Source organism: Cupressus sempervirens, chromosome 1, assembly GCF_028749045.1.
Source record: "Cupressus sempervirens isolate cs-2001-9-10 chromosome 1, ASM2874904v1, whole genome shotgun sequence".
Classification (NCBI taxonomy): domain Eukaryota; kingdom Viridiplantae; phylum Streptophyta; class Pinopsida; order Cupressales; family Cupressaceae; genus Cupressus; species Cupressus sempervirens.
Genome location: NC_143118.1, coordinates 625375229 through 625436176, shown reverse-complemented (window position 1 = coordinate 625436176; position 60948 = coordinate 625375229). Strand labels below are relative to the sequence as shown.

The following is a 60948-nucleotide window of genomic DNA, read 5'->3' as shown; positions in this document are numbered from 1 at the left end:
GTATTTGACAAAATTGGGATTTTCTAAAGGTACTGTAGACAATGATTTATATTTGAAGGAGATTTAGAATGGTTTACTAATTGTTGAAGTGTTTGTGGATGATATAATCTTTGGAGGAGAGAATGAAGAAAGTGAAGCATTTTCTTGTGAAATGAAGAAGTAATTTGAGATGAGCATGATTTGTAAAATGCAGTATTTATTGGGATTGTAGATGGTGAAAAATAGCGATGGTATTTTCTTATCACAGACTAAGTTTTTGAAAGATTTGTTGAAAATATTTGCATTGGAAAGCCAAATATGAGGAACCTATTATTGAATAGAATAAGTAAAGATCTATGATTGGAGGTTTGCAATACTTGACTCACACATGACTAGATATAGCTAATGCAGTTGGTATTGGTGCAAGATTTCAAGATGATCCTAGAGAATCACATTATGCATTAGTAAAAAAGATTTTAAGATATTTGAAGAGTACACCTAATTTTGGATTATGGTATGAAAAATCAAATGACTTTACCTTATGTACATATATTGATGTGAATTGGGTAGGTAGGATGGATGACATAAAGAGTACAAGTGGTGGATCATTTTTCTTTCTAGGAAGATTGGTTTCTTGGCTAAGCAAGAAACATAATTGTATTTTTCAAAGCATGACATAAGAAAAGTATGTAGTAGCAAAAAATAATTGTAATAAGATCATTTGGATACAAAAAATGTTGAAGGACATTGGAATTGAGTTTACATATTGTATCGTCATACATTGAGATAACACAAGTTCAATAAGTATGTCTAAGAATCCTATTTTACACTCAAAGACAAAGCACATATCCATTAAGTATCAAGTTTTGAGAGAGAAAGTTGTAGAGAAAGAGGATATATTAGATTATATTAGTACAAGGAGAATTTAGTATATATATTTGCAAAGCCCTCACCAAAGGATACATTTGAGTACCTCCGAGGTATGCTTAGGGTTATGCCCCTGTCTACTTATAATTAGTTAATGTAGAGATTGCATCAGTCCAATAGTATAAAGTACAACAGTATAGAGCACTATTGTTTATCTAGACTCGATGCTTGTTGCTTCCTCCATGGGTGAGTATCTATGTTTGAGATGAGTCATGAAGGACTCTTGGTAACTAGTATTTAACACTATTTTTGGACACTTGAACTTATTGAAGATATTTTGTAGCTGTATAGGGTATAATTGCGTATTCATGAAATGTTAATGTAGAATGCAGATAGACTGAAAATGAACTAGACTAAACCCAAGAAATCATTATCAAAATGTAAATTCTACGAATGTCTCATGTTTCCCTAACTACAAATACTAAGAAAGCTCTCAGACTAGCATCTCAGTGACAGTTCTAGAACAGAAGTATGCTTAAAATGTAGATCTACAAGAATGCATGCAAGATCTATGACTATAATGTAGATTATATGAGGATAACAACTCTTAGAATGCTATGACAATGGACATACAATGAGCTAACATATAATAAATGATGCTAAATAACATAAAAACAATGCTAAAATGCTATGAATTTTCTAGAATGATAACTTAGAGTGTGCCTATAGTGCAGATGCCTAAAACTTGGGCCTTTTGGCTCTTGGATTTCCCTCCTATTTATAGGATTTCGAAAGAGGTTGGGGTAAGAATCGGGATTTTCACCTTTAACTAGTGGATGAAAGTGAAACTAAAAATATCTCATAAGAGACCAGGAGGAAGAATCCAACAGACTTGGTTTTGAAGATAAATAGGGATATTTCTAATTCTTTTAAATGAAAAAGGGGGATTTTCTCTTTTGTGAGGATAAATGACTTTATTTATTTTCAACATTTTGTCTTTTTCTTCCTCCCTTTTCAAATTTCATTTTATGAATTTGAATTGTTTTTCTCCTTTTAAAAAAAAAGTTGATTTAGGTCTTATTGATTTGATAGATAATTAATGACCTAATGTGATTTTGATTTGAATGTCTATTGTGTTCTTATGAATTCCTCCTTAATTTGCATTGATTGATCAAAATTGTGTAATTTTAAGTCTCTGCCAATTTTTGGGTGTCTACAAATGCCCTCTTTGAGCTAATACGTGAAACATATTAGTTCAAAGACTATCTTGATTTTCTGATTTGAGGTCAAATTCTGATGATTGAATGATGTCTGATCGATGATGTTTTGATGTTTTGAGGTTGATATGATGTCTGATTGTTGATGACTTGATGTCTGATCGTTAATGGTTTGATGTCTTGATTGTCATTGATTTTGCTGATTAATATTGCGATGTTTTTACGTGGATACCCTGGTTTTGATTAATTTGATGTTTGAAATTTTGGCTGGAGTAGAATGTTTTTGATTTTTTTAAGAAAGTTTTGATGCCCTAGCTTGGATACCATGGTTAGATATGGATATACCACCCCCTTAGCAATAAAATTGGAAAAAAAATGAAAGTGTGCAAATTTAGGAGGTTCCAATTTTATTTGTAAAATGTTGGATAATTGATAGATAAGGATAGTCAAGTTGATGTAGCACAATACCCAATTCGCAAAAGTAAGCAAAAGATTCCAATGTTGGGTGAACAAGGTGAAAAGTGATATAAATGTCCCTAAGGAGGGTTAAATAGCCAAAAGGCCTTTTATCCTTGTCATTTTCACTCTCTCATTTAACATTTGGCATTTTGGAGCACTGAGCTAGTGAGGATGGTGGTCCCTTTACAAGAGCACAAATTTGAGAGGGGTCATAGGTATAAGCATCTGACGGACTACGGTGCCTTGGTAAGTCATAGAGATCCTCCACTTTGAAGATTTTTGCTGGTTTACTTGATTGTTTTGAATTTCATTCAATTTTTTGTGGCAAATGTGGTATTTTAGCTTTTCCAGCGCATTTATAGTTTCTTTTAGCACATTTGAATTCTTTTAGTGCATTCGAGTAATATTTTAGCGCATGTGTAGGGAAAATTAGTGCATATCAAAAACTTAGGTTTTTGGCAAATTAGTGTATATAATGAACATGTAGCACATATAGGTGCTTTGGTAGCACATTTGAACACTTTAGCGCATACAATTGTTCTTATAGTGCATATGTAGAGTTTTTAGTGCTTTTGTTTATAATAGCACATTTGCAATTTGAAATGGCACATATGTGTATTGCAATAATGCTTAGCCATATTATAGCATATTCGAGGTATGAAATAACATTTTTGAATGTTGTAATAGTGCATAGGTTTGTTTTAGTACATATGATTGATCTTATAGCACGTCTATCCTAGTAAGTAGTGCAAGTGAACTTTGAAGGGCAAAGACAAATTATAAAGCCCAAGTTGAGCGAAAGATAATGCAAGAGGCTAGATTCTAGGTCAGTCAGTCATGGATCTATCATAATGAGTAAAAAATATTAGTTAGGTAGTCATGAAGTGATGTTCTAGTATTAGTCTAATGATAGGTAGGTAAAGAATGATGCCCCAACTTAGGATACAGAGTAGGGAAAACATGCAGGTCTAATTCAGGATAGAGAGGGATGAGTAACAGGTCCAAGATAGAACCAGTAGCTAAGTAGCTAGATATATATAGTAGACTGATGTATGATGATCACTTGAGAAAAAGGTTGATGCTATTGTTTGTTTTTTTGAAAAATAGGTACATGGGTGAAATCTCACGGTATGAGGGTTATATCCATGGCCCCTAGAGGCAGTAGGCAGATTATTACCGGAGGAATGGTAGGTGATTGATAGATGTAGGTTTACTTATTTGCTATAGATGCCTTAGTTTTGAGTGAATAGGGGGCTATTGACAACTGTGGCTAAGTAGTGGCACTCAAACCACAATAACTTTCATTTGTCGATGGGGGAGATGACAATGACTCTCAAGGATGTATATCAGATATTTTGGATCCTAATTGTAGGGGATTTGGTGTACTATAATTAGACTGCTGATGGCACTACTTTCTAAGTTTTTTTAGGGATGACAACATTGGTGATGATAGCGTATCATGGTTTCAAATGTTACAATATGAGAAATTACTGATAGTTTTGGCTAGTTTTATAGGAGGATTTTTGTTTCCAGACTGATGAGGGAAAGGATGTCCGATTGGATGGAGTCAATTGATATAGGATATGATTGATTAGCCACAAAGATATTCATGGGACAACTGCATTTTGGCCCATTTATATCATGATTTATATCAGGTTGTGTATTCTAGAGCCTCGTCGCTATTAGCAAGGGTAATTTTGTTACAACTATGGACATGGGGGCATTTTCCATTACTTATTTGGTGTGTGTGATAGAGGCCATAGGGTATGCCATACATGTATACTAATTTTGGTGTGATCATGTAGTCACATTTGTGCAAGACAGAGTATTGGTGGCAGATATTGGACGACATCGATGAGGTTGTGTGGAGACCTTATAGGTTTACAGAGCTATGGGCTGAGGACAATGATGAGATGATATATTTCGTTGGTTCAAGGTATTTTATTGGTCAAGTACCTATAGTGATAGAGAGACTTTGTTTCAGGTGGGTGGTGAGATAGTTTGGTTGGCGGCAAGGCATGCCACAGGGATCAACACATTATGCTCGGGTGTAGTTAGAGAGAGTAGTATGGGGGTTGACTCTATAGTATGAGGCTTTCTTGGAGGCTTTTCTATAGATAATAGACACACCACATCCATGGACATTATGAGATGGAGTGGCAGATGCAGGGATGGAGGGGGACTATGCACTGTGGTTTCAAGGGCATCCCTTTGCAAGATATACATATCTGACAGTGCCTATTCCTGGGATTGATGAGCCATTGAGTTGGGGAGAGGATGAGGATGATGAGGGTGGTCTAGGGAGAGGTAGAGGTAGATAATGAGCCAGAGTTAGGGTGAGAGGTGTGGTTAGAGCACGAGGGAGGAGAAGCCAAGTAACCATGGTGGTACCACATAGGGATGTAGCACAAGGTCTAGTGCAGGGATTGGTAGGTGCAGGGAGGGTTGGAGGGATCCAAGGCTATGATGGTGCAAGGGCGAGGGGAGAGATGGTTGGTGGGATGGGAGTTGGATAGTGGGATAGAGGTGTTGACTAGGGTAGGGTAGAGCCCAACAACAGAGGCCATGAGTACAATTTCCCATTAGAGATCCACAAGATGTACAACCATAGGGGCTATAGTAGGTGCTATCAGAGGCACAACCATAGGTACAATAATAGGTGCCACCAAATGCATAGTTGCCACCAGAGAGGCTAGGAGGATCATCTGATTTGGAGGCTAGGGTGAGTGCTATGGAGGCTCAAGTGGGTGAGTTGACAAGTACCCTTCAAGCATTTATAGTTGGATGACACCGAGACCACCACTGCCACCACTATCACTGGGGACATATGGGGCATTGACAAGTTAGATAGTCATAGTTGAATAGGTTGTATCGACAACATATGTGATAGAGCAGGCACCGCAACAGGATACAAGTGCCCTAGTGAGCAGGGATCTTCAGGTCAGGCACCTACGCATGGATGAGTGTACCTTATGTGTTGTGGGCTTATTCCTCATTATGTATGATTAGTCTTTTGATGTTCATTTTGATATTTAGGCTAATGTACTTGGTTGATCTTTAGATATTCATATGGATAGGCATTGTGATTTGTTGATGTTCATGTTATTGGATTGTATGGATATTCTTGTTGATGCATTCTATCTTATATCTATGTTGGTTTTATCCTCTTGATGTATTATTTGATCTTTTGCTATATGAGATATCTGAGCTAGTTGATTTTTAGACGTGTTTATTTGTTATATCATGGACTCATGTATGCATGTGATGATTTGATTTGATGGATATGATAGGAGTATGTGTATATATATATGTGTGTGTGTGTGTGGATGATTAGTGTACCATGACATAGGGATAGTTAATGAAAATAAATGAAATGGTAGTAATAATATAATGGATGAAAATGTGATGTGATGGTGTGAATGAAATGAAATGAAATAAAATGTGTTAAAAATGAAATTGGATGTAATGCAATGTGATAAATGAAATTTAATGAAATAACAAAAGGTGTAATGATATGGTATGTGATGTGGTGTAGTAAAATGAATTTTAATGTAACGTGATGTAAGGAAACAAACTGTGAAAAATGGATTGTAATAAATGAAACATAATGGAATGAATTCTGTGATAATGTAATATAATGGAATGAAAATAGATAAATGACATGTAATGAAATGAAATGTAAGGTATGATGGAAATGAAATGAGATTTGTAATGGGATAAGTGTAATGAAATGAAATTTATAACGTGATAAGATGTAATGAAATGAAATTTGTGAATGAATTAGAAATGCCATGAAATGGAATGAAAATGTGAAAGGAATTAACATGACATGACGAGAGGAAGAATGATATGTGCTATGGTGATATGTGGTATGATTAATGTAATGGCATGAAATTTAATGTAATGGAACATAATGTAATGCAAGGATATGTAATGAAATGAAGTTTTTTGTGATGTAATGTGAAAAATGAAATGAATGTGTAAATGAAAATAAAAAAAACATAGATGAATGAATATGTGACACTGTCATAGAAGTGATCATGATAAAATGAGAATAAAAATGTCAAGATGGAATTGTAATAACATGAAATGATAAATAAAAGTGTGAGAAAATTTAATGGGAACGTAATGGAATAAAATATGATAGAATGTAATGTGACAAATGGAATGTGAAAGAAAGTAAAAAATGGAAGGGAATCGAATGGTTTGAGATTTGAAAGCTATGGGATGGGATGTCAACTTTTGAGATTGAAAAGCCACGAAATGAAATAGATGAAATGCATGAATTAAAGATAATGTGATGAAGAACATGAAATGCAAGTCACAAATGTAGAAAAATAGGGAAAGTGAAATATAATGAAATGAAACAAACTATGATATGTAAGGAAATGAAGTTGGGGGCGAGGATGATGTGTGATGTAGTGAATTATGATAAATGAAAGGAAATGAAATGGAATGTGATGAAATGAAATTGTTTGAGATTCAAAAGCCACATAATGTAGTAGATGATGTGGTGAAATGTGATAGCATGCTGGTGATATTGTGAGGAGACAAAGTCCATGATAGTTGAGTGCTAAAAACTCGACTTGATGTTGATGGTGTTGTCTGTTATTGGATAACCAGTCGTGAATTAGTTGAATAATGTGATGAAGGCCTCCTTGTGTAATCCTAATTTATGTGCCAACCATTTGTTTTTAAAGAACCCAAGATGAGAATGCAACCTAAATGAATGCAACTAACTATCAATTTGTAAAGAGATGCAAAATTAATTGTCATCATAGAGCCTTTTAATAAAAAGTGACTAAGTACAATCACCACTAGCTCAACTATGGTGATATGAATACTATGTCATGTCGAGGAGTACTAGAAAACATGAACAATGTACATGAAAAGTATGACAATTAGTAGAAAATAAAGTTATATCCACATAAGAATAAAAATAGACACACAAATAGTCCTATGTCAGATGAAAAACCAATAAAATATCATGACTTCATCCTGAAACCTCTAGTAAAGCACATCATCAAGGCACTAGAAGTACATAATAGTGAAAAAAAAACATTATTTGCGGACCAAGCATGCTGCCAATTGTGAGTAATAGTGTCAAGTTTGTTCAGTTATGCTTGGGAGCAATTGTTGTACTAGCCAGATTAGAAAACATGGGATATTTCAGCAGTAATTTAGTAGTAGATACTATCTGGAAATGTGTGTTGGTGGGAATTAAGGTGTCTAAGTGTCAGAGCCAAGGGTTAAATGTACCTAGTACCATTACTACAGGATACAAAGAGCAGATACATGGTAAGACTAGTAAAGAACAAGTCTTAGGTGAGTGACAACTATAAGTAAGTAGATATCATGGCAATGGAACAAGGTAAGGTGGAGAGTAGAACATTGCTAGTGGATATATTGAGAAGTTGCAGGAAGCATGCAATTGGAAGCATGTCAGGCTCACTAGATTAGTTGTAGTAGGAGGTTGACGCTAGCTAAGGAAGGTGGACGAGGCAAGGAAAAAGAGCAAAGCATATTTGATGAATCTCTGAGGAACTAGTGTATTAGTCATAACTACAAGTGTTAATTTTAGAGCTAGGTGAAGCAAGTCATGGGGGACAAGGGTCAGTGCAACTCAAAGAGGTGGGGAGCAGGGCAAAAGAAATGCCCTTGTCGGCATTAATGATGTTGTTGAGGACTACAACATAACAGGCATTACAGGTGGTATTAGATGATGGGCCAATGACACAGGTGGAAAATAGTCTGCCTGGGATGACAAAGAGTATGTATGGAGTAGAGGAGGAGATAGGGGAGATAAAATCTCCTGAAAAGTCCATAGGAGAAGCTTTGAGAGATGTGCAAGTCATTATTAGGGTGAGGAGTGGATCATGTCGATTACTTAGCCTCGGGATTCCAAGACAAGTGTCAACAAAAGGGGAAGCGAGTAGTGTAAATGTGGAAGAGCCCTGGCTAGAAGTGGGGGGTGGAGATCAAGTATTAGGTGATGTTGAAGAATTATAGAGAATGTTGGCCACAGAAAGAGTCCAAGCTAAGAATGCAAAATAGGAAGTCATTTTTTTGCTAGGATTGATGGAGAAGGCATAGGAAGATGGAGCACAAACGGAGGCAAGACGACTGCAAGTAGTGGTGGATGTAGAGAGGGCATAGGTGTAATCACTAGAAGTGGAACTATGTGTGGAGCAATTGTGGGCAGAGGGAAATGACATAGGAATTTGGGTGGAGCAGTTGTGGATTCAGAGGTTCCAAGAATCTCTAAAGATGGTGCAAGTGAGTATAGAAATTGCTTAGAACAAGCTGTGTTGTTGCAGTCAGAGTCTGAGTCATTTAGGGAGGTAATTGTAAAAGAAAACTCCCTATCATTGAAGTTGTAGGAGTGGTTAGTATTATGTGAGGGAGAAGGTTAGATAGTTGTAGCAAAATTTGGGCAAGGCAAAAGTAGACATGGAGTGCTCATGAATAAAGATTGATCAAATGCAGTAGGAGTGGGATGTGGCCCAACAAGTGATCACTACACCGAGAGTAAAAAAGCTAGTGGAGAATGTGTTCATGGAAATGCACCAAATGACAAAGGTACACTAGGAAGCCACTTATTATATGGAACATTATCATTAGGTGTTCCCGAATGAGGACCAAGAAGAGTCACAATTTATGAATAGGGAATTCACACAACTATTAAATGTGCAATTATGTGGTGGGAGGTTTCCAATTCTCATGGATGTGGTGTGGGTACATAGAGGACTGATGCCAGGAGCTTCCTCATTTGGAGCTGGGTTGGAAGAAACACCATTGGTTGGACATCCTATCTTGCCACCTCCTCCAAGGAGGCTAAAATAAATAATTTGCCAAATGTTTATCGGATGTAAAGTTGTTGTTGCTATCATAGTAGAATAAAAGTTTGTGTTTGTTGTTGTGGCAAGCAAAGGGACAACTAACATTGATTGTAATATATTGGCATGTTTGTTTTTGGAACTTTCAAAATATATTTGGATGTTTTTAGTGTTTCCTAGGAATATGTGAATGTTTTTGGGATTTTTGATAGATGTTTGAATGTTTTTGTGATTTTTGAAAAATGTTAAAAAGGTTTTAATCTCCATAAAAGTGGGAATAATATGATCTGTAGAGGATGGGGAACCTTTATGGATATGCGAGGAATTGAATGTTTGTGTGGGCTCATAATGAAAGATGAGTAGAGATTTGCATAACATTTGAAGAGTCTTGATATGTAAGGCATAATTTTGCATGTATTAATAGCCTTTATAGATGATTACAAGGCCAACATTGGGATGTTTCTCTAGGTTTTTTTCTGAGACAAATACTCTCAAGGCCTATGGAAAGGTGTTTGGGGGCCCGAAAAAGGGGCTTGAGGGGCCTAAAAAAGGCATTTGGGCCTAAAAAGGTGCTTGAGGGGCCTGAAAAAGGAGTTTGGGCCTAAAAAGGTGTTCAAGGGGACTAAAAAGGTGTTTGGGCATAAAAAAGGCATTTAAGGGGGCATAAAAAGGTGTTTGGGCCTAAAAAGGCGCTTAAGGGGTTGAAAAAGGTGTTTGGGCCTAAAAAGGCACTTGAGGGGCCTGAAAAAGGTACTTGGGCCTAAAAAGGTGTTTGGGCCTAAAAAAGGCACTTGAGGGGCCTAAAAAAGGTGCTTGGGCCTAAAAAGGCACTTGAGGGGCCTGAAAAAGGTGTTTGGGCCTAAAAAGGTGCTTGAGGGGCCTAAAAAGGCATTTGGGGTTACAAAAGACACCTAAGCCTCGAGAAAAGAAAAATAGGGCCTTGAAAAAGGCACTGCAAGGGGGCCAAGTTCTCATGCTTACACTTACTTATTCTGTGCCCCCAGTTAAGTGAGGATGAAAGAGTATGACGAATATCTCAACTTTTAAGATAGCATTGATATATTTGTTGAAGGGGGCTAGAGAAATCATGGCCACTGCAACATAAATAAGATGAATGATGTATTGGGAATTGTTGTTCTTGACAAGAGGAAAGAAAAGGGGACACCTCTTGTGCTATTTACATTGTGCCAGATTTTCCAAAGCCCAGTGAGATGTTTCAAGACATAACTATGCTGCTTCTTAATACCATTGAGACACTTCATTTGTAAATACTTTATGGCATGTTATAAGGCCCATTTGAGCTGAAGTGAGCTACATTTGATAGGAATTTTGGGTTGTTAAAATAATTTTGAGATTTTACGGCTATGTTTGGCAAGTATTACCCTGTTTTGAATGTTATTGACCATTTTTGACAATATTGGAATGGTTTTGATAAAATTTTGACAATTTTTTATTTTATTTTTGATAATTTTTTATTTTTTAAATTTTTTTTTGACAATTTTTTTTTTTTTTTTTGATAATTTTTGAAATATTTGAATTTTTTTGATAGTTTTTGACATTTTTTGAAATTTTTTTGATAATTTTTTACAAATTTTGTAGTTTTTTGATAATTTTGGACAATATATAAATTTTTGGGATTTGGAATGAGGATGTGAGTGAGATATGTTGGAATACAAGGGTAACTAGGACCATGTGAGGCACCTAAAGAGGCAATGAAAGGAATTTGGGACATCAAATGGATCAATTGAGGGCTAAAATAAACATTGGGATCGTTGGTCAAGGTGGATAGTTGAGATGTGCATTGATTTTCCTACAATTCATGTCTATGGTATCTCAATACATAATATGACTCCATGTTTCTCTTGATCTATTGTGCTTCCCTTTGGTGTTATTATAGTGGCTGTCTTTGTTGTGGTGAACTACATTTGAGGCCAAATAACCACTGAATGGTAACTCACAAGTGTTTCTCAATTGGGTATGTGTGAAATTAACTCAACTATGCTAGATAGGCCTTAAACAAGCAAAATTTGTGACAGAGACAGTTGGTCGAGTATTGTCTTGATTTTTTTTTTCGGGCATTGAAGGACTTGTGTTGTTTAGGGAAGTCCAAAGGTGCTGTCTCTCGCTCCTTTTCAAACCAAAGGTGGCATTCTCGCTTCTTTTGTACCAAATTATTTATTTATTTATTTCATTTATTTTTTAAAACTTTTTTTGGCTTTTTTTATATGTTTCTTAAGGCTCTAGACATAAAATCTCTTGAGATGGATGCTATTGATGGGTTTTGTTAGGTTTGTGCTATCACAATCTGAAAGTCTATAAGTACTAGTCCCAAAAGACTTTGTGATAATGTAAGGACCAATCCAATTGGCTTCCCACTTTTCTTTCTTTTCTCTAGCCACTTGGTTCTTAGGGTTTTCTTGGAGGACTAGGTCACCAATCTGAAAGACATAGGGTTTGACCTTTTTGTTGTAATGTCTTGATAACCTATTATAATACACTTTGAGATTTTCATGTGCTACATGTTGATGTTCTTCTAACAACTCTAGTTGCTCTAGATGGGCCACCCTGTAATCCTCATCTAATAGGACTTCCCAAAGAGTAACTCTGAAGCATGGGATCTCAACTTTTAAAGGAAGAATAGCTTCACAACCATAAACCAAGGAGAAGGGTGTTGTGCCTATAAGTGTCCTAACACTCATCCTATAGGCCCAAAGGGTAGGGTTCAACTGTAAATGCCAATCTCTACCAATATCATTGACAGTCTTTTTGAGGATGTTGATAATGGCTTTGTTGGTGGCCTCTGCTTTGCTATTTCCTTGGGGATAATAAATTGATTAGGAGTGGTGTATAACGTGAAATTTTTCACATAATTCATCAATTATTTGATTTTTTGAGGAATAAGGCATTGTCTGTGAGAATGGCATGAGGTATGTCAAATTGACAAATGATATGGTTTAGAATGAAGGAAGAGATTTTTTTCCCATCAGCAAGTGGCACTACTTCAACCCACTTGGTAAAGTATTATGTGGTGGTGATAATCCATTTATGTCCAATGGAGGAAGGTGGATGGATGGCTCCAATCAAACCAAAGCCCCATTGATTAAAAGGCCATGGTGTGGCCAAAGGGTTGAGCTCTTGGGCTGGTGCATGAACAAGGTTACTATGGATTTAGCATTTTTTGCAAATTTTAACATAGTTGATAGAATCCTTTTTCTATGGTTGGCCAAAAGTAACCCATCCTAAGAATCTTCTTTGCTAGTGTAAACCCACTAGAGTGTGACTTACAAATCTCTATGTGAACTTCCTGTAGAGTGACTTTACACTCATCCTTTTCAAGACATCCAAACAAAGCACTGTCAAGATCCTTCCTATACAACGTATCAACCACCAAAGTGTAGCATGAGGTTTGTTGAATGAAATATCATTTTTGGTTATGTGAGAGGTCAGACAAAATGGTGTTATCATGAAGTTAAGTGATGATAGGGTTATACCAAAGGGAATTGAGAGTGTCTAAGTGGAAAATGATAAGGGAATTGGGTTAAATAAATGTGGGTTGAACCATCTCTTCTACTAAGAACTCATACTACTCGTACTGCTTCGGGAGCTAGAGTGAGGAGGCCAAGGTAGCCATAGCATCTACTACTCTATTTTTATCTTTGGGAATTTTTTCAAAAGTAATATGAACAAAACATGCCTTGAGGGTGTCCACCATATGTTTTTAAGGTAATGAATTTTCATCTTTGGTCTGATAAGTGTCAATGAATTGATTGATAATCAATTGGGAGTCTCCATAAACCTCTAGTGCTTTCGAGTTTCCACTCTAAAGCTAGATTGAGACCCAAGACCAAAGCTTCATATTCTACCATGTTGTTGGTGCAAGGGAAAAGCAGTTTGTAAGACTTAGGGATGGTAACACCTAGTGGCATGATGAAAAAAATACTGATGCCTAATCCATGATGTGTGTAGGAACTATCAAAATAAAATTTCTATGTTATTGGCTCTGTTTGAAGAATGTGCATGTCTAGGAAATCAACTAGGATAGGATTTTAATTCTATAGGCACCTCTGCAAATTGATTGGTAATGGCCTATCCTTTTATTGCTTTCCTATCAATGTACTCAATGTCAAATTCACTTAGGATCATCACCCATTTGGCCAATCTATCTATTAATGTTGTTTTTCTGAGAAGATATTTGAGGGGTTCAATTTTGGAGATGAGCTTGACTTTGTGTGTTGGAAGATAATGACGTAGCTTTTGGGAAGTAAAAACTCTGGCTAGACATACCTTTTTAATAAAAGAGTAATTGAGCTCATAATTTACCAAGGTATGACTGATGTAATAGATGACTTGTTCCTTTCCTTGGTCATTTTCTTGTGCTAGGAGGGCTCTGATTGATTTATCCATTAGAGAAATATACAGTAACAAATGTTTGTGTGATACTGGAGGTACCAACACGGGTGGATTCATCAAGTAGGTTTTGAGTAAGTCAAAAGATTCCTGACATTGATCATCCCACTGAAAAATTATATCTTTGTGTAGTAAGTGGGTTAAAGGTACACACTTCTCTACCAACTGAGAAATGAACTGATGAACTGATTGAAGCTTGCCTTGAAGAGAGCGTAATTGACTCAAGTTTTTTAGAGGTTGCATGCTGATTCTTGGACCTTTTCAAGGTCAACTTCTATCCTTTTGGTTGAGATAATGTATCCCAGAAGCTTGCTTGATTTGATGCCAAAAGCACATTTCTTGGGATTGACCCTAACTTTGAATGCCTCTATGTAGGTGAATATCTTGGCTAGTATGGGGAGATGTTCTTCTTGACTATGGGATTTGGTGAGGATGTCATCTAAATAATCTTCCATAAAGATATGCATCATATCATGAAAGATAGTAGTCATGGTGCATTGGTAGGTGGCCCTAGCATTCTTTAGCCCAAAGGGCATCACATTCCAACAGAACGTGCCCCATGCACAAGTAAAGACTATTTTCTCTTGATCTTCTAGTGTTATCCTCATCTGATTATACCTTTTAAACTCGTCCATGAGTGAAAACATGGAATGGCCTATTGTTAGGTCTACAATAGTATCAATGTTGGGAATAGGGAAATCATCTTTGAGACATGCTTTGTTTAAATCCTAGAAATCAATGTAGATATGTAATCTACCATTCTTCTTTGATATGGGAACAATATTGGATATCCATGATGTATATGCCAGGGGCCAGATGAAATTGGTGCTGATTAACTTCTTTAACTCCACTTTGGCTAGTAGAGCTATATGGAGATGCATCTTTCTAAGATTTTATTTTATTAGCTTGATCTTAGGAGAAATGTTGAGATAGTGGAGGATTAAAGTTGGGTCTAATTAGGGCATGTCTACGTAAGACCACACAAGGTTTATCTATCTTTCTTCAAAGAAGTGAACAAATGCATTTCTTTCTTCTATGCTTAGGGACTATGCTAAATAAATGATCCTTGGTTCTTGCTCTATGCCAATGTTGACTTGTTCTATTGATTCAATCAAGATAGAAGATCTTTCCTTGGAATTTTTGAGTAAGGTATTCAATCACTCCATTTGTGGGTGCCACAGTTGGGTTTTCACTTTGGGATGCATCACTTCTATTTCTTTCTATTTTTTTCTTGAGATCAGCTACAACTTGGTAGTGATCATTAAGGCCATGGAATGCCTGACCTATTCTAGTGTGACTGAGGTGATTGATATTAGACCCAACTATATGCATCTCTTCTATTCTTTGTTGACAATATAGTTCAATCACGTTAAGGTAGATGAAAATGTGATGGTTCGTGTCAAAATGAGGAATGCAGTGAGGCTTAGTTGTATCTTAGCTAATAAGTTTAGGATGGACTAGGGAGAGTGGTTCATAATATGGAAAGGGTTCAACAGGGTTTAAAGACATGATTTCATTGGATGGCTCGTATGCTGTATCCATTAGATCTATGATATGAGCTTCTTCTAGAGTATTAGGAAAATTAGAGCTTATGAGAGGCTCGTAGTAGTCATCTTTTGGAAAGAAGTCAAGAAATAGGGTTTGAAAGAAAAAACCTTCAACATGTTCATCATCTTCTAAGTTGCTCTGTTGTACACTGACTCTCGGTGAAGTGGGTCTCAGACAAGAGGTTGTTCCTTGTGTAGCCAAACTGTTAGATGGGGGTATGTGAATAACATCACATTCTTTGTCGTGGAGAGACTCCTTGGATAATGATTCAAATTCCCATTTAGTGGAATCATCATTGTCTTCATTATGGGTCAGATGTGAACCTAAGAGGGATAGATTTACATTTATGATGTCATTTGTTGTCTGGCTATTACCATCCCTTTGTTTAAGTACCCACACCAAGGTGGAAGAGGAGGAATCACTATGCTTAGGATGAGCCTCGAAAGAGATTTTTGTCTTGTCTTATTCACCATACACTACCCCTATTTTGGACCTAGTGGACCTAAATTGTGCTATTAGAGGTTCGATGATGCCTATCCCTTTCCCTAAGGGACCATCTCCTATATATCCCATTTTTTTCATGAGATCAAAACCTTTTCCATGTAGGTGGGAGGAGATGTCAATGTTTCTTTGACTAATTTTTTCTACTAAACTTGGAGGTGCTCCACTTGCTTTGATAAAATGTGCGTGATAAGGCTTAGTGGTGGATGATGGTTTCACATGAGATTTTGGAGAAAATGGGGGATCAAATAAGGAGAGTGAGTACTCACCCACCCCTTTGCATTGCAATTTGCACTTTATATCAAATTCTTTCATCAATCTATCTATTTCTTCATAGTGTGACTATTTAGGGTCTTTGGATGATGGTGGTGAAGGAAGGGAAGGACTTGAAATACCAAATTTCTCTTTTCCCTTAGTTGATGTTGATGAGTGGTTGTAATTTTGATTGATAGGGCATGAAGCATATGTAGATGTGGACTATTTGATGTTATCTATCAGTGTACCAGTTTCTTCCTTGTTATGAGGGACAAGAGAATTACAATATTGGGAAAAATGTTGATCTCCGGGTATGGTCATACCTTGACCCATGTAAGGAAATTTAAGACGCTGATGGTAAGTAGAGGGAATAGCCTACATGTCATGAATCAATGGTCTTCCCAACAGGATGTTATAAGTTAACTATAGGTCTAAGACTTGACAAACAATTTCTTTCACAACTAATCCTACTTTGATTGGCAAAATAACCATGCCTTTGAAGGATCTCTCCTCATCATTGTAGGCTTTGATGGTGGTTTTCTTCCTTGGGTTAACAACATCCTCTGAATACCCTAGGGCTTTTACTAAATTGAGTGTGAAAATATTGAGGCCTACCCCACTATCAACTAGTGCTCTCTTAACTCTATTTTTATGGATAAAGACTTTGATATGCAATAGAGAGTTTTGTGGCTGGATGACGGACATGTCATCTTGGGCTGAGAAAGATACATAGTGAGGGACAATTAGATTGCTGATCATGTTCTAAAATCTACTCACATCTAGGTCATTTGGCACTAAGGCTTTGGTGAGTATTTCTTTATGCTCTAGGGAGATCTGTAATAATTCAAAAATGGAGATGTGGGTTGGAGTCTTAAGTAGTTGGTTGACTAGGTTGTACTTAGGAAATGAGGAACTTATAATTGCATGATCAAGATTTGTCATAGGTCCTAGTAGAACAACTTTAGAGGCCTGGCCTTCAGGACAACATTTGATGACTGTTTCTTATTTTTGTCCTTAACTATGACAACATTCACGACATCATCAAAATTGGAGATCATGTTAATGGTGTTGTTGTAATGATGGACATAATTAACCTTAGTCTGATTAGCTTTGGAGGATTCCCCCTTTTTATGGCTCATGAAAGGATTATTGAAGGCCATGTGGTCTTCATTATTGGTAAGATTGTTTAATTCGATGGTTCCATGATTGATTAATTTTTCTATTGCCCCCTTAAGGGCAAAAACATTGTTTGTTAGGTGCCCCCAGTTTCAATGGTAGGCACAAATATGCTTTCCATTCCACCACTTTGGCTTGACTTGGGGTTCATAAGGTTTGGCCTCAGAAAGTACAATGAGTTCATCAACCAAGAGGGTTTGCAAGGCACTTTTGTAAGACACCTTGATAGGAGTATACTCCTAGGGTATATTAGAAGATTGATATTTGCGGGGAGGAGGAGCTTGATTGTAAGTAACTTGTTGATCAGACATCGAGGGAGTTTCCATGTTACATTGATAGAATGGATGGGCATTGTCTTGCCGAGGTGTGTTTGAGTTGGTATTGTTGACAATGGGATACGATTGACTTAGATTGGTTTGAGGTTTGACATGGTTAGCTTTGACCATCTCACCATTAACAATGTTCTTGTTGTTGTTTCTCCACCATGATTTTTTCTTATCGATTGTTCAATCAAAGGAATTATGAGTCTATGTGGAGTTTCTTGAAAAGCTCTTACCATCTTTTGACAGTTTAATAATGTCATTATTTAGTAGGGTCTCTTCTACCTTAGTGACATTTTCTAAAGTAGTTTTGAAATCTTTAGGCCCTTGGAGTTGGAGCTAGTAATTCATCAATTTGGAGACACTATTAATGAAGATGTCAGTCTTGTCTTTGTCTAGTATGTCTCTATGATACTTGATGAATGTGTGTCTCCACCATTGTAGGAAGGTCTTAAATGACTTGTTAGGAAGTTGTTTCATGTTGCATAAGTTGATCATTATGACTTCCCTTTGGATATTGTAGGGATATTGGGAGATGAACATAAAAGCCAATTGGTCAAAGGTCTTGATATTATAGGGTAGTTTGGAGAACCACTCCATGGCTTGTCCTCCAAGGCTCCTAGGAAATAGATGCATCAAGTACATTGTGTCATGGAAAAATTCCATACTTAGGGTATAGAATTGTCTGAGGTGATCTTGTGGATCTGATGTGCCAAAATATTTATCATATTTTGATATTTGTATATTTTGTGGGAAAGGCATAAAGGTAATGTTCTTATTGAAAGGGAGAGGACACACCTTTTTGAGGCTAAATTCTGCGGGTTGTGTCTTTCCTCATTTCATCCTTTCTATTTCGATTTGTAGGTCTTGTAATTTTTGTGTGATGACATCTAGGGGTGACTCTTCTTCATCTAGTCTCAAGTTGGTCACATCAAAATTAGATGATAATTTTGCACCTTGTTGTGCTAATGTTAGTATATAACACTCCTTGTATTTCTTGAGTATCTTGTCCTTTATGTCAATAAGTTTAGAATTTTTTTGAAAATCTTCAATTTTAGTTTCAATACTCTTGTCATCCCATGCATTAGATGAACCTATTGTGGCTAAGGAGTCCAAATTTTGGTTGAACAAGTGTGATTAATGAGTAACTATGTTTGGGGAGTGATTTGTTGGTGTAGTAGGTTCAAGGAGATTTAGAGGTTTTGTGTGTTTGATGGTTCTACTGGCTATTCTAGCACTCACTTGTATAGGTGACCATCTTGGTTTTGTAGCTATACTGGTTTTATGTGGTGGCATGAAATTTGATTTGGATTCCTTTAGTTCTTATGCATTTTTGACATGTGAGGGTTTCTGTTGACTGTGAGTCATCTGGAGTAACAAACTAGGTTGGACAAGGTGTTTGACAATATTGATGAGATGAGTTCACTTTCATGAAGTTAGGTAGGGGATGGATGCATGTCTTTGAACATTTCTAGCTTGATGTGTGAAATGAAGTAATAAAAATTGTTGGGTTGATAATGATGTTTGTAGCTCTGCTTCTTTTGAAAAGATGTTTTCGGTCAATTATGGAATCTCTCAGACTTGAAAAATACCAGTGAGGAAAAGGGTATCCAAATTTATCATTTTTTTACAATTATCATGCATGTAGATGGCCTTTGTTTTATGTCTTTTCTCAGATGTGTCACAGTATTGATTAAATGCACTGTTTGATAGATCATACATGCTTAGATGCACTATTTTAATTGTCATATGCACTATTTAATGGTTTAGATGGATTGTTTGGTAGAAAATGTGCTATTTAAAGGCTTAGATGCACTGTTTTATAGGAATATGCATTATAAAAAAGATCAAAAGGGTCACAGGAATATTCAAAAGCATTTTTTTATGTAGTATATGTGCTACTTTAGGGTTGTTCAACAATGTTCTTGTTTTGGACTTGGTTTCTCAATCCCAATTTGAAGTTGCATCTTTTAGAAGGACAATGATCCAAACTGGTGTTTCTTATTAAATTTTTTTAAGACACATCCAAGCATAATAGCAGTGTAAATCAAAGTAAAACATAGAATTGGACAGACCTATAAAGTGAAAAGAAAGAGCTTCCTAACAAGGCCATCTAAAGCTGGTGACTAGTGGGTTTTAGTGTTTAACCAAATATGTTTGGATTTACCTCTTTTGTGATAGAGAGCTTCCCACCAATGCTAAGGAGTTTTGGCACAATCCCTTATAGGACTACTAGAGGATGGCTATATTTTGAACATGGGTTGGTTGCATTTGATTGGGAATATAAGATTGGGAGGCAATCTCTCTCACCATCCCTGCTAAGGCAACTCAAGAGGTAGCCTTTGTATGGCTAGATAATGCTACCTAGTGGAAAGTAGGAAATGGAAATCACAAATAGGTTTGGGAATCTAATCACTTGAGAAGAGTGAGAGCATATCACTACTATTTTGGCTTCCCAAACACAACAGACACGATGTTTTAATGACAAACCTTATACTACTAAAGACAGATGTGCTCTTAGTTAAGCTATGTGTGGATTCTTTCCTCATTCAATTGTGACCGATCTTTACAAAAGGTTGGGCATTCTGATCAACTCAAAGGATTTGAGAGCATAGGCCTACTTCTATTTTAGATTAGTGAGATTGAACACTTCTATTAAGGTTTTTTTTAGGCCTACTTCTATTTGGAACTTTGAAATGCCACACTTTATATTAACAAGAGCCGAGGTCCACTTACCTAATTTAGAGCTAGAAAAGGCTAGGTGCATTTAGGAGGGTCTTCATTCCTATTGCACACTGTTCACAATCTAAGAGCTTTTGTGAACTCAGAAGGGACCTGTAAGCAAACAATATTTGGATTTGGAAGTTAGATTTAGGAAACCATAATTATTGACAGATGCATTACAGGAATACTCATATGTGCTACAAGAAGCTTTGTATGCACTGTTTAATATATCAAATGTGCTATAATAAAAGCAAATGTGTTGTAAAATAGTTTATATGCACTTCAAAAATGATCAAATGCATTATAGATCTCTTTATAAGTGCTACAAAAAATTTAAATGCATTATAGAACTATTTAAAAGCACTTCAGAAAAATTAAATTCTTTAAAAAAAAGTTTAGAAGTAGTAGAATATCTCTCAAAAGCATTAAAATAGAGCTCAAAAGTGTCAAAAGATTTAGATCCGACCCTTGTGTGTTTGGGGAAGACTTTGGGACTTTACTCTCACTAATACAAAGCCTCCAAAATGCTGTAGAACCTTTAATCGATTAGATCTACACAAGGAAATAGCAAGAAATATAGATCTATACTAAAAATGAAAGATTAGACTAAAATTTTTGAAAATGAAGAGGCTTTGAGCTCAAACCCCATGGTGGGCACCAATTTGTACACAATATAATCACAAATTCATGAAACTTTAATGTAGAATGCAGATAGACTGACAATGAACTAGCCTAAACCCAAGAAATCGTTATCAAAATGTAAATTCTATGAATGTCTCATGTTTCCTTAACTGCAACTACTAAGAAAGCTCTCAGACTAGTATCTCAGTGACAGTTCTAGAACGAGAGTATGCTTAGAGTGCAGATCTACAAGAATGCATGCAAGATCTATGACCATAATGCATAATATATGAGGACAACAACTCTTAGAATGCTATGAAAATAGACATACAATGAGCTAACATGTAATAAATGATGCTAAATAACATAAAAACAATGCTAAAATGCTATGAATTCGCTTTAATGATAATGCTAAAATGATAACTTAGAGTGTGCCTATAGTGCAGATGCCTAAAACTTGGGTCCATTGGCTCTTGGATTTCCCTCCTATTTATAGGATTTCAAAAGGGGTTGGGGTAAGAATCAAGACTTTCACCTTTGATTGGTGGATGAAAGTGAAACTGGAAATATCTCATAAGAGACCAGGAGGAAGAATCCAACAGACTTGGTTTTGAAGATAAATGGGGATATTTCTAATTCTTTTAAATGAAAAAGGGGGATTTTCTCTTTTGTGAGGATAAATGACTTTATTGAATAAATAAATGTTGTATTTATTTTCAACATTTTGTCTTTTTCTTCCTCCCTTTTTGAATTTCATTTTATGAATTTGAATTGTTTTTTCTCCTTTTTATTTAAAGTTGATTTAGGTCTTGTCAATTTGATAGATAATTAGTGATCTAATGTGATTTTGATTTGAAGGTCTATTGTGTTCTTTGACTAATTTCCTCCTTAATTTGCATTGATTGATTGGAATTGCATAATTTCAAGTCTCTGCCAAATTTTGGGTATCTACAGTAGCATAATTAATGTAATGGCACCTTTCTCATTGATGTTAATGGGGGATAAGATGTACATCTCATGGTACATTTGTAGAAGTGTGAATGAAATGGGAAGATAATTAATGGGGGAGTAGCACATTGATGGAGAGATGTTCCTAAGATTTAGATTTGGCTAATGAAGAGGATTTAAAAAGAAAGAGTACAATTGAGCAGCTACAACAAAGATATACATTTGGTATTCATAAAACTTAGATATTTTTCATCTATGTCACCATCAATGCTAAAGGGGGGAATTGTGATAATGAATGCTGATGGTATTCCTATGGGGGAGTCCTACCATTGCTAGAGAATTTGGGAGATTGTTAGCATGATTGAGTATTGCATTCATGATTGTGTTTGTCATTAATGTCAACATACTTGTTATTCTATGAAGATTGATAGAGAAATAGATAGGGACTGAGGTAGCACAATTTGAGGATTAAGGATGAGGCTATGTGTAATTGAGGACATGTTCTACTAAGTGTTTTGATTATGTGGTTAAGTACACATGTGAAAATATGTAGATAGATGGTAGGTATGCTAGATTTATTGAAGACAACATTTTGGCAAAGCTTGACAAGTGGTTATTATTGTATTGATCATATCTCCTAAAAGAGATAGAATATGGTTAAGCATAGTTGTACAGAGGTAGAAGATATGACGAAGATAGAATGTTTAATTGCATTAAGTTCAATATTACATGTTTGAAAGATTGTGAAGACTGTGAGTTGACAGTGTTATGAAATTGTAAAAAGATATAATGTAATGTGTATTGTATTATCATAACATGGTCCTATATGTTGGAATTGACAATGGGAAAGTAAGTTCTAGAGGAGGGGGGGTGAATCAACACTTAAACTTTTACCTCTTAAAATATTTCACCATACATCCATCTCATAACTTAACATGTAGACTAAAATATGTAAGCATTCATCACATCTAAAGCATGAAATAAATCAACACATAAAAAATAAGATTTTGGTTACTCATAAACCCTCCAAGGAGAAGGTAAAACTAGGGTGGGGATGACACCCACAAATCTTCACTACTACAATTGTAAAGTGTGGCCTATTATGGTTGCAAAGTTTTGATCATGAACTATGATCTACCCTATGAGAGGTCTACCATGTTAAAGGTTTACAAAAACTATTAGGTCTCACCTAGCTATAGTATTTAAACTCATAATTTTGTAAGCACTCAGTTAAGATATTTACAAATTCCTGTTAAGACTACTCTGTTAAGAGATTTACTTTGTATCACTTTTTAGAATGATTCAACACTTGATCCTTTAGTTAGAACCTTACTGCTTGATATCAAATCTCTTGTTTACTAGTTACCTATTGATCCTCTTGATTAGGTCTATCCTCTCTAACCTTTCACTGCTTGTCTCTATTCTTCTTAGACTAATTCTTCATTGTAAAACTTTATCTTAGCCATCTTCTACATGCTTCTTTCACACTAGATACTCTCCTTGGTATCCTCTATCACAATATGTGTTACCCTTAGGGTTCACTTCTTTTATAAACATCATGGAGATGAAATCAGGTTAGAATCAACAACTATGCTTGATCCATATTGTTGCCTAATGCTTCCCTCAATTTGATCAGATGCATGCATGGCATAGGGAAGTATAATGTGACTCCCTCCTTATTTCTTATAATTGAAAATGCATGTTCATGTCTGCTAAAAATGGTTTACATAGAAATTTGTGCCATTACAAACATATATGACACAGATTGTTAAATCAACATCAAAATGATTTGATGCTTGGCCTTTAGTATTCTCTACATAGTATTACTCAACTTCTAAATGGCTTGGTACACACTCTTTCTTGATAGTTGAATCACTTGGCACACTCTATTTGCTTGGTACCTAAGTGACTCGACACACACTGACTACTCAACACATACTAGTGTTTGACACTATCATATTACTCGACATGTATTGTTTGGAGACTTATGCTCAACATGCTCTGTTTTCTTGGCTCACATTAATCACTCGGCATGCACTATGAATTTGGATTGCACTATTCTCTACTAAATAATGACTAAATGTTTTGTCATTGCCTTGTCAAAACCACAATCAAATTAGCACTATATTAATTATACATTGAGAAAGCCCAAATGTGGACTCAATAATTGGTTTGAGAAATTGGTATAAAGGAATTATTTTTGTTTGATTGTAAGTGTGATTGTGATTCTAAGTGATATATGTGTAATGTGAGTGAGGGAACTTAGATGTGAGATCCGGTGAACTTGATATTGAATATCTTGAGATTAGAGAAGTATTTTGGTATAGTTAAGGCACAAAGAGATGATCAAAAGGCTATATTTGGAAAAAAGGTTGTTGCAAACAATTTATTATTTGTATTATTTTATGAAGGAAAGTACTAAGATCAATTGGATATTGAGTTTGACAATCTTGCCCCTAAAGCTGTTTGGATAGTGGGTGCTTTTGCCTTCTACAACTCCTAACAGGGTTACAATCTCCTCATAGGAATTTAAAGTCTCCTAATAGGGATTGACATGTACTAAATGTAATTAATTGACTCCTAATAGGGTCCATCCTCTTGCAAGGAACTTATATATTAGTACATCATTATGTGGTTACCATCCTCACAGGGGTTTTCCCTCTCATGAAGTTTTTCTCTTGTTAAAAAATTTGGTGTTATTATGTATGGTGATCTTTCTATGGTTGTTGCACTTATTGATTAGATATTTCAGATTTAATAAGGTTGATAAAAGTTGTTTTAATTGGAAAACCGATTCACATCCCCATCCCCCCCCCCAACAGTTATCTTGGTGGACTTTAATTTCTAACATGTCCTTCTCACTATTCCTTCGATCAACTCAAGATAAGTAAGAATACAAATATTTTTGAAAGGTTTTACCAATATTATTTAACTCTTTTTATACAAAGCATATAATGGGAAAGATGAATCTCTTATCTACACTTCTAACTTAAAGTTGGAAAAAGTGGTATAAACAAACTCACATCATCACGCATGCTAATTGAAAACATACCAACTTAGATCTATTTCCTTTTTTTTATATTTTAAGAATAGTTATGAAGCACAAAGACTCCTACGCAAATATTCAAAGATAAATCTCTACTATTAGGGCACACAGACTTCCAAAAGTAGTTGGTTTATAAACTCTAATCCTATAGGCTATTCTAGTTCACATACATAAAAGTAGCTTACTTCTAATAATTTATATGCATATGAGACATACATGAAAAACTACAATCACAACTTCTAGTTTGTATCACAACAATTGCTTTTAGTCAAAAATCTGAAATAAATTTCTTCTCATACTCACTTTTCTCTAAAACCACATAAGATTAATATGAATTAAAAATAGTAAACACAAATTACAATCATAGTTTTAAATTTGAGCTATCACAATTGCTTTCAGTCACAACTTCAAAATAAATTACTCTTTATATTCACTTTTCTTTCAAACTTTTACAACAAATAACATTTATATTTTCACAAAAAATGGAAGATCTCTCTTGCATATAAAAAATATGATTATTTGCAATGAAGGGCAATCCTTTATATAGGCAAAGGAGTGAGATAAAAATGGAGAAAATGTGGAATAAAATTAACCACCTTGGCTAACTCAAAATAAGAAAGAAGATTTATTGGCTTACATGATTGAAGGTACATGTAATCAGCTTACATGAAAATAAATTACATGCAACCTATCTTCTAAAACTACAAATATTAAAACACTTAAAAAAACTTGAAGAAATAACTGAAAATGTTCAATCAATCTAAAAGATTGGTAATGAAAGCCTTGTATCTTGTAATGCAATCATGAAGTATTGAAGGATCTAAAGTCACCATGTTTTGTGTAATTTCATTCACCTTGATTGGAGTGGTGCAACACTTCTTGATGATTTGGTAGTTCTTTGCAATAAACTCCCACAGGTTTTTTACAAAAAACTTGTAGGTTGAGAACTTGTTCATCTCTTGTACTTCCAACTAATTTTCTTCAAGTTTAGTATTGACCCATTGTGAATTTTGAATTCATGTCTTCATTTATCACCAAATTATCCTCTTCAATGAGAAACTTGTATTACATCTTCTTTAGATCATTCACGTTGTCAGTTTCTGCATTGTTGGAGCTTTTAAGGTCTTCTTGTACCTTTGTTTCCAACCTTTTATTTACTTGTGCCTTCAAGTGAAAGCCTCTCTGGAGGAGGAGGAACCTTAGTATGGTTCTTAGTTGCATAATTCTTTAAAACATTAGGATATGGATTTCTAGGTATATCCTTGTATGGAGAAACAAATGATCCTTGAGAGAATTTCTTCTTGAGAGCTAGAATTTCATTTGCTAATTTCTAAACCAATGGACTAGTTGAACTCGATGAAGAAGATTTCATAAAGGAATTATTCTTGAATTGGTTAGAATCCTTTTACATTTTTCTTGTAAGTATTAATTCATCTTCAATCTCCATCGCCAAAGATTATGAAAGCACCAAGTTTGTAGGAGAAACCCTTCTTAGCAACAAACTAACTTCTAGAAGTTGAGTGCTAATGAACAAACACTTCAAATTTTTAGTAGTAGGTTAAAAAGTAGTTGGAATCTTAGTGGCCATCTTATTCAATTTGGTAATAAACTCTCATATTCCTTATTACATATCCCTTTTCATTTGAGTGGGTTGTACTAGGTGGGAATTCTCATCCTTTCCTAGCTTGAATCTTTCTACAAATTTAGTTTTGAAAGAAGCCCAATCAATAATAGAATCAAGTTCCAAGTTGTAGAAGCATTCGATTGCTATGCCTTCTAAAGTCTCAATAAAGAGTCTTATAGAGACATCATCATATTCAACATGTAGAACTCCCACAACATGATAGAAGGCTTTTATGTGTTCATTCAAATGTTATTTTCCATCCTCGTAGAACTTGGAACAATTCTTACAAGAATCTTGAGAGATTGTGTGTAATGGTGACATGAGATTCACTTTGATAAAAGTTTCTCCCCTTGGACCAATAGCCATATTAATAATAAGTGGGATATGAGTAGAAGGGATTAGTTAAGCAACATGATTAAGAGGTTTGAAGAAAAACTAGGAATTCTCAATGTGAGTAGATGACCTCTTTTTAGAAAGAGGAAAACTTGTAGTTTGGGAAGAAGAAGGGATTTTGGTAAGAGAAATAAATTGAGGCTTTTGAGACCATTTTGTGAATTCTGTAGAACTTGTAGAATTTTCAGCCTTTTTCCTCTATGAATAAACATGTTCAAAACTCTCCAATGTGATATCCTATGATATCCAAACACAAATCAACACAAGGGTATAAAAATTCAAATGAAAGCAAGAGGCTTTTGAATGTGTTTGATCTCTACTGAATTTGCAAGAAGTTATTGGGTGGCTATTTTGTAAATGATAATTTATACAAATTCTATTACATAATATGATTACTAGCTATAGTATGTGAGACAAAGTCTCTCCTACCTTAAAGGGAAGGCTCCCCATTCTTATTGTTCCTTGGATCAACTCAATGTAATAAAGAAGTTTGGAGATATTTTTAAAGGGTGTTACTAATATTTTTTCCTCTTGTTTTAGGAAAGAATCCACTTACTTGCAAAGTGAGTAATAAGAAAGATGAAACTCTTAACTATACTTCGATCTTAAAATTGGATACAATGATACTAATAAATTGACACCAACTCATAGGTTGATTAAAAGCATACCAACTTAGATCTATGTCTATTTTCTACACTATAAGAACAACTATGAGTATCATAGACTCCTATGCTATTTTTCAAAGATAATTATCTACTATTGGGGTACATAGACTTATATAAGTAGATGATTTATAAACTCTAATCCTATGAGCTATTTCGGTTCACAAATATGAAATTACTTAATTCTAACAATTTGCATGAATATGAGACATCAATGTAAAATACAATCACACCTTCTCATTTGTATCAAAAAAATTTCTTCTTGTCACATCTTCAAAACACATTGCTCATCGTACTCACTTTTCTCTAAATACATACAAGACTAACATGAATTAAAATGGTAAACATAAACTATAGTCACAACTTCCAATTCAAGATACCACAATTGCTTCCAAGCACAACTTTGAATCAAATTGCTCAAGTTATATTCAATTTTCTTTGGAATCGTACAATAAATCATAGTTATGTTTTCACAAAAATGACAAAGCTCTCTTCTATATAAAAAATATGATTGTTTATAATAAACGTAAGTCCTTTATATAAGAGAAAGAGTGAGAAAAATGGAGAAAAGGGGGGAGAAACTCAACCACCTTGACTAAGTCAAGCTAAGAAGGAAGATTTATTGGATTACATGACTAAAGGTATGTGTAATTGGGTTACATGCAAATGGATTACACATAACCTATCTTTTGAAACTACTAAGCTAAAAACACTCAAACAAACTTGAAGAAAAAATTGAAAAATGCTAAATTAATCTTATAGATTGTCAGTAAAAGCCTTGTATTTTTTAATGCAATCATGAAGCATTGAAGGACCTAAAATCCCTATCTTATGTGTAATTGCATTTACCTTGATTGTAGTAGTGGGACACTTCTTAATGATCTGGTAGTTCTCTACAATAAACTCCCATAGTTATTTAGTATAGGTTGAGAACCTGTTCATCACTTGCACTCTTATGTAGCTCAAATTCAACATTGACCATATTGGTTAATTTTTAAGTCACATCTTCCTCTTTCACCAAATTATTTTCCTTAGTAAGAACATTACACTCTATCTACTTTAGATCATTCACTATGTTAGTTTCCATAGTATTGCAACTTATAAGGGCTTCTTGTATTTTTATTATTATCCTTTCAATTGATCATGCCTTATGACCCATGAGCCCTTGGTATTCATAGAACATTTTTGTAGATGGGATGATATCATATGTGACCAAGACATCCATGTTAGTTTTTGCCATTTTGTCCCATATGTTGAGATCTTTCTCCAAGGTTTTTAGTTCTTGATTGATTGAATAATATATATCATTGAAACTTTCTTTAGTACCCTTGATACTTCAAGAACTTTAAGAACATCTTTTATGGGCTGAACTCCCTTTGAGATGATTTCTTCAAATCAAGCCTTTGTCATTTCAGCTCTTTGATTTTCCTATTTTGAATGTGGTATAGTGAAAATGCATTGTAATGATTATTGTCAAATGATCTAATGGAGGTGAGTATTCTCCATCTTGAGCTATTCTATTCTTCTAGAGTTCCTCATTTTGTTTGGACAAGGTACAAACTACATCTTGTGAATCCTTCTTGCACCCCACCCATGTTTGTCTTATAGTTCAATTTTTTTGAACTTGTAATATGACCAATGAAGCTGTTTGGTCAACTTGTTTACTAAAGGTTGTACAATTTCAGCATTCTTGGCTTTCTTAGAATCAACTATGATTTATGAGACAACCTTTTACTTATGTCCCTAAAGATTGGATTTGTTCTTCTTTGGAAAATGATCATCTGGTGGTAATTTGATCTTCCTCTTCTTTACAGTAATATTTCCTAACATTATTGGTAAGCAATTATATTCTTTTGTTAAGACTAGGATGTGGCTATGATAGACATTGATCCAAATTATACCTCTTTTGTCATAACACATACCTTTGTTTGCATTGCTAGAATCATGTGAATTCTTGGTGATAATTGTGACATAAATATTTTGAAACCTACAATTTAGGTATCAAGTTGGGAAACTTGTCCCTCTATGAGAGTTAGAAAAGTAGAGAAAGATTGTGATAATAGAAGGACCCATAGAAGAGATATGCAATGCTTAAGTGTTCACTTTAGAAATAGGAGTTGTAGGTGTGAACATTGTATAAAAAGAATCCATATCGGTATCTAATGCAACCAAGAATGGTTCACCTGGTATAGATGGTTCTTAGTCACTTGGCCATTATGGAGGAGAATGAGATCACAACTTCTTCTTCCTTATTTGATTCCTATGCTTTGAGATAAGATGGAGAATAATGTGATGTTTGAATGATGACCTTTCCTTTCTTGAGCTTTAGTTTGAAACTCTTTTCCATCTCTGAAGTGGATGAACTCTCTTTCTTCTTACCCTCAACTTGATATTTCCTACCCATATGACTAAGATGGTTGTAATCTACATTGAATTACAATTTAATCCTCTTTGGACCCCTTACTTTTAACCATGAGTTTGTGTTCATCAAGATGGCTTGGAATTGGTCAAATATTTAAGTTGATTCCTTATGCTCCCATAGGACGAGAGTAGGAAGAAGCTTCTTAATTTGACTTCTTTGATATTCTTGGTATAAGATCATGTCATCATCCTCAATCCCTCAAAAAAGAGGGACTAAGTTGAGATCAATAATTTTCTATATGCGAGCTAGTAAAAGTCCATTCTAGTTACATCTATTTCACTTTGAAAATCTATCCAAACATGCTTCATGTGGTAAACATGGGTGAATGCCCTCTTCATTTTGGAGTTCATGCCTCTATAGTCAAAATTTATGTTGGATTTGAACTTCTTCAATATGATTAGCTAGAGTTCAAATTTTATAGGCTTGGATTTGTGCATTGTGGTCAATGAATACTTGCCTATCTGAATAGGATTTATGGACGATATCCAAAATCCCAACCTATGCTGACTAGTTTGATATGCCTGCACCACCATGAGTTGTCTTGAAAATTTCATGAGGATAATACTATTAGTAGGATAAATTCATAAATTCTAGGCATCTTCTTGAAAATAGCCAATTTTCATGTAGGTGAAAGTTGGAAACTGTAAAAACATGTGCCCATATTGACTTAGCTTTTCTCATGCTTCCTTAAACACCCTCTTCATTGCCAAATCTTTGCCAAAGTGACACTTGAGATGGCCATATAAGGTGTCCTATACTCTTATGTAGTAGTACTTATTTGAGCTACTCGTAATAGCTAAAAATAGGAACTAGGGCCATATCTCCCTTGGTAGAGAGTCCTAAGAATGTCCCCATAGTTGTTGTAATATAAACCAAATAGGAATTCACATGGAATGAGAGAGAGTTCTTCACACGAACCAATTATTCACATATTATTGCACTTATGATATCTCCCCAATAAATGTGTTCTCTCCTTTTGAGAACATGGTAGATGAATACATCCATGGCTCAAAGTGATTGGATTCTTTGAGGTCACAAACTTTGCGTAGAAGAGTGATCAATGCATTGACTTCTTGGGAGAAATCAGTCTTGAGCATTACTTTAGGTCATCTAGAAACATTTTCTCTTTTATTGATCAACCACTTATTTTTAGCATTCCTAGTGTAATTAGGCTTGTCCTCATTCCATAGATGCAAATAATTCTCTTTGTTCAAATCCATATACTCTAGACTTTTCAAAACTTTGAAAAATATTCTCTATCACATCTAGATGTAGACTAAAAACAACTTTCCCAACTTCATCTTTGACCGTTCTTAATTTTGCATCAAAATGATTTGCACATTCCCCTATGAAGTTGTCCTCAAGGGCTACCATGGGAAAGGTAGAGACCAAGTGAATGCTACTTCTCTTGATCCATAATATGTCTTACTAGGAAGACATCTCAATCCTTTACAACTAATCTGCCATGTCTACATGACCAAATTATATGTTTGTGATCTTATCACGGAAGGATGAAACTTGAGATGGGGCACTATGTGTTAGTTCGTTGTCATATTAGTATTTCATTTTTCCTTTTCCTTTTGTAGGCATGGATTTCTTAGACATATCTTGAGTTGCAACATGAAAGTTTCAAAGTGTGAAACATCATCTAATGGGATTAAATACATGAAATCTTTGGGATTTGAGTTACAATGATGGATTTATTTAGGATAAGTGTTCAAAGTAAGATTTAGATACTTTTAAAACATTTTTGAAATCTAGAAATGGTTGGAGCAACTTGTATTTTTGGGAAATAATAGCTAAAATAAGGTTTAACAAGGTGGATTGTATGTAAGCAAAATATGAATTTTCTTTGAATGGATTAAAATGTAAGTTGGGAGAATATGAATGTATGTGTATTAGGGTTTTATATTTTCAAAAGATGATCTTTTCTCCATAATTGGGTATTTGGGATACATTTACATGTGGTAATAACTCACTATTTTATCTTATGTAAATATGCAATTGGGTCTTATAAATCTAAATGCATATTTGGGGAATATATAATTTGGACAAATTTGGAGATGGATTGGATATGGAAGATGGAAGTATGGAAAGATAATTGTATTCTTTGGAAGAAAATTTCAACTTTCCTTCACAAATAAACTAAAAACAAACAAAAATAAACATGCAGAGTATATACAGAAATACAAAGCAAAAATGAAGAACATACCTCTTGCTTTGACTCAAATTGATAAGTTCAACACTTTGCTGTTGCATGAAAATTCATTTTTGGGATGAAGAACCTTTACATTTACAAAGAATGAGAGTTTTGAACTTATCTAGTAACTTGGAACAAAAATCTAGAGCCGCAACTAGTCAAATATAAAGCATTGAGCAAAATAATGCATCAAATAAGAAAAATGATCAACAAATGCAAAGGAAAACCAAATATTGCATGTTCTTGGAGAGACAAGAATAAAACTTGGAGCAAGAAGAAGTTGAAATGAAACTCTTTTCTCTAAAATTGGTTTTAGAAATGTGTTTGCATGTGTAGATCAAACTGCCTTTGAAAAATTCAAACTCCAACCCTAAACTACACTTTTCATGTGCAAATGCATTTGTTAAATGATGCAAATGTTATTGTAAATACCTTCAAAAATGCAGATTGCACTTCTCCAAGTGCTTTGCATGTTGGAAATTTCGTAGAGGTAAATACATATATTGAAAATGCAATAAATACAATATGAAAGTCTTTTAGCTTCAAACACCCAAGATAAACACACTTTTACAAGTGTTTTGAATTTCTAAGATGGGAGTATTTCCATGAATCAAGATTTTCCAACCTCTTTATATACGCAGTTTTGCTTTAAACACCCAAAATTGGGGTTCTTGTGAGAAAATGCATATTTGAAACATGCAATAGAAAAGGCAAAAAGTAAAACACCCAAGCAAATAGGGGTTTACATGGCCCAATGCATATTTAAAATGGAGTGTATATGTAATGAGGAAACACATATAAACTCAAACACCTAAATGGAGAGAAGAAGTCATGTCAACATACAAGCATTTGGTGAAAATTGAGCTTCTCCAACCTATTTACATATTTGAAATGAATAAGTATAACAAAATTGGGCTTTCCGAGATACTTTACAAATTACACATTTGCATATCTTGGAAATTGCACTATTTGAACTCATCTACATGTTTTAAAAATACATGTAAGGTGCAAATTGTGGTTTAGGAAACCATTTACACATTGCATATTTTCCTTCATATACAAATTGCACTTTTCTAAGGCATTTTTATGTTCTTATCGCATAAAAATACAAGCCTTAGAGTTGTCACACTTTTCTAGATGGATTACATGTTTCATTTTACATTTTGGGGTTCATAAAATGAAATGCATATTTAAAAGTGCATGTAGAACCACTTAGCCAAATTTTTTGATGAGTAACAAGTAATTTTGAAAGCAAAATCATGATTTTGAGAAGAAAATACACATTACATATTAAAAAATATGTAACACACAATATGAAATTGACTCAAAAATGTGCAATTTGCCTCTTGGTGTGAGATAATACAAGAAAAAAACACTTTTTGGGTGCAATCACATGTTTTATAACTTGTACAACTTATTGCTTCTATTTAGTGCATGTTCAATTAACCCACTTAAGTAAACATCAATTTTTGGGGTCCACATTTTATATGTCATGTGTAATTGGGTTGAAAAAGTGAGATTTTCACTTAAGTGATTTAAGTTAAAACAATAAAGTGCAACTCAACATCAAATTAGATTAAAAAGTGCACTATATAACTTAAATCACTTAAATTATAACTTAAAAGATTAAGAAGTGCAACTATATAACTTAAAAACATAATATAAAGTGATGTTAAGTCATATATTTCAATAAATGTAATATAACATCAAAATATAAGGTATAATATTTAAAATATGCAATTGAGGTTCTAAAACTTGATTACATATGCACTTAAGCCTTAATAACTTTTGATTAACAAATCCAATTAAGTCTCAATATAGCTCAAAATGATGATGTGATCAAAAGAAAGAGATTGAAGGAAACAAAAGACAAAAACAATCCAAACAAACACTCAGAAATACAAAAATTCTTTGAAGGCCTCAAAAGTCAAGTATAGGTTACCAAACTTAAATACAAAAATGACTTGACGAGAACCTTTAGTAACAAAGACTCTCTATGTGGATTGGGGAATATTAATTGATAGTTTTTCATCAATCATATAATGAGTTCCCTTAGAGATAGGATTCTTAATTGGAAAATTTTCATAGTGTTGCTTCCATTTTGTAATGACAAAATGAAGGACAATAATTACTAACACTTTAACATGAGAAATGACTTCAATGGAGTGTGGACTTAGGTCTCTAGGATAGTTTTTTTTTTTTTTAAAATTATCAAAATGAATCAATTTATCATAAGTATAATGATATTAGAGGGAAGATGTAAGAATATTGCAAAATTGACAAAGTTGTCAAAATGTTGGTTGACAATGTTTGTGCCTTTTAGTGTTCGACTCAACAACTTATTTAAAAAATTGAAATCTCCAATAACTTTGAAAAGAGTACTCAAATCACTAATTATTTTGGAATAAACTTTGTTAAATCTAAGATATTACAAGTTAGTCGGGCATCCTCATGTGACCAACCATACAAATAGTGCAATTTAGTGGATGAATGAATGTGGGGAGTTGATCGAATCAGTTTAATGGTGGAATTGGTGCTTGTGGGATGTGGAAATTTTTTATATATATTAATTTAGTTGGGAAAAATATTTTGAGAATATTTTATTTCAAAAACTAGCCCAATTAGGTTATTATATGAGTTGTTTATAAATAAGAGGAGTTAGGGTTTGCAACTTTAACTAGATTATCAAGTAGCCATAAATAGCTATTGGAAATGAATTATTTATACAATGTATATAAACACAACCCATGACAAACATATAATATACATACATACATACATACACACATACAATGCATGAAAAGGATAAAAAATGAAAATGAACATGTTTTATATATCAAATTATTTTGTATAGAATATGACATATGTCATCTCAAAATATAATGTGGCATATGTCATCTCAAAATGTTCCATATGACATCTCAAAATATAAATAACTACAATTTTTTGTAGGACATCCTATTCTATTGGTGGATCATTAGTCTCTTCGAAGTTCTATTTGGCTCTGATGGATCATGCATGATCACAAAAATGAAACCCTGGGTTATATTACTTTATTTATATGGTTTGTTAAAATAAAAAATAAAAAATCATATTTGTATTCAACAATAATACGAATGATGAGAGGGTTTCAAATCAGGGGCCGGATGTTATGATTCTCCCTCTCTCCCCTGTTCATCCTCATTCTCATCCTAAGGAGAAGGAAAAGGATAATACTAGTGGCAAAGAGGGGGAAGTGCTTGTCAAAAAAGGAGAAAATATTGGAGGAATTTCAATGTTAGGACTACGACGATGGGAATTTTTAGAGAAGCTATGAATCCTCAGATTCTGGTGGAAAACTAGTAACAACCCCAAATTAAAGAGCTCATTGACCTTGATATTTTGGCCATCACTGATAATGCTAGGGAGACAGGTATTAATCTTTTGAACAATGCTCATAACAACATGATTGATAATTTTAGATCAATCAAGTGGCTATACCATGAGCTGGAAGAGGTTAGAGAAAAGGTTTTTCAATTAGAAGGCAACAAGAAGAAGACAAAAAATGAGAATTAGGAGGTTCAGGAGGATAGAGTTAGTCTGTTTGAAAGGAGAATTAAGAATCTCAAAAACTATAATCATAATTTGGCTAGTCAGATGATATCTCTCCTCAATTCAATCAATGACAATATTTTCTCCTTTACTAGTGTGCTCAAAGACAGAGGACTACTAGTAGGTGAGGATGGAAAGGACAGATGTTGAGCCAGGTCTAATGAAGATATAGTCACTAATATCACCTTTACTAGTTTGGATGAGGAAATGGAGAAAATCCTAGAGAAAATGGCCGAGGAGCACTAAAAGATTCATGAGGCTGCCTAGACCATGCAGGATCTTGAGAAGAAGAAAGAAGAGTAGCCCTTTTGTCCTGTCCTTTTGTGTTTTAGCTGTCTCTCTTTAGGCTTTTTGTTCTAGCTCTTACTTTGTTCTGTTAAAGATAGTTTGTTTTTCTAGACTTTTTGTTGACCTCTGTTGTAAGCTGGGCCTCATGCTTATTATCAACCATTAGACCTATTTTATTCTAGCTCAACTTCTTTTGGTTATTTTTAGCCATGCTTATGTAACTACTTTTGGGTTTCAGGGTCCTTGCAAAACTTGTTTATCTTATCAAAAACAATAATAAATAATCAAAATTTAAAATTGAGCTCTTATGTACCTTGTGTATCTATCTCCTCATGTGGTCAAGAGTCTTAACGTATATCCTTGGTAGCAGAGGGAAAATGCTACCAATGTTAGATTCAACCTATACATGTTTACAACCATATGATTGATCTATGAGTGATAATATAGTATCAAATTCTTGGTAGAAAAATAAATTTATAAAATAATTGAAGTAACATTGAAACCTACCATTGGTGAACTTTCTTTAGGAAATGTCGGTTGGGTCAACAAAGATACAATGATTTGGAGTTGTACCTCCCTCAAACTAGGGCTTACCTACAACTCTGAAAAAAAACTTGATATAATCATGACTTGATCATATGTACAATTGATACAAAAACAAAATTAAGGAAATTTAGAAATAAATACACCATAGGGCTATTACTGCAAATTGAAATTCACGTGACTCTACTATGGTGAACTAGTTTCATAACATTATCATACATCACCCTTTGTCCAATAAACCATGTAAATTAAATTTTAGTATGCACAACAGACAAGTTTGCATATTCCTCAACACTCTAAAACACTTAATTACCTTCTCCTTGTCAATGTGTAACACCTGAACCCCCCCATTCTCCCTAGTGGTAGTTGGTGAAACCTACAATAATGTTTAATAAGATGATAATAAAAATTTAAAAATGCATATATGTACTAATATAAAAAGAGAACTAATGAGTACATAAAATATATGTGTCATGGAAGTATCAAGACCAAATGAAATGGCCAAAAGCATGGAATCCTCCTCCTATGCCATCCCCTCCTTTGCCAACAACTAAACATGAATGGACCACATATATACATAAATTTGTAGTCATTATAAGTAATTTATACTACAAATGTTAATAATTTAAATTATATACAATGTGACAAATTAAATGTTTAGTCTTATCATAATAGTAGGAGTCCATGACTCTTCTTGCCCATCCTCATCTCTCATGTGATGCACCTCTCCATGAGATGAAAATCCTTGTAGTGACTTGTGCTATATCATCAACCTCAAATACATAATCATATCCATTAGAATTACTTAGGGGACCCAAGCACAAATTATTGTACATAATGTAAGCATGGGGCACAAAAACATCTGAACCCATATAAGATGTTAAAGGGCCAAAATCATCAATACAAGGAGGCAACAATGATGGACTCTTCCTAACCATTAGATCTCTCAAGGTGTGAATGGATCTTATAGTCTATGAGATTACCTCTACAATAATATCGGTATTTATACTGAGTTTCTGGATTAGATTGTGTGAAGATTTTTTCATCCAATGATGAAAAAATCTTCACACAATCTAATCTAGAAACTCAGTATAACTATCATGGATTGTGGAAATCTAATCTCATTAATAATATCAGTATGTTGCATTATAGGAGAGTGTGAAATAATAGCGAGGGAGGGTGGGGAGGAACATATGTGTAGGATTTCACCTAGTGCACCCTTGATCTGTATCGAGGAGTGTCTAAGCCTATGTCCTAGTTCGGTTTGATACTTTAAGAATTATCTTTGTGAAAAATTACAAATTTAGCATATAATTTTCTAATAAAATATAATGAAACCTCCAAATTATTGTGGGATGGTCTATAAAAAACATACAACAGTAATTTTAGAAGTGCACACACATAACATCATTTGTGCACCATTTAATAGAAAATTAGGCTATTTAGGCTCGCTTTTAATCCTATTTTGGGATTCAAAAAAATGTTTCATATGTCATCTTTAGTTATATTTAGGTCCTAAAACCCATCTTAATTGATCTCATTGTCAAACTTGGCATGTATGGACTTGCACTAATGCAATGTAACATCATTTTGCACTGTAATCTCCTTCATGTTTTTTACAATGGAGTTCAATCTAGAAAACATGGGGCCATATGAGGGGATATTGGCATACATGTTTTGGAAGCCCATTAGTTAATTTAATTTTTGACTATGAGCTCCTCTAAAGGTCAAGGGTTTAGTTCCTCAACAAGTTGTGGCAAATTATTTTCATTCATGGTGGATTGTTTTGAGGTGGTTGTAGATTTTTTTTTTTAGGTTTGTTATTTGACAAGGTAGGATTTGTGCTTATTTTGAGTTCATGATTGGTTACATCAAAAAGATATGTAGTTACAATTAAATTTAAAAAATGATTAACAATGTTAAATTAAACCTTACTTTTTAGACAAAAATAAATAATTTCATTAAAAAGAGATAAAAAATAATTAAATATACATTCCTTGATGATTAAAATTTACAAGAATTAGATCCTATACCCAATTTGAGATCATGTATATGATAGAAACCAATGGTTTTTGGAATGAAAAATGAGATATGCTAGCCACAAGTTTAGTTTTTTAAGTCACATATATCAGGTTTTTGATATAAAATAAGATATTCCATAATATTGAATATTTGATATTATATTAAATCTAATTGCATATCACATAATTGATTAGGCCTATGAATTTTAATTACCTGTGGTCATATGTACTCACACCCACACATACTAAAAAGTTAATAAGCTTTTTAGTGCATTTTTGGACGAGTAAAAAAGGGTTTTTTTTTTCACATTGCCACTTCTTATCATACGATGCACATACCCCAGATCTTGTCACATTTATAACATGAGGATATTTTTAGAATTAGGAGTCATCTTAAAAAAATTATTTTACTATTATCAAAGATGTATACCATTTTTAGTACATAGATGATATAAGAACCACTTTGAAACAACATTCATTACTATGAACAAATCAACCTCTTTTATTGAGAATCACTCATTGTAGTAGGGTATATTTAAGTATCTTTTCTAATAATCATTATAGTTAATCTATAGGTAATATAAGGGATCAAATAAATTTCCACCATCGAGTTCATCTTGTTTTTACAAGGCTATATGTTGATAAGCTATTTTTACAATGCTAACATTCATTCCTACCTTGCTAATGTTTTCACACTAAATTATTTCTCATTTCATTATGATTATTGCTATCTATAAATATTCACATTCAGGATAAGATAAATCATTATCATAAATATATTCTCATGATGACAAATGATATAACTGATTACACAATGTTAACATTCATTTCTCTCTTTCTAACAACTCAATTCTAAATTCTTGCCGCTTCTATTTGCAAGTCATATTATTTCAACTTTTTTGATTTTCATTAGATAATAACTAAAATGTCATATATTGCATCAAACATAACAAATATTCAATTACTAAAAATAATCTCATCACAAAATAATATATTTTCTTGAAACTTTTCCAATGACTACACCAAATGCATTGGTATTAAATAACTTATTGCTAATTTGGCATGCATTCAATTTAAAAAAAGGCTATCAATGTCAAATATTAATACCTCAACATAAGGCTAATGTTAAATTTGCATTTAACAAATGTTAATTATTATTATTATTTAATGATGTTTGCTTTGTGTTGGTAAAAAAATTTGTCACTACAAGTACTTTTGCATAAATGACCCTATTTTCCTTATGGGTAGTAGCAAATGTTCCAATAGTTAGATAGACTATAATTGATCACTATCAAATTGTAATCTTCCTTTGCATTTGAGAGGGGTAACTCCCTCATATGATGGGTGTATTCATATTTTCAATGTAATTTTCACCTAAAAGTATGAAAGAAAAGAAAAGAAACTAAATAAGATGAACAAAAAGACCCCAGTGATAGATATACAAATACCAAATGGGATCTTACAAAGGATACTGATCATAAAGGGGATATGAGTACAAGATGAAACAATGATCAAAGAAGTATATCTAACCCCAAAATATGAAAGGATATACTATTCTAACACATTTAGATCAAGATATCAAGAAATTAGTGTAATTTATCATGTCCATAACATAGATTGAGAGATACTATCAAAGTCTATCAATAAACAAAGAGACCACCAATTTGACTTACGAAACACCATTAATCATAACTCATTAACACATTTCAAACATATGAATAAACACATTATTGATTACTTCCTTGAAGATATACAAATTCAAAGACACTTTGTACATAATGTAAATCCAAAATCCTTTAGAAACTTCTCTCACATTTCCTGTTCATAAGAGTTCTCCACCTATCTTATGTAATACCCCTTTGATATTTTACCTTTTAGTATTGATGTTAGAATCATTCACCCACTTTTCATGTTTGTGTTGGTTATTTTCATGAGGATTATGTATAAGTTATGATGTGATTTATGGTTATGAATTACTTACCCATACTTAAATGTGTATGTTCTACATATTTATTTTATATCTTTGCTAGACATGCTTGATATGGTTGAGGGAGGGATTTGTAGTCACCTATGACTCAGGTTCTAGATGATGTAAAACTTCTTGCCATTGTTATATATATATATATATAGGTTTGAAGGTGATACACATCAACTTTTTTGAATTGTCAAGATGAGTGCACCCTACCATAATATCTCAATAGTAAGAGAGGGGATAATATACAAAATCAAATCCTATGATTATCCATCATTATCCTAAATATGGACAAGTATCTAGTTAACTACCTATCTAAATTTGTCAAGGTGATGTGAATTTGTGAACCTAACCTTGAGCATGATAATCTATTGAGTTGTTTCTATGTGGTTCAGTCATGTGAGTTTTATCTTATGCTTACTTAGTGAAATAAATTTATTAAGATTAATTATGACTTAGTGTAATATCTCTGATTTAGAAAGTTCTCAGAACCAGGATGGGTATCTCATCATTTCAACCCTCATGAGTTGACAGTGAGATTTGAGGGTCTCAGCTATAGACTTTCTATTTATAGAAATTCTAATTTTTGATAGTTTCTATTTTTGGAAGTGTAGTGGTGGTGTGGTTGGTTGGTCATCATCTATAGAAGATTGAACTATTTATTGGTAGACTTCATATTTATTGTATTATTAACAAGGCTTCATTATTATTAATTCACTTTATCTTATCATATATTATAAAATGGTATTGTGGAGTTGAAGCTTCTTAAGTAAAGTATGCAATTGAACCTATGTTGCACAATTGAGATTATAAATATGACTCCCATTATGAGAATTCATCATCCAATTAAGTTTTTATTGCTTTCATATATTGGTAAGTGTTTGGTTTATGAATTCTTGAAGATTGTTGTTTCATGAATTATGCTTGACTTTACTACTAAGGTATAGAAACTTGAGCTAGGTTCTCATCTTTGATTACTATAATTGAGAATTTGATTTGTGTAAGGTAGTTGATTTGAAATTATGATTGGAGGAGTGACTTACATCTTTTTTAGAAGGTGGGAATTTCTAGATTATTTGGCACCCAAACCCTAGTTTTGGATCAACATTTTCTCTGTATTTTTGTATCAAGGATTGAGATACTTGAATTTTGTTGCATACTTCAATTAGTGAATGCGTATTTCCTTGTGCTATAATGAAAACTTTTGCTACATTTGGTATAGCCTTCTAAAACATTTGGGTAGTATTACAAACCCATATCTATCTATTAACAAAAGTGTAGATCTGGGAAAATTCCACATTAGACTATATGCTATTTTTGGCATAGGCATTCAATATCATAAGGTATTCTTCTATGGTTAGGTGTGTACATTTAAGCCATCAATTTGGAGCTGGAATTCTATGCACACATGCCAATATTGGTAATTTTTTGAAGGATTTTAGTTGTACATATTAACATCTACTTGCTATGAGTAGATCAACCTACATGCATCATGTTTCATTCACATTTCTAATGTAATTTTTTTTACTACAACAACATAGTTGACAATTAATAAATTACAATTTAATTACGAGTTTAATAGTGGAGTAGTTTATTGCATTTCATTTTAGCATTTAATTTCATGCTCATTTGCACACAAAAAAGTACCAAAAAAAGTAGAAAACACTAAAAAAATATAAAATGTTGAATCAATCTTCAACTTAGCTAGATAGAGCTATCCTAGTTCATTATAGTGGTATTCAAATATTTTTTGTCTACCCTATAGGAATTGGGCTCAATGATAGTTTGTCCATATATTTTTAGAATTGGCATTTAATATATCATGGATAAGAGTTTTATTTTGTGTAGGCCCACTTTACCTAAAAATATCATTCTTATCCACTTGGGGATGGAGAGCCAAATATTTAGTTTTGTACTATGGGTGATAGGGGTGCTAGAGATTTAGGTGGATTAGTTGGTACATGTTATAAGGATGATGACATAACTTTTGAGATTAATAGGGAGGCCATAGAGACATTTAGGGACTCGGTAGTTAGAAAACACCATGCTACAAATGTGTTGCAATAAATTTATGACACTCTAACAGATTGAACTCCCTCAAGGATGGACTAGGGAGAGGAGAACTCATGATGATTTTTTCAGCTCACATAGATATCAAGTTAATGATAAGTTCAAAGATGGTGATATATATAGAGAAGAGGACTAAATTAGGATTGATAATTGGGTCAAAAGGACTGGTTATATTGGTGCTTGTGATAGACCATAGAGACCTCATTCCTAAGACCTAATATGGATGATATTAGTATTGAGACTTAAGTTGCACCCTTTGTGGATGATGTAGTTACACATTTTTCTGAGTGGGATGCTCTTCCATAGGTGGTTAAGAAGACCCTAAATTTTGATAGATATTTGACATAAAAGTATGAGCATTCCAAAGCTACACACTACTACATTTGGATCCAAATTGTGATGACAGGCCATCAAAATTGTGATGTATAATTGTCACCCTAGTGATAGGACCATGAATTGGCTCCCATTGGATGAGTGTTGGACATTTGCTGTTGTAAATTATGAGAGGGAGATAATGTCATAATGGTGATAATTGACATTATAGTTTAAGATTCTAGTCAATCATTGTAATTATGATGTTAATGCAATAGTTGTGATGTAGAAGTAACATTTATCCATTAGGATGGGTTGTCATAATTGTGATGTGCTTGTGAGGGATGTATTGTGTAAGTGATGGCTAGTTGTTGAAATGTCCATCACAATTGCGATGACTAGTCAAATTATTTCTAAAAGAAATATTGCTTTTAACCACCGCCCATAATAATGGTGATGATTTGGTTGTGGCTCATGTAAATGAGATTGCTTAAATTTCTATGGAGTTGATGGATATGGACCTACTATCATTCATCAAGAAAACTATTCATGGAGGATCATTAATATATCCATATAATCATGTTGAGCATAACTGGTTAATTTTAGGAACATTGATAGGGCTAGCTTGGTGAAAGGGCTAATGTGGGAGCTTTGCTATGGTGTGGCCTACTACCATGACATTGGTGTTGCACATAGAGATCTTAAGCCCAATAATTGTCTTCTCTTTATTAACAAGGTAGGAGTCATCAAAATTAAGCTTGCAGACTTTGGATTGGAAAAGATGGCGAATGATAAAAAGAATTGTGTGATAGAAAGAAATGGGAAATAATGTGTCATTGTGGTATAGAGCTCCTAAGTTATTAATGCAACAAAAGACATACAATTTCTTTGAAATTGATGTTTGGGCACTTAGGTTCATATTTATAGAGATGGTCATAGGAGAAACCCTTTTTTGTGGGAAATGTCCAAAAGAGCATCTAATTATTTTATTTCAACACATGGGATGTTCTTCCTAGGAGATGATATACATATGTGTGTAGATTTTGAGCAATATTTTGGTATGTGGTAGATGGAGGTCTGGTTTGCAAAATTGGCTTGAAAGCACACCTGAAAAGATGGGATGCTCAGTAGGCATAGATTTTCTAAATGCACATCTACATAAAACCATTATTTTTTAAATGCACATCTACTTTCAAACAAAACTACCAAAACTCACGCGATAATGCACACAAGACAAGGCTAGATCATGACTAAATTTAGATAAGATTGGTACAGAAGGGCTACATATCTATTTCTTTACTACATAAAAACTTCTCTAGCAAAGGATCACATAAAGAACAAGGACCAATCCAACCATTTTACCATCTCTTCTAGGTCATTTTTTCCTTACCTGCAATAATTTAGATATATAAAAGGTTAGCTAGTAAAATAGGCTAGTCTAGAGATGAAATGCATTATTTTTTATTAAATATGTTTACTCACATAAAACTGACCATATAATTTATATTCTATTTCAACTTCCTCTCCAACCATTAAGTTTAGTTGCAAATGCAACATCAACCAACAAAGATTTAAAAAAATGCTTGATGACATGTATCCATTTCAAAATAGGAACCCATAACCCTATCAAATCTTTAATGACAAACAAAGATACTCGTGTGGGAGTCTAATTGGTGATCTTGAGATGATGAAATTGATGAAAGATTACTTAGCCTTCTTTGTCTAGGTACAAACTTATCTTCTTGGTCAAGTGTAGAAAACATACATAAATGTTCTTTTCAATGTCCAAAGCTAATTCTTAACTATTATGTTTGTAGAATTTAAAATTGTAGAAATTTCATATTGACCAAAAACTATAGCATATGAATTGACATTGCATATTGAACTATGGCCACCTTCTGCATTGCCTGAAACCAAGTGATTCACACTGTTAGTTGTCATGCAATCATAGGTTGATGTTGACCTTCACTTGGTTTTGAGAATAGTTTAATATTCTCTACTAATTAGGGCCAACCATGTGAAGGTGGAAGCTCATTTTTCCCCCCAACATCTAAATTCCTTGTTAACATCTAAAATCTTTAAGAAAGGATCAATCTTTAAAGTACCTGGAAGTTGGGTTACTCTTAGGGGAAGTCCATCTTCATTGCTCACATGATTAAATTTATTTAATTCTTATTAAAATAAAAAAGAAAACAACATTCACCTATTCTAGGATATATGACTTGAGGATATGATCACCTATTTCAACCTAGAATGTTCTTAAATGATATGTGTGACAAAATATTCATATTCATGTGGATATGTATGACAAAATATAACAAAAAAAGGTTCCAAAGCTACAAAAGTGACATCATTTTCCCATCTTCCAATGCATGTCATTTTTTTGTCCCATCCAAAATAAGATTCTGCCACTTTGAATCGAGAATGCATGTGCAATTGCTTTCTATATGCATGGATAATAGGTAGAGCTAAAAAAATGAACTACAATTACATTTATTTAATAGGTCTATTAAGTTTTTGAAATCATAGACCATCATGAACATTAAAACTCTAGTTTCTATGGCCAAGAAAATGTCCTCATCAAGCTAGCACATAGAAAGTCTTGATTTTTCTTGTATGCTAAGGACATTACCCTTGCCTATAAGAGTCAATGTTACAATGTTTGTGATGATCTATAAATGAAAGTATCTAATTAAAGACCTCTAACAAAAATGCAAACTTGTCATAATTTCCAACTCCACCTAATTCCGTATGCATATGAATTGAGATTGCATATTGAACTATGGCCCCTTCTGCATTTCCTAAAACCAAGAGATTCATACACTTAGTTGTCATATAATCATAGGTTAATATTGAGCTTCACTTGGTTTCGAGAATATTTTAATATTCTCTACTAATCAAGGCCAAACTCATGAAGATGGAAGCTCATTTGCGCCGTCCCGCTCCCCCCCCCCACACACACACACACAAACATCTAAACTCCCTATTAACATCTAAAATATTTAAGAAAGGATCAATATTTAAAGTACTAGGAAGTTGGGATACTCTTAGGGGAAGTCCATCTTCATTGCTCATGAGCAATTCATCATAGTTATTTAGTGTTCCTAAACATCTAACATAGGTACATCCATGAGTGTCCTCATCACCTCTTATATAAAATGAATCCAATATTACAAAATGTCCCCCTAAGAAATAATAGTTCAAGTGAAATAAACACATGAAAAATGAGAGAGAAAAAGAGGAATCTACTTACCAATAGGCATTTCCATTACATCTGTTGCCATGCAATGTGTTGAGTGAGTTTTACTATTTTTCTGTTGTGCTAAGATCTCTCTATTTATGTACATACATGCATACATAGACACACACACACACACATGTGTGTGTATGTATGGATATATACACATATATATACATATACATATGTACACATACATACATACATACAAACATATATGCATACATACATACATACATACATACATACATACACACATAGATCACAAGAGCATGATAATGAAATGCATAGATCACAAGGGAAAAACAAGGAAATGTAGTGATTAAAGGGCTTAACAATAAAATCCTAGATCTCTACTGATCTCCACCAACATTTAGAGCTCTCCACCCTCATTCAGAGCTCTCCACCCTCGTTTAGAGCTCTCCATCCTCTCTCACGCATAGGTCTCCACAATCAATCAAAATAAATGGGGAATGATTAATGTCATGTTTTTGTTTGTTTTTTTTATAATCCATAATCCACAATCCACAATCCACAAGATCTCTTTGTATACATACATACATAGACACACACACACACACATGTGTGTGTATGTATATATACACATATATACATTTCTTATAAGAGTGTTTCAAGGTTGGGAACCACTTAAACATCCTTCACATGGTTTAGAGGTAATGTCATTGTGGTAGAGGCTTCTACAAGGGAATGAGCCTCGTGATCATGACATTTATGTAGAAGTAAAACTTGCTTCTTCAACTCCTTACACTCAACTCTTCACTGAAGTTATTCTTCTAGCAATAAGAATAGCTACTACAAATTCATGGGAGCCAAAGGACCTTGAACCTATGCTACATTTTTTGGAGACATGGGAGAAGTTACTATCGATTTCAATATTTCATAACATTCTAGATCATATAGTGATGCCCAAATTACAACAACAATAGATACTTTGGATCCTCGCAGGGAGACTGTGTCAATACATGAATGGTTACATCCTTGGCTTCCATTGTTGGGCCCGCACATGGAACTTTTATATCCAACCATTTGTTATAAGTTGGGGAATGTGCTTCATGCCTAACATGAAAGTGATGCATTTGCATATGCAATTTTATCACCTTGGAAAATTGTATTTGATCCCACTAGTTGGGAACAATTGATTGTTCATTTTATTGTACCTAATCTGATGACAGTTCTACAAGAATTTGTAATCAACCCAAATAATAAAAAAATAGACCAATTTAACCAAGTTAGGGCTTGTTTCTTTCTAAAAATATTTGCTATGATATATTTTTTGTAAAATTTCTTGCGAACTTTGCCCATTTTTTCTAGTCTGCATTATTTTTGTGCAGGATTTTAAGGTAGGTCACTTAGTATAGGTTGAGTGAATTTTATTGTTTTATTATATGGATTCTAGAATATGCATGTAGCTGGATTAATTTTTCTATTGTGCCAAGATCTCTCTGTATATACATACATACATACATACATAGACATACACATATGTGTGTACATGTATATATATGTAGATACATACATACATACATACATACATACATACATACATATATACATACATAGATAGATATATACATAGATATATACATACATAAATACATTTATATCTCCATCTACCACATCAATAGAACTCCCATTTCATATTGATTACTTATTTGGACTATCTTTCTCCCATTGATAAGTTTTGATAGTGGCAGAGAATTGATTATCTTAGTTGTTGATAAAAATAATAGACATTAATGTCTAGCTTAGGGACATAAAGAGAAGAGTGCAATAAAGGAAATGTCATAATTTGTGTTTCATTTATGTCTCTTCATTTTGATTTTGTTTAAGGGAAGCTTGTCTATGCTAATAGAAAACAACAATGCACTTTCTAAGAGTTTACAATTGTTAAAAAAATTAATATTTTATAAGAAAATGCACTTGAAGAATTGTTAGCTCAGAAGCAAGAACATGATTTTGAAATAGTACAGAAAGTGCTTGACACAAGAGGTCCACAAGTGAGGGTGTTGACCAATCTTGAAAACTTGAATGCTTAAATGAAAGCTATCGAGGATCAAAAACCTATGCCAGAGTTACAACATAATGTGAAGTTCATTTTAGATATAGTGAAGACAAATATTTAAAAGTTTTATCAAAATTTAAGACACAAGAGAGAGTTTATCATGGAAATATACCAAAAGGAGAAGGAGCAACTTTAGAAAGAGATTGTAAAACAAAAACAATAGCTAGACAACATAGGGTATTATGGGAGCACTAGATAGAATCCAAGAAAGTGTTGTAGTAGGTGCAATGACATAGGAACCATTTGCAAGTGTCTTTGAGAATTTATAGTCTTAATATTGGGAGGACTAAAAGTTGTGCAATTTTTCATGTATTGCATTTGTATTTCCTTTGTCATTTATTATAAGACTGTTTCAAGGTTGGGACCACTTCAACATCCTTTGCATGGTTCAGAGGTAATGTCATTATGGTAGAGGCTTATGCAAGGGAATGAGGCTCATGATTATGACATTTACATAGAAGAAAAACTTGCTTCTTCTACTCCTTACACTCAAATCTTCATTAAAGTTATTCTTCCAGCAATGAGAATAGCTGCTACAAATTCTTGGGAGCCAAGGGACCTTGAACCTATGCAACATTTTTTGGAGACATGAGAGAAGTTACTACTAGCTTTAGTACTTCATAACATTCTAGATCATATAATGATGCCCAAATTAACAACAACAGTAGATACTTGGGATCCTCATAGGGAGAGTGTGCCAATACATGCATGGTTACGTCCCTGGCTTCCATTATTGGGCCAACATATGTGATGTAGGAGCATCAAGGCATGCAAGGATCCCTAAAGAAGACAAAAGATGGATCAAAGGCAAGGAGGATTTTAAACCAACCAATTGGCATGTGTTGAAGCCAATCATGGCCTTAGAAGTCTTTAAAGATGATAAAAATGGAATGAATCCTAAAGGGCCTGTTAAGGATCTTAGGATCTTTGATAGTGAAATATGGGCATAATGAAATATTGGAGTTAATTGGGTCCTTAGGAGTCTTATAAAGGTTTAGAATTGGTTAAATTTTTCTTAAGAACCTAATAGAAAATTTTAGTGGGTTAATTAGTTTTTTTTAATTTAATAGATTGTAAGTTGAGAAATTCAAATATTTGAATCCCAATAGTTAGTTCCATTCTGGGGGGAAATGTGATTTAATGAGTTTTAGGCATAACTAGGCATTGAAACCAATAAAAATCAGTTGGGATAGTTGTAATACATGCTATTAAGTCAATTTTGAGGCATTGTACAGAGAGAGCGGTATTGGGATTGATCAATTGTACAAATTGTATAAAGAGACCTAATAAAAACTTCATTTTTCAAGTATTTGGTGCATGGTGGCTTGACCAAAATTGATTTCTTATATTCTTATGATCTCATAAGACCTTTTTCATATTTTTTGATCAATTGCTAATGTGCTAAGATTTGTGAAGTTCATTCCTTTCAAGTTTGGTATCGTTGCTTTAAGGGTTTCATTATTTTCATTAACAAGTTTGAGTTTCTACTTGAAATGTTGATCATTCCATGATTGTAGGATTTTTATTCTCATGGAATGATCTTGTACTAGTATGTACATATCATATCTAATAATATTTTGACAAGAAGTTCTAAGGACTGGTGATCACCATTGGAGTTTGTGAAGTAAAGGACACTAAATTCATGGCTATGGAGCAATAGCAAGAGTTATAGCCATTAGAGCTTGGTGTCTAATGATTCAAAGTTATTTTTTATATTGGAGACAAGGTGAAACAACCTTCAATTGAGTCTAAAGGTGTTTAGAAGGTAGAGATTCAGAAAACGCTACCTTTGAGGGTTTGTAGGAGACTGATTTTGGGCTTTTTGGGTTATAGAACTTTTGGGACTAATTCCTTTTAGATTTGGAACATTTACAACATAAGGAGATACTTCCAATACAAGAAACTTGTAGTTTCTTTATTATATTTCCTTCTTTTTTATGCATTTCTGAGCCACAATATGGTAACAATAGGATATGGTCCAAAGGAACACATGGAACCCTTCTGCTATGTTGTAGTATGGATTAATGGGTATCTCAATCCATCATTTATTTAGTGAGGGTTTTCAAAAGGTTGAGAGGAAAGTTTACTTTTGTGTCATTGCAGGGCTACTAGGAAATCAATTAGGCCTCTAGGTAAGTTTGAGTGATTTGGGTGTTGGATGTTACTTGAGGAACAAAAGATATTTGAAACCTTTTGAATCCACCTTGATTTGGCCTAAGACACTCATCCTAATCATTGGGGAGGTGTTGGAGTTATTTGTGTACTTTTTTCTTTGTAGAGGGTTTGGAGAACCTTGTATGTCCCTTATAGGTTTAAGTTGGATTAACTTGGTTTTGACTCCCACCACCCTTACCTTTGCATTAGTATGGAGCCTTTCTATCCAACCAATTTTTATAAGTTGGGGAATGTGCTTCATGCTTGGCATGCAAGTGATGCATTTGCATATGCAATTTTATCACCTTGGAAAACTATATTTGATCTTGCTAGTTGGGAACAATTGATTGTTAATTTTATTGTACCTAATCTAATGATAGTTCTACAATAATTTGTAGTCAACCCAGCTAATCAATAACTAGACCCATTTAACTAGGTTATGGCTTGTTTCTTTCAAAAAATATCTGCTATGATATGTTTTTGTAAAATTTATTGCGAACTTTGCCCATTTTTCTTGGTCTGCATTATTTGTGTGTAGGATTTTGAGGTAAGTCACTTAGCATGGGTTGAGTGAGTTTTATTGTTTTATCATTTAGATTCTAGAATATGTATGCAACTGGATCAATTTTTCTACTGTGCTAAGATGTAATAGGCACCTTAAAAAAGATCTCTCTATATACATACATGCATACATACATACATACATACATAGACACGCACATGTGTATGTATGTATACACACACACACACATAAACACACATATATATACATAAAGAGAAATTTAGGTATATACACACACACACACACATACATATACATAAAGAGAAACTTCTCTATACATACATGTAGACACCAAAAATTGTCCATTTGAGCACAAATACCTTTATGTTGACCAATTAAATAGATATTTATTATTTATTTAATTTTATCCTTATCCTATGTTTAATTAAATAAATATACATTTATTTATTCCTAGCATATTTCCCCTCACCCCACTTGCATCTTAATCCTTCACTTTGATTAAGTAAATGACTTATTTTACTTGATTAATCCCTTTTAATTCCACTTGGAATTAAATATTATATTTAATTCTATTTGAGCACATGGCTTCTAACTTTAACCTTCACCTAACCTCACTTTCCTAACCTAACCCATCCTTCTAACCTAGGTTAATCCAATTACCCACTAATTAATCCCAGTTTCCCATCTAATCATCTCCTTAATCATTTGCACAATCATAATCAAAGGATTAGCAAACCATAGTCATATGTGACACGTGACTCTTACACACTTACACATTTGTCCCACTTTATAGTATTACATCTTGATATAGTTGCCCATGATTTTTTGTACCATAGATTTCTTTATGTCCATCATGATCAAATAAATTCCTACTAGGAGTTCATGGATAGCTTAGTAGAACATTTTTATAGGAAGAACCTCAAGGTGTATTTGTAGGAATTGGATCAGCTCATGTAGATAACTAGTTTTGAAGACTTCATTAGCGAGTTTTATAGACTTTTAGTGATGGTTTACAATATATCTAAGAGGAGGAGAGTTATGTTGTTTATAGAGGTCTTGGTTGATCCACTTAAAGTTTGAATAAATTCCCTGGACCCACTTTCACTTTAAGAGGCCATAAAGAAGGCTAGGAATTTGGAGGCATCTACACCTAGAGGTAAGTTTTCCTCAAATCCTTCTAGTTCATCTTATGATAGGGTAGCCACCAAGAAGGAGGAAAAATTAGACTCTAATCATCCTATAGAAACTCCCTTGGGTGAAGAAGTTATTAATGATTTAAGGAGGAATAATTTGTGTTTTTATTACAAGGGACCCAATGATGTTAATCATGATTTTCCCATGAAGCCTAGGGAAGGAATAAGATGATGTAATGGTTTCATTATGATGAGGATAGTTCTAATTTAACAAGACAACATTATGATTATGAGCATGATGTACATAGAGCTACAAGTGATGATGATGATGAGGTGGATGATTCTAACCTTAAGGTTTCCTACCTTTCTAGTAGGAGAAGGGAAGGATATTTTAGAATGCATGGTGTCTTGGCTGGGGAGTGACTGATTGTACTCTTTGATACAAGTGACACACATAATTTCATTGATTCTTGTTTGGTCACTAGGAGGGGATTCACACTAAGTAATTTGAGAGATTAAAGGTTCAGGTGACTAATGGTTATTCCCTTAGGTGTAATAAGATAATTTAGATCTCCTAGTTAAGCTAACTACTTGTTCTTTTAAGGTAGATGTTTATGTGGTGGATATGGGAAACAAATGTATAGTTCTTAGCATGACATGGTTGCATTCCCTTAAGGACATTTACATCAACACATAGAGGATGGGGATGAGATTCATTAGGGATGGTAAACTAAAAGTTCTTAAGGTTATCAAGAATGATGATCTTAAGTAAAATTTTCTTAGACATACACAACAATTGGTTTTCCATTAGGATGCAATTTATTGGGTAGTTGAGTGTAAGATGATTCCTATTATAGATAGTAAAGATAAGCTAGCGTATCACCTTGAAATTTAATAGTTGAGGACTAAAAACTCCAAAATGTTTAGTAATTCACCTCCCATTAGACCAGTAGATAGAGGAATTTAGTACCTTATATAGTTAGAGGACCCTGAGACCATTATGATTATACCTTACTAGCACCCAAAGCAGCTTAAGGAGGAGATTGAAAAGACTATAGAGGAGTTTCTAGATATAGAAAACACCATGTCAAGTAAGCCTCTCTTCACTTCATCATTTATCTTGGTAAAGAAGGATGGTATGTTGGGATGTGCATCAATTACTAGATGCTTAATAAGAGGACTATGAAGAATTAGTATCCTATCCATTGGATTGATGAGCTTACTGATAAGTTACATGGGGAATATTTCTTCTTCAAGATTGAATTGAGATCAATGTACCATTAGATCTAGGTGAAAGAGTAAGATACAAAGAAGATAACTTTTAGATGATATTACAATTATTTTAAGTTTCTAGTCATGCCTTTCAACATTACAAATGCCCCATCTAATTTTCATTCTACTACGAAGAAGGTTTTTTATAGTTATCTATGAAAGTTTGTGTCGGTATTCTTTAATGACATTTTTTTTATAGTATGATTTGGGATGATCATGTTGCACATCCAAATTCATTTTTGGATATTTTGGATAGGGCTTCCTTGTACACCAAGGAGTCCAAATGTGCACTTGGTATGACAATGTTGTTGTATTTGGGTCTCATTATCAGTGGAGAGGGTTTTCACATAAATCTTGATACTATTTATGCTATTTTAGATTGGTCTACACCATAGAACCTTATACAGTTGAGAGGGCTCATTGGACTTTGTTCTTTCTACTACACATTTGTGGTACGGTTCTTGAGATATGCAACTCCCCTTACACACCAAAATTATAAGGCTGATTTTTACTAGACTTCTCAAGCATAGGATAGCTTTAACAAGTTCAAGTTGATGATGACTTCATGCTCAATATTAGCTTTATCATCTTTTAGATGTTGTTCAACTTGCACTGTGATGATACATGATGATATTGGAGTCATATTATCCCAAAATCACCATCCTATAGAATTTTAGAGAAGGAAGCTATAAGGTCCAAAGAGATCATTCAACATATTTGAAAGGAAATTTTTACCATCATACATGCTTTAACAAAGTTCAGACAATATTTGGTTGGAAACAAATTATGTATTAAGAAAAAACATAACATATCAAAGCATTTCGTGGGTTAGTGGGACATGAATGAGAAGTAAAAAAAGTAGGCTATAAAGTTATGATCCTAATATTTTAATATATCCTATATTAAGGGTAATTAGAATATTGTTGCTAATGCCATTTCTTAGATACCCCACTTGTTTTTGGTTACTAAGGTTGTTAAGGACTAGAGGCACTTGATCATAGTTGAGTACACCAAAGATCAATAAGTAGCTAGTATTGCAGGTGACAATATTTAGGAAAACAACAATACCCTTGTAGATGATTTAATCATTTAAAGTGGAATATTTATCTTTTCTTCCTTGGAATAGGTGTCTAAGAAATTATTCTTTAAACCTTTCATGATTCACTTTTAGATGGTCATCTCATATTCTTCAAGACATACAGATAGATTTAGGAGAGATTTACATGGACAGGCATGAAGACAGACGTGCAACATTATGTTAGAGAGTTCTTTATTTTTTAGTAGAACAAAAAATAGTGGACTTACCTTGTAGGGTTGTTGCAACCACTTCCCATTTCTAAGAAGTGGGAAAGTATATCTATGGACTTATTATGGGCTTGTCAAAATCCTAGAGTAGATATTGTATCTATATGGTGGTGGATTATCTCACAAAGTATACTCACTTTTTTTTTTCTATCACCATTATATTTTCAAAAATATAGTTGGTAGGTTATTTTGTTATGAGAGGTGTTCAAATTGCATGGTTTACCCTAGAATATAGTAAGTAATTGCAATAACTAATTTATGAGTCACTTTTGGCAGGAGGGTTTTCAGATTATGTGGGACAAGTTGACTTTGAGTACTAGTTACCACCTATAGACTGATGATCAGATTGAGATTTTAAATGAGTGGATGGAGGGCCATTTGAAGAATTATGTTTCTTCTTAGAAAAGGGATTGGGTGAAGTGCATTCATCTATGCAAGTATTTTTATAATTCCACTCACCACAAGATTATATAGATGTCCTTATTTAGAGATCTATATAGATATGATCCTTTGAGATTCATGTATTTTCTTTATAATGATAGTAGAGTTCCTAACATAGGTGATATGCTATAAGATGGTTAGGACATTATGGGGACATTAAGAGATGATATTAAGAGGGAACATAATCAACATAACTAGTATGTTGACTAGAGGAGGGAAAATCACTCTTTTTAGGAGGCTGATATGGTTTATTCGATGATGCAGTCTTATAGATAGTCTATCATCAAGAAGAGTTCAACACAGAAGCCCAAGACTAAGTATTATGGTCCCTTCCATGTAGTGAGGAATATTGGTGAGGTGACATATGAGTTGGATTTGTTGAATGATAGTAAAGTACATAATGTGTTTCATGTTTTGTGCCTCAAGAAGTTTCTTGGAAAACATGTGGTTCAATCTCCTATTTTATCCCTATTAGATGATGAAGCAAGGCTTGAGTCAATCCTTGAGATGATTTTGAATACTAGGGAGAGACAGTAATAGGGGACTATTAGAGAGTAAGTATTAGGGACTTTCAAACGAGGATGTCAATTTATGAGCCACTTGTGGAAGGAAATTTCTTAGATTACATGAGACAAATTTGACTCTGAGTACTAGTTACCACCCTTAAACTGATGAATAGACTGAGATTATAAATTGGGTGGAGTGCCATTTGCAGAATTATGTTTCTTCTTAGCAAAGGGCTTGGGTGGAGTGAATTCATCTATGTGAGTATTGTTATAATTTCACTCACCATATGATTAGACCCTTGTAGATGAGTTGATCATTTATAAGGGGAGAATTAAACTTGTCCTTGGATTAGATGTCTAAGAGATTATTGTTCAAGCATGTAATGATTCACCTCTAGATGGTCATCTCAAATTCTTTAAGACATACAACTAGATTTAGGAGTGAGTATAGTGAGAAACCACAATAGATAATTTATAGTGAGCGACCATGATAGCTAATTTATGAGTCACTTTTGGCAGTAGGTTTTTTAGATTATATGGGAAAAATTTGACTCTAAGTGCTAGTTACCATCCTTAGATTGACAACCATAATGCAACTACAAATAAGTGGGTAAAGAGAAATTTGTAGTATTATGGTTCTTCTCATTAGAGGGATTGGGTGAAGTGGATTTTTCTTTGTGGGTATTGTTATAATTCTACTCACCACATAACTATACCCTTGTTGATGAGTTGATCATTTACAAGGGGAGGATTTATCTTATTGTTAGATTAGGTGTTTGAGAGAATATTCTTCAAGCCTTTCATGATTCACCTCAAGATGGTCATCTTAGATTCTTAAAGACATTTGGAGAGATTTATATGGAAAGACATAAAGACATACATCTAGTGTTATGTTAGAGAGTTCTCTATTTCTTAGTAGAACAAAAAAAAGTAGACTTACCCTTTAAGGTTGCTGCAACCACTTCCCATTCCTACGAAGAAGCGGGAAAGTATATCTTTGGATTCATTATGGGATTATCAAAATCCCAAGATAGATATTCCATCTATATGATGGTGGATTATATCACAAAGTATACTCACCTTTTTCTATTACCATTACATATTCAACAATATAGTTGGCAGAGTTGTTCTTTTGAGAGGTGTTCAGTGTGCATGGTTTCCCCTGGACCATAATGAGAGACTGTGATAGATAATTTATGAGTCACTTTTGGTAGGAGGTTTTTTAGATTATGTGGGGAAAATTTGACTCTAAGTAGTAGTTACCACCCTTAGATTGATGACCAGATGAAGATTGTAAATAAGTGGGTGGAGGGTCATTTGTAGAATTATGTTTCTTCTCAAAAAATGGCTTGGGTGAAGTGGATTCATTTATGAAATTATTATTATAATTCCAATTACCACATGACTATAAAAATGTCTTCATTTAGACATTTGTACAGATATGATCCTTTGAACTTCATGGATTTTCTTTGTGGTGATAGTAGAGTTCCTAGCATAGGCGATATGCTACATGATAGTTAGGACATTATGAGGACTTCAAGAGATAATATTAAGAGGGCACATAATCAACAAAAAAAATGCTAATCATAGGAGGAAAACCCACTCCTTTCAAGTAGTGATATGGTTTATTTGATGATCATGGAGCTAGGAATCTTATGCCTTGGTAAATTACGACCCCTTATTGTAGTGAGGAAAATTGATGAGGTGACATATGAGTTGAATTTGTCAAATGACAATAGGTTACATAATGTATTTCATGTTTTGTGCCTCAAGAAGTTGTTGGGAAAATATGTGGTTCTATCTCCTATTTTACCCCTATTGGATGATGAAGGGAGGCTTGAGTTGATTCGAGTGGAAATTTTGGATACTAGGGAGAGATAATTGCAAAGGACTACTAGAGATTTTTTGGTTAAGTGGTAGGGACTTTCAAATTTAGATGTCACTTGGGAGCCTAATGGTATACTTCAACACGCCAGATGGTGATTGTCTAGGGACAAACAATATTTGGGAGGGAGGACTATAACTTCCCCAATTTCATAGATTCTTGTAGCCAAGATTGGTTAGCTCATCATTGTTAGCCTTATGAGATGACAATGAGATTCAAGGTCTCAGTTGTAGACTTGCTATTTGTCATAAGTCTAATTATAGATTGTTGCTATTTTTGGTAGTGAAGTGGTTGCACAATTGGTTGATCATCATTTGTACATGATTGAACTATGTAATGGCGGAGTTCATGTTTATTGAATTATTAATGAGGCTTCATTATTATGAATGCACTTTATCTTATTATACACTATAAAATGGTATTGTAAAGTTGAAGCTTCTTAGGTGAAAGGTGCATAATTGAAGCTAAGTTGCATAATTGAGATTATAAATATGATTCTCATTATAAGAATTCATCATCTAATTAAGTATTTATTGCTTTGATATGTTGGTAATCATTTGGTTTCTAAATTCTTGAAGACTATTGTTTCATGAATATGCTTGAATTTGCTACTGTGGTATAGCATTTGAGCTACCTTCTTATCTTTGATTACTGTAATTGAGAAGTTGATATGTACAAGGTATTTGATTTGAAATTATGATTGGAGGAGAAAATTACATGTATTTTTGGATATGGGAATTCATAAATTAATTGACTCCCAAACACTAATGTTTGACACAATATTTTTTCTACATCTTGTATTATGGATTGGGCTCCTTGAATTTGGTCACAAGCCTCAATTATTGAGTACACATTTCCTTGTGCTCTAGTGCAAACCTTTCATGCATTTGGCTTCATCTTTTAAGCATTCTAGGCATTACTATAGATCTAGATTTGTCTACCAAGAAATACACGGGTATAGGCAAATTCCACATTAGATTGGATGCCATTTTTTACATGGGTGTTTCATATCATAGGGTATTATTCTATGGTTGGGCACCTTCATTTAAGCCACCAATTTGGAGCTAAAGTTTTTACACACATGCTAATATTTGTAATTTTTTGAAGTATTACAATTGTGCATATTAATATGTACTTGCTATGAGAAAATTGACCTACATGAATCAAGTTTCATCCACAATTTTGAAGTAATTTTTCTTGTTACTGCAACATACTTGACAATTAATAAATTTCAAATCAGTCTTGAGTTTAATAGAGGAGTGAGTTATTGCATTTCATTTCATGCTTATTTTCTAAAACAAAAACATATACACCAGCTAAAAAAATGAAAAGTGTTGCATCAATCTTTAGCTTAGCCAGATAGCATCAACCTAGTTCATTACACTTAGGAATAATTAAATCTTATGATTATCAGAGTATTAAATGTTAGAACATTTAGGTGTGATTAAATTGATTAAATACCTTTATTTAATTAATATACTTACTTAAAAGTCTAGTTGGAATTATAAGAGATAAATAATTATTAAATCAAAAACTCAAATTTAAGTTGCACAAATAATATCAATTGATCTTAAAGGTCAATTTGCATATTATACTTGACTAAAATTATTAATTACAATTTACTTATAATTATTCTATAATATTGTGCTAGAAAATATAATTCAAAATTAGGTTCTAATTAAACTTTGTAAATACACAATAGTTAAATAAGAATTAATAATGGATTCAAACTTAATAAGTGGTGTTACATGACTAAACTTAAGAATTAGATTATTAAAATAGTATTTTTCCTTTTTGAAGTTTGAGTTCTATTTTTAGAAAATCGAGTGGGGTTGTCTATATGAGAATTTTTAGGTTACTATTTTCATTATGTCTATTAGGTTGAAGAATTATTATTTTTGGTGCAAAGTTACATACTTGTTTTCAAAGTTAAAATTTGGAATTTGAGTTTTTGGCCTCATGTATTGTTCAGTTCAGTTGTGATTACAACTAGGGTTTGAAAACTCCTTTTGATGTTTCTTTCGAAAATATTGTCTACCTCGGGTCTGAATTGGTTGATGTCCATGTTATTTGTGAATTTAGTTTTCCATGTTTATATGAAAACATAAAAAAATAAAAATCTTTCTAGAAAACCTTAATGGGATTTTTCTTTTTAATCTTGTAGGGCAATTTAAAAAATGGAGAAAAAAAGAAAATAATTAATTTTATTATAAAAATATTAGTGTTAATTTATTTTCAAATTTAAAAATAGTTCTTTATTTATTTTTTAGATTTATTAAAAAATATATTTATTTATTTTTAGATTCATAAAAAATATAGATAATTCAAATTAAATTAAATTATTACAAATATTATGTTAATTTAGTTTATCAGATTATTTTATAAGTTTTAAATTAAGTTTTATTTAATTAACGAGTATTAAAATTTAGATATTTATTAATGCAAATAAACTTAATATTATATTAACTTTTGAATGTTAATAAATATTTAATTTAGTTTAATACATTTATTTAAATGGAATATATGTGGAGTTGTAAACAAAAGAAAAGAGATTTAAATAAATGAATTATTAATCAGAGAATTAATACTTTCTATTAATTAACTTCATTATATAACGAGAGTTGAGAAAAAATCTGTATTAGTAAACTATTGAATATCATGAAATATTAAAATGATATATTTTATAATCAAACTAAACTCTTAGAAAATGAGTGAACTTTTATTCATGAAAGACTTTTTGTGTGAAGTGCATGTATATCTATTATCTTTGTAGTTGTTGGCTATTGTGGGATTTACATTGGCTATAGGGGTTGCACATAGAGGCTTGGGGAGTATTTATTATATGTGATGCTTATGTCAAGTAATCTATGTTGCTATTTTAGTCATGATTATTCTTCCCAACCAATGTTCTAAGCTCATGCATTATGTACTCTTTGAGGATATGTATGTGATGCTTTGAGGACCAATCTTGGAATTATTATGTTATGTATTGAGGACCACTTTTAAATTTTTTATATTGTGCTTTGAGGACCCATACATACTAGAGATAGTTGTGGTTTGAGGATGTATGTATACTTATGAGAATTATGGTTCGAGGACCAATGTGTATTCTAGTTACCTTCTTTATGAAAACATACTTGATTATTACTTGATTTTATTCATTAAATTTTTTATGATTTACGAGACTTATGATTTATGAGCTTAGAGCAGGTTATCTAGGTGTATAGATGGGGCAGCTTGCAATAAGCATTAGGGCCTACAAGTGGCTACCGAGATCACTTATTGTAAGTAAGCTAATAAAGTTGTAACACCATACATTAAATGAGAGGTTTTAAAATGAATTAGTAAGAAATGTCCCTTGTAAATGCATGAGTACTTGACTGAGATCTTTCCTAGGATGGGAGTG

General features: G+C 33.4%; 1 pseudogene; it reads left to right on the top strand.

The window, feature by feature from the left end:
- Positions 1–4903: 4903 nt before the first annotated feature.
- LOC149579479 (cell division control protein 2 homolog D-like) lies at positions 4904–44042 on the top strand (annotated as a pseudogene).
- The last annotated feature ends 16906 nt before the right edge of the window (positions 44043–60948 follow it).